This window comes from Callospermophilus lateralis, chromosome 13, assembly GCF_048772815.1.
Source record: "Callospermophilus lateralis isolate mCalLat2 chromosome 13, mCalLat2.hap1, whole genome shotgun sequence".
NCBI classification, from domain to species: Eukaryota; Metazoa; Chordata; class Mammalia; order Rodentia; family Sciuridae; genus Callospermophilus; species Callospermophilus lateralis.
The window spans coordinates 71,613,829-71,685,917 of record NC_135317.1 but is presented as its reverse complement, the minus strand read 5'-3'; the positions used below and the strand labels follow the sequence as shown (position 1 = coordinate 71,685,917).

General features: G+C 35.2%; 1 protein-coding gene across 7 annotated transcripts; it reads left to right on the top strand.

Moving 5' to 3' along the window:
- The first annotated feature begins 24,946 nt into the window (after window positions 1–24,946).
- Rcor3 (REST corepressor 3) lies at window positions 24,947–70,166 on the top strand. 7 transcript variants are annotated; one of them, XM_076832035.1, is made up of 12 exons: window positions 24,947–25,070; window positions 25,701–25,757; window positions 32,432–32,509; window positions 35,071–35,123; window positions 36,415–36,576; window positions 38,095–38,219; window positions 39,082–39,160; window positions 47,630–47,848; window positions 52,602–52,679; window positions 58,966–59,023; window positions 66,371–66,612; window positions 67,075–70,166. In XM_076832035.1, exons 2-12 carry the CDS (start codon window positions 25,709–25,711, stop codon window positions 67,417–67,419), a joined length of 1,488 nt encoding a protein of 495 aa, XP_076688150.1. In that variant the 5' UTR covers window positions 24,947–25,070; window positions 25,701–25,708; the 3' UTR covers window positions 67,420–70,166. The 7 variants fall into 7 exon arrangements, with proteins under 7 accessions (XP_076688150.1, XP_076688149.1, XP_076688148.1 ...); XM_076832034.1 differs by having other exon boundaries at window positions 24,947–25,302; XM_076832033.1 differs by having other exon boundaries at window positions 24,947–25,305.
- Window positions 70,167–72,089: the final 1,923 nt, after the last annotated feature.

Here is a 72,089-nt window from a genome sequence, read left to right as displayed (position 1 = left end):
GGCATGCGCAGGGCGCTGGGTTCGATCCTCAGCACCACATAAAAAATAAAAGATGTTGTGTCCACAGAAAACTAAAAAATAAATATTAAAAAATTCTCTCTCTCTCTCTCTCTCTCTCTCTCTCTCTCTCTCTCTCTCAAAAAATTGATCTCTCCAACAAGGAGATAAGAGAGCAAATACAGGTAGCAAAAGATTACTTCAAGAGAGACATACAGACTCTGAAAAAAAAAGCGAGTCAGAAATTCTTGAAATAAAGGATACAATAAATCAAATTTAAAAACTCAATAGAAAGCATAACCAACAGACTAGATCAACTGGAAGAAAAAACATCAGATAATGAAGACAAAGTATACAAACTGGAAAATAAAGTTGATCACACAGTGAAGATTGTAATCAGAACATTCAAGAATTATGGGACAGCATCAAAAGACCAAATCTAAGAGTTATTGGGATAGAGGAAAGGCACAGAGTTTCAAACTAAAGGAATGTACAATCTATTTAATGAGATAATATCAGAAAATTTCCCAAGCATGAAGAATAAATAGGAAAACCAAATATAAGAGGCTTTCAGGACACGAAATGTACAAAATTACAACAGATCTACACCATGGCACATTATAATAAAAATGCCTAGCATACAGAATAAGGATAGAAATCTTAAAAGCCACAAGAGAGAGGAATCAGATTACACAGAGTGGGAGTCCAATTTGTATCCCAGCAGATTTTTCAACCCAGACCCTCAAAGCCAGGAGATTGTGGAACAACATATACCAAGCTCTAAAAGAAAATGGATGCCAACCAAAAATCTTATATCCAGCAAAACTAAGCTTTAGATTTGATGTTGAAATAAAAACCTTCCATGATAAACAAAAGTTAAAAGAATTTACAACTAGAAAGCCTGCACTATAAAACATCCTCAGTAAAATATTCCATGAAGAGGAAATAAAAAACAATATGAAAATCAGCTGAAGGAGGTATTACCCTAAAGGAAACCTAATCAGAGGAGAAACCAAGTCACATTAAATAGCAAAAATAAACAAAAGTGGCTGGGAATACAAATCATGTCTCAATAATAACCCTGAATGTTCATGGCCTAAACTCACCAATCAAAAGATATAGACTAGCATATTGGATTAAAAAAAAAGACACAACAATATGCTGTCTCCAAGAGACTTATCTCATAGAAAAAGACATCCACAGACTGAAGGTTAAGGGTTAGGAAAAATTATACCACTCACAGGACTGCAGAAGCAAGCAGGGGTTTCCATTCTCATATGAAATAAAGTAGACTTCAAGCTAAAGTCAATCAAAAAGGATAAAGAAGGACACTACATACTGCTCAAGGGAGCCATACACCAACAAGACTTGACAATTATAAATATATATGCCCCAAACAATGGAGCATCTATGTTCATCAAACAAACTCTTCTCAAGTTCAAGAATCAAATAGACCACAACACAGTAATTTTGGGTCACTTTAACACACCTCTTTAATCACTAGATAGATCTTCCAAACAAAACCTGAAGAAAGAAACTATAGAATTCAATAATACAATCAATAACTTCGGCTTACTAACATATGTAGAATATTTCATCCTTCAATGAGTGAATACACTTTCTTCTCAGCAGCATATGGATTCTTCTCTAAAATAGACCATATACTATGTACAAAGCAACTCTTAGCAAATATAAAAAAGTAGAGATACTACCCTGCATTCTATCAGATCATAAAGGAATGAAATTAGAAATAAATGATAAAATAAGAAATAAAATCCACTCCAATGCCTGGAGACTAAATAATATGCTACTGAATGAACAATAGGTTGCAGAAGACATCAAGGAGGAGATTTTAAAAATTTAGAGGTGAATGAGCACACAGATAAAACATATCAAAATCTCTGGGACACTATGAAAGCAGTTCTAAGAAGAAAGTTCATTGCATGAAGTTCATTCCTTAAAAGAAGAAAAAGTCAACAAATAAATGACTTAGCATTACGTCTCCAAACCCTAGAAAAAAGAAGAACAAATCAACACCAAAAGCAGTAGAAGACAGAAAATAATTAAAATCAGAGCTGAAATAAATGAAACTGAAACAAAAGACACAATTGAAAACATTGACAGAACAAAAAGTTGGTTATTTGAAAAAATAAATAAAATTGACAGACCATTAGCCATGCTAACAAAGAGAAGGAGAGAGAAAACTCAAATTATTAACATACATAATGAAAAAGGAAATATCACAATAGACACTACAGAATGAAAACATGTACTCCAATAAAATAAAAAATATTAAAGGCCTCAACAAATTTCTAGAGTCATATAATTTGCCCAAATTGAATCAGGATGATATACACAATTTAAACAGATCAATTTCAAGTGACAAAATAGAAGATGCCATCAAAAGTCTACCAACGAAGAAAAGTCTAGGATTGGATGGATACACAGTAGAGTTCTGCAAGACCTTTAAATAAGAACTAATACACATACCCTCCAATTTATTTCAGGTAATAGAAAAAGAGGCAGCGCTTCCAAATTCATTATATGAGGCCAATATCACTCTGATTCCAAAACCAGGCAAAGACTCATCAAAAAAAGAAAACTTCAGACCAATATTTCTAATGAACATAGATGCAAAATTTCTCAATAAAATTCTGACAAATCAAATACTAAAACATATCAAAAATATTGTGCACCATGAACAAGTGGGATTCATCCCAGGGATGCAAAGTTGGTTCAACATACAGAAATCAATAAATGTAATTCATCACATCAATAGACTTAAAGATAAAAATCATATGATCATCTCAATAGACAGAAAAAGCATTTGACAAAATACAGCACCACTTTATGTTCAACACACTAGAAAAATTAGGAATAACAGGAACGTATCTCAGCATCATAAAGGCTATCTGTGCTAAGCCCCTGGCGAACATCATTCTAAATGGAGAAAAATTGAAGGCATCCCCTCTAAAAACTGGAAGACAGGGATGCCCTCTTTCACCCCTTCTGTTTAACATAATTCTTGAAACACTGGCCAGAGCAATTAGATGAAATAAATTAAAGAGATACACATAGGAAAAGAAGAACTCAAATTGGCACTATTTGCTGATGATATGATTCTACACCTAGAACATCCTAAAAGTTCCACCAGAAAACTTCTAGAACTAATAAATGAATTCAGCAAAGTAGCAGGATATGAAATCAACACCCATAAATCAAAGGCATTTCTGTATATCAGTGACAAATCCTCAGAAAGGGAAACAAGGAAAACTACCCCATTCTCAATAGCCTAAAAAAAAAAAATACTTGGGAATCAATGAAAGAGGTCAAAGAGCTATATAATGAAAATTACAGAACACTAAAGGAAGAAGTCAAAGAAGACCTTAGAAGATGGAAAGATCTACCTTGCTCTTGGATAGGCAAAATTAATATTATCAAAATGACCATACTTCTAAAAGTGGTGTACATATTTAATGCAATTTTGATCAAAACCCCAAAGCCATTCCACATAGAAATAGAAAAAGCAGTCATGAAATTCAATTGGAAAAATAAAAGACTCAGAATAGCTAAAGCAATCCTTAGCAGGAAGAGTAAAGAAGGTGGCATTGCTATACTAGACCTTAAACTATACTACAGAGCAATAATAACAAAAACAGCATGATATTGGCACCACAACAGACTGATAGACCAGTGGTACAGAATAGATGACACAGAGACTAATCACAAAATTACAATTACCCTATATTAGACAAAGGTGCCAAAAATATGCATTGGAGAAAAGATAGCCTCTTCAACAAATGGTGCTGGGAAAACTGGAAACCCATATGCAACAAAATGAAATTAAATCCCTGTCTCTCACCATGCACAAAATTCAATTCAAAATGGATCATGGACTTTGGAATAAAACCAGAGACCCTGAGTCTAATAGAAGAAAAAGTAAGCCCTAATTTCCATCATGGGGTATTAAGGACCAACTTCCTTAATAAGACTCCTTTGGCACAAGAATTAAAATCAAGAACCAATCGGTGAAATGGACCCAAAGTAAAAAATTTCTTCTCAGAAAAAGAAGCAATCTGTGAGGTGAATAGAGAGCCTAATAATTGGGAGCAAATCTTTATCCCTCACACAACAGACAGAGCTCTACTCTCTAGGGTATATAAAGAACTCAAAAAGCTAAACACCAAAAAAAAATGACCTAATCAATAAATGGGCCAAGGACCTTAACAGACACTTCTCAGAAGATGATATACAATCAATCAACAAATATATAGAAAAAAATGTTCATCATCGCTAGCAATTAGAGAAAACTAAGATTTCATCTCACTCCAGTCAGAATGGCAGCTATTATGAAGACAAACAACAATAAGTGTTGGTGAGGATGTGGGGAAAAAGGTACACTCATACACTGCTGGTGGAACTGCAAATTGATGTAGTCAGTATGGAAAGCAGTATGGAGATTTCTTGGAAAATTGGGAATGGAACTTAAAAACAACATACTACAGGGACACAGCCACATCAATGTTTATAACAGCACAATTCACAATAGCTAAACTGTGGGACCAACCTAGACGTCCTTCAGTAGATGAATAGATTAAAAAAAAATGTGGCATATATACACAATGGAATATTACTCAGCAATGAAAGAGAATAAAATCATGGTATTTGCAGGTGAATGGATGGAGTTAGAGAAGTTAATGCTAAGTGAAGTTAGCCAATCACAAAAAAACAAATGCCAAATGTTTTCTCTGAATTAAGGAGGCTGATTAAGGAGGGAGAGGGAGCATGGGAGGAATAGACAAAGTCTAGTTAGGGCAGAGGGGTGGGAGGTGAAGGAAGAGGGCATGTGGTTAGAAATGATGGTGGAATCATTTGGACATCATTATCCAAAGTACGTGTGTGAAGACACGAATTGTTTCACATGAATATACTTTGTATACAAACAGAGATATGAAAAATTGTGCTCTGTATGTGTAATAAGAAATGGAATGCATTTTGCTGACATATATAAATAAAAAATTAATTAAAAAACATTAAAAAATAATAATACAATCTGTAGTTATTATGGGAGAATTTTAAACATGTGATTTATTTATTTATTTATTTAATAAATCCCACATTATTTAATTATTAAATTTTTGTGTAAAGGCTAAGATGATCAGCTTAAACTCCTTCCCCAATATTTAGTATAATGCAAAGAGTAGAATTTTTCTTTAAATGTGCTTTATTCAGGAAAGGGAGTGAAGCTCAATGGTAGAGTTAACCTTTGCCTAGCATATCAAGGCCCTGAGTTTGATCCCAGCACTACTGTACATAATAAATATTCCTTGTCCAATTGTTCATTATTCATAAAATGCTTCTTACTCTCAATGAGGGTGCAGTGAGATGAGCAGATCAAAACCAAATGACTATTAACTGCGGTGGCCATAGACTATATGCTACCCCATACATCTCAAAACTGTAAATCTAAGTCAGGCCTAGGGCAACCTGAAGCTGGCTCAAGAAATCTGTCCCAGCCTGAGGAAATGATCTGTCAGATCAAACAAGTAATTATGAGGCTACATATCTGCCTACATTCTAATGGATTTTCAAAAAACCACTATCGACTTATGTGGTTGAAAATGAAAACCTGTAAGAAAAGTTAATAGATGTTAATTGTTCAGAAGATTTTTTTGTATCCCATTTTACAAGTTACATATTGCTTCCACATACATATGACCTCATTTGATCATGACTAAGCTGTTCACCACTTTATATAACAAGAAAATAAAACTGAGTTTTTCAACTTTAAATGAGATTTCAATACTTTTTTGTTTAATAATTTGTATTAGTATAGACATCAGATACTTTAAGTTTCAGATACTTTATTACTGTGATATAAAGACTATGACTTTTTATTACATACATAAATGGTGCTCAGTTTTAGACATGGTTGAAGTTAAAGGAAGACAGAACTGAATGGTTGTGCCTCCGTAAAGTGCAGTCTGTATCCCTGAGAAAGTTCACAAATCAATTTTATCACATATCCAGATCCTTCCTCCTACTGATCAAACATACAACAAGGCTGTCATTTGTAGAATTACTTCCTGTTTCCTGCATATTAAAGAAGTTTGTGATCCAATATAGGTAGATAAATACATAATCTCAATGATATGGTAGCATAATTGAGCCTATGTCAATGATATGCTATGGTTATTATCATAGGATCTGTATAATCTATCAAGGGGACTGAATGCACAATTTCCTTGGCATAGACCCAGAGATTATTCTATGAAAGAATTGCATTTATTATGACTTGGATCTGGAATGGTCCCCAAAGGCACATGTGTAAAAGGCTTGGTCGCCAGCCTGTAGAGCCACTGGAAGGTTGTAGAACTTTGAAGAGTTAGGGCCTAATAGAAGGCAGTTGGGTCATTGGAGGAGAGCTCTTGAAGGGGATATTAAGACCTTGGCCCCTTTCTTTCTCTCTCTTTCACTTTCCTTCTGCCGTGAGGTGGACTGGTTTCCTCTACCAGGGACTTATACCATGACATATTTCTTGCCACAAAAGCAACAGGGAAAACCATCCATATAAGTTTCCTTTTCTCAGTTATTTTGTCACAGCAACAGAAAGTCACAGTACCTTTTTTTAAAAAATCAATATAGCTGAGGTGAAGGGAGGAGGTAGAAATGAGTAATAAGTAATAATATTTATGAAACTTATGTGATGAAAATGTTCTAAAATTGATTGTTATGATGTTTGTACAACTCTGTGAATATACTAAGAACCACAGAATTATATATTTAAAATTTGATAGCTGTATTACATTTCAGTAAAGCTGTTTCTTAAAAAAAAATCACTGTAATACTAGAGGATATAGATAATACAAAAATTGAGTATTTAATTCACTTAATAGCTGAAATACAAGTATTTTCCTTTTTAAATCTTTTTAGTTCATAAAATAAAATGTAAGAATAAGTATTTAATACATTTTTTAAATTAATGTTTAAAAATTAAACATTACATAAAATAAAAAATTATGAAAGCTTAAATATTAAATATAAATCATCAGTCTAAATATGTTATTGGCAGATAAGAGGAATAATATATCACAAACAAGCTAAGCTGAACACTACATAAAATAAAGAAAATATAATTAGTCATGGAAAATCAAAACTGAAATAATATGGTCTTTAAGAATATCCATTAGTCATTATTAGATAGTGAACTTATTTTTGTGTGAAATTTCCAACTGCTAAAAAAGCTCGTAGTTCTACAATAGCTGGATGGGAGCAGAGCAGATCAACCCCAGGTTGTGATTGAGCAGTGAGCCCTGCAGGTAGAGAGTAGGTGTGGTCAGATAGTGCCTACAGGAAACTGAAAGAACATGCAGGAAACTGGTCACCACAGCAACAGTTGGATCCAAGAAAGGTGAGGCCAAGATGCTCTGAAGTGGTTCATGAGAGTATCCCATAGAAGAACAAAACTGAAAGCAGAGGACCTGGCCTAGGGACTTTGGTGAGCCAGTTACACTATACTCTTTCTTGTGAACCTAATCACCTAATCTGTTTTGTGTTGTCTTAGTTTGGGTTTCTAGTAGAAGAAAAAGGAGGAGGAGGAGGAGCGGGGGGGGGGGGGGGGGGGCGGGAGACCCTGAGGCAAGGACTTGAGCGTAGAAAATTTACTTGTGAAGTGATCCTAAGAAGAACAGATGAGGAAATGGAGAAAGTAAGAAAGACAAGGGAGAAAGGGCAATAACTGTGTTTTACTGAGTGGGCTATTCATGAGTGGGTCTCTGCTGTGAGTATCTAGGTAAATCCTGCTGAAAATCTCCTGAGCAATCATGTAGAGCACACCTGAGAATTGTCCTTCAAGAGGAGGAGGCTGGGGAATGTACCTACCTACCACATCCCCTATGATTGAAAATTGCCTGTCTGGAGGTTGACCCATACCCCATTTCCGCACTGCACCTGACTGAAGCAGAGTAAGCTCCCAAGAATAGAAGGAAACCTTCCGGTTAAGAGGAAAGCCAAGGGCCTTGAAGCCAATTCAGGGCAGAGTTTTAGTTTGTCCCTCACACTGTAATTCCACTGCCAAAATTGAGCCAACCCATCAGTAAAGAGATCCATATGTATCTGCATTCTAACTTGTGGTCCTGGATAAACTGAAGAGACTTTCTTCCCCAGCCCCATGTCTTCCTGAAGGGCACCAAGTCCCGGGTGTCCTCTTAGTGTCTGCCAGTACAGATGGCAAAGACACACAGCTGAACTAGGGATAAGTATAGGTATCTCGAAGAGGTCCTGAGTGGGCAGCTTAAGGCAGGTATAAGACCAGAACTTCCACACCATCCCTACATGAGATGATTCCAGTTTCCCCAAGGGCTTGAGTTATAATTCAGTGGTAGAGTGGTTTGATAGCTTGTGGTTTTGAGGGGGGAAAGAGGTGTGAAGTAAGAACAAAGGTTATTTCTAAAGATTAATGAGAAATGAGTAGTGAAGTTAGAGAAATGAAAAAAAAATGGAGAAACTCTGAAACAGTCCTTGAGGAAATGTACATGAAAATAGGCTGACTTTAAAACACAGTACAATTGTTGGGAGGCACGGAAGATCTCAATGAAGTCGGTGCCAGTCAATCACTTGCATAGAAGTTTGTCCAGCAGTATGATTCTCTTGAGCTGTGCTTAGATCCAGGTGAAGATTCCTAAAAGCAGATCACCTTGATGGAGTCTTTTCTACTGGTTGCCCCACTTGTTATAATCTGCCCATCTTGTTATAGATTATTTTTGTGCTTACATCTCTCAACCTGTAAAAGGGAAATGAAGAGGGATGTATGATTAGACAGAATTTATAATCTGACATTCCAGGATTGTTTTTGGCAAGACCCTTTCTTTTGCAAGATAATAAATCCCTGAAAGCCATAAACTATACTTTATTCATCTTTGTGTGCCCAAATATCCCAAATTTATAACATGCAAATATTTGTGAGATAAATGACACAGTGAATTTTAAAACCTCTAAGTTTATTGAACTTGGTTTGGGCTTATTCCCTCCTTCAAACTAGGAAATAATGAACAGGCAGGGGAAAAGTTGAATAATTAGGAAAGCCTTTTCTGTTTTATTAACAAATAGGGAGAGAAATATTAAGAATGAGTTAGGGGGCTGGGGATGTGGCTCAAGTGGTAGCGCGCTCACCTGGCATGCGTGCGGCCCAGGTTCAATCCTCAGCACCACATACAAACAAAGATGTTGTGTCCACCAATAACTAAAAAATAAATATTAAAAAATTCTCTCTCTCTCTCTTTAAAAAAAAAAAAAAAGAATGAGTTAGCCTGAAATCCCAACAAATTAACACCTTAAAATTCAGTCTTTCAGTTTATAAGAAAAATAGTTTAAATTTCTGAACATTTGGTTGATAAAAACAATTGCATGTATATTTATATTCCATGAGGATTTGAAATTGTTTTATGCATTTATTTACAAAAAATAAAATTACATAAAGCTCATTTAAAACAGTTTTATTTACAGAGAGGTATTAAATGACTGAGGATATTTAGTGGTGAGCTGGGGATTCATAAGTCTACAGAATAAAAATGGCACATCTTCAAGAAATGTGGGATTTTCATGATTTTCATGTGGGAGAGTGAGGAAGGAGCAGTCTGAGAGATAGATTGATAATGACTATTGTTCTCCGAAGAAAGCACAGCATAAAAAGACTATGATGATTGATTTTTACATGTCAGCTTCACTAGGCACAGGTGGCCCAGATATTTGGTCAAGCTTTACTCTGGGTGTTTCTGTGAGGATGTTTCTGGATGTGATTAACATTTAAATCCATAGATTGAGTGAAGCAGATTGCCCTCCATAATGTGAGTGGGCCTCATCCAATAAGCTGAAGGCCTCAACAGAACAAAAAGGCTGTGTCCTTCCTCAAATAAGAAAGAATTCTTTCCACCTGACAGCTTGTCTTTGAGCTAGGACATTGACTCTTTCTGGGTCTCAAGCCTGTAGCCTTCTGAGAGGCACCAGTCTATTAGCTTGCTTGGTTCTCAAGCCTTTAGATTCAGACTGGAATTTATGCCATCAGTTCTCCTGAAACAGCAGACTGCTGATTCATCCTGCAGATCTCAGAATTTGTCAGTCTCCAAAGGGAGCCAATTCCTTATAATATACATACTCTGTTGGTTTGCCACTCTGGAGAATACTAACAAAGAGACCCAGAACATTCATGCTTGACCTGTCGAATTAGAAATGACTCCCTTTCCAATCCTTCACAAGTATATGCTGATTTTGGTAAACAAAATTATAATCAATCCACTTCCTAATTAGGCTTCAAATTGAAATTATCATAAAGTATAACTGAATTGTAGAATTAATGTAGTGGGTAACTTAATTCTTCCTGTATAAGTCATCACCACTTTTCTTTGATAATTTTCATTAAAAAAATTTTTTGGAAATGCCAGGCACCGTGGCATATGCCTGAAATCCCAGTGGCTCTGGAGGTTGAGGCAGGAGGATTTTGAGTTCAAAGCTAGCCTCAGCAAAAGTAAGGTGCTAAGCAACTCAATGAGACTCTGCCTCCAAATAAAATACAAATAGGCTGGGAATGGAGCTCTATGGTTGAGTGCCCCTGAGTTCAATCCCTGGTACCCCCACCCCGACAAAAAAGACAATTTGAAAAAAGAAATTGCTTTGAAATGCATAAGTTGTGAGGGAAAAAGAAAAAAAAACTTTATACTAAATAAGAAAATGTTTATAAAATTAATAGGATAAAGTAGTAAAATCTTGCTAGGTGCTATAGGTTAGATCTTGAATGTTCCCAAAAGGCACGTGTGTTCAAGGCTTGGTTGTGACCTGTGATGGAGGCGGTGGAACCTTTAGGAGATGACATCTAGTGGGAGGAAATTAGGACACTGGGATGTGCTCTGGAAGAGGATATTGGGACCCCAGGCCTTTCCTCTCCCTCTCTTTAGCTTCTGGAACATCATGAAGTGAGCAGCTTCTTCTCCCACACACTTCCAACATAGTCTTCTACCTTGACATTAGCCCCAAAGCAGCAGGCCAACCAACCCGGAACAGAAACCTCAGAAACCATGCACTAAAATAAATCTTTCCTTTTTAAAAGTTGATTATCTCAGGCATTTATCAACAGGAAATGGCAAGCTAAAACACTGATTTAAAATAAATTTAGTTTAATTCGAATCCTCCCAATTTTAAAATGGCATTAACAAGTATAATAAGAATGAGGAAAAACAATCATTTATAATCATATGATTCCAAAATAAATTCATTTCAACTTGGGTATAAAAAAAAACCAAGTATAGAGAGCATCATAAAGTAGTAGAGTATTTTTTTAATAACTTACTACTACTTTTAATACCACTACCGCCACCCACTCTCAAGCAAATGGCTTTCCTCTCTACGTCACTGACAAGAGTGATACCATCAGACATAAAACACCCTACTGTTCACCACCCTTACCTGGAAATTTATTTGTAGGTACCTCCTTTTTTTATTTTTTTCCAGTCTCAAAGGGTGAGGTATATGGCCTCCTGTTCAAGACCAATCACATTGTCCCTTATCCCTCCTGCAATCTCCAAAATCTTTTTCTATCAGTTGGTCCCTCGCTGCTACTTATTTTGGGGGCCCCTTTCTCATTACAGCCCCCCACCATGATATTTCTGAAATGTTTAAGAATTTATGTCTCTAAAACATTCTACTTTTGTCTCAGATACACAAGGTAACTATTTTGTGGAGATTCCTATCTAGAGGATTCTGGGTATTCCTTGGACAATGGCTACTCAAAGTGCTAGACTATGAACTGTGTGTTACTGGTCAGAGATTCTGATGAGGAGCTTTCATCAGAATGTAAAGTAACTATGTCAGTATGTATGCAGTAGCTTCATTTCTCTCTCTCTCTCTCTCTCTCTCTCTCTCTCTCTCTCAAGATTTTACCAATGAAAGTAGTGTGTTGATTTACATTCTGGCCCAGGCCTCTTATCTCACTATGTCCTAGCAATGAATGTTTGTGGACTGCAACCAATCTGTGAACCAACTCATTTGTGGACTACACATTGAGTAACACTGGAATAATCCTAATGTAACTATCTCTCTCCACACCAACAGCCTACCCACTTAAGTGAAGCTGGAGAGAGAACTGTCATAATTTTCTCTGCTTGATGTTCAGCATCACATGTGCTTGAATTAATTTCTGACTAGTACACTGTTTTCCAAATTGAACTAAAAACATCTTGTGAAATCAGTCTAGTGGCCTTACCAGCTAAATTCAAGGAATTGAAGTGGAAAATACTAACAGGCATCACAAATTTCTTGGTAAGAATTATTTTGTGGAACTTCTGATTTAGCTATGTTTATATATAATCTTTGAGAGATTAAATTATTGTTCAGAAGATTCATTCTCCTAACCTCTAAGGGTAGAGTATACTTTTCTTCCCTTGACCTTGGGCTTGCCTTATGACTTACTTTAACCAATGGAATGTTAGAAGATGTAACAGGATCAAAGGTTTGATGAATATTTATGCAACTGGACTTACTCTTTTGCACTTCTTCCATTTCTAGGACAAAAATATGCTCAGGCTAGTCTGCAGAGAGCAATAATAAGATGAGAGATACGCGGGGCAGAGCCACCCAGGCTAAACCACCCAGCCAGGCTAAGCCTATGTCAGCCAACCACCAACCACCCACAGGCAAATAAACCAAGTTCTGCCAAGATCAGCATGCTACCCAGCTGAGTCCAGCATAGATCAGCTGGCCCCCAACAATGAATGAAAGAAAATAAATGCTTATTCTGGAATGTTCACGAGATGTTCTAATTGTTTTATTATGTAGAAATAGCTGACTGATAAATATTTATTTATACATGTTTGTAGTGGGTTGACAACATAATGTGTATTGCAGTGAGTTACAAAAGATTTGAAAGCCACTGGTCTAGAAAAGCTCCATGTTTCTCCTTCACCTCTTGTTGTTTAATAAGGCTTAACAGAAGATCCTGTCCAAGAGTGGCTGTTTGTAAAGAACGCAGGTACACAGAAAGATGATAGAGCTGTGAGATGAAGAGAAGGGAGTGTGTGTGTGTGTGTGTGTGTGTGTGTGTGTGTGTGTAGAGACAGAGAGAAAAACAGGGTTGGATTTATTGGCAATGAACACCTATTTTAGATTCTGAGCTTCCTGAAACTGTTTACTGCAGCCTTTTCTTTGATTCCCTGAACTATCAGTGTCTTCCAACAAATCCTCTGCTTTCCTCAAGCTATTTCAAGAAAGGTTTCTGTTTACTTGCAACATAAGTGGCAACTTCTTAATTAATAGCATTGTATTTGTAAATAGTATTAAGTCCTGATTTTCACACTGGCATATATTAATTCTATTTATAAACCACCTCCTTGCAGAATGCCTACCTGAAGAGCATATAAAGTTAAATACTGAAAATTGGAGCAAGAATTTTCTCTCACAACTTAATTCAACCTAATACTTTCCTATCCCACTATTGCTATTACACATCAAGCTTGAAATGTTGGCTGCTTCACAGAGGTTTCAAATATCCTACCATTAAAAAACTTAAATTTTCAAAATACAATTCATGGCTCAAGGGTAATTATTTCTAATAAATACATCAATAATTCTTATTCATTAACTTTATACTTCCTATGTTTTTGGTACTCTATCCAAGAGGACTACCCACTGGGTGAGAAATCACAGTAAACTCACCCACAGAAGGGCTAAGGCACAGTGGAAGAGGGAGAGGCTGCATAAGAGTACAAGTGGAGAATCCAGTAGGACCTTCTGCACAGCCAACTAAAACATCCCATGCCTTTGGGTCTGTTGTACCCGGTGAGTGCTAAACAGAGAAGCAGCAGCAACCAACAGAATGAAGACTGTATGCTGCCTGTTATGAATTGTGGAGTAAGAAGATAATGTCCCTGCTTCCTCTCCTCGCTGACATCAGAGTTGGAAGGGCTGAGAGAAGAGGAGGCAAGGGCATGGCATGCATTCTGATTCCCAAGAGCCACAAGTTAGACCTTTGCTAAATAGAATGACATTGTTTTGATAACCAAAAGTAATGGAATAAGATCCAGAAGTAGCTGAGAGAGCCCTGTATGCAGGTGGCAGTGGTATATGGGCATGTGTGCCAAAGGCAGCCAATGGGCAAGTTTTTGTTTGTTTTTGCAGTGCTGGGGAACAGTTCATTTAAAAAAAAATCCTTCTTATATTTAAATGAGATTCTTCAGAGCCTGTTTCTCTGTATTGTTGTCTCTGGGAATATTTTCATCTAAGGAGACCACCAGGGTGGCATCTCCTTGGTGACCTCTAGAGAAGCTCTGATTTAATTTCTAATCTCTACATTTAATAATAGTAATTAACATCTGAATACTACAGCCAGCAGCTGCATTTTTGTGATTAACATCTAAGAGCCAAATTGTACTATTCTACACAATATATTTAGATTACTATCTTCAATCTACAAGAAAGTTTTTTAGGAGCCCCCTAATCTCATGAGCAGCAAATTTCCAACACAATTTAAAGTTATTTTCTAGGATTATTTACACAAATCACTTTAATGTTATACTTTGTTTCCATTTTAGTGGTTGACACATCTAATCTTTTTCACAAATCCACAGATTACTTCATAATTTAAATCCCAGCATTCCTTAAAGACTTATTTTTAGGGAATGTACTATATTTAAAAGTCTTTTTAAACAGGAAAAAAAAGTCAATTCTATTTTATAACATGGAAAAATGAGGGGAAAGAAGAGAATAAGTACTGGAACAGTGTATCAGGGACAGAATTAAGATGTGAAATCATTTCATAATCTAGTTTTTCTTCTTATTTAGCAAAATAAATCATTATAACATCATATAATAGGAAGAAATTTAGTAAAATTGTTAAATGGCCAGTTTAGAAGACTGTGCATATGTTCAAATATGATTCTCCCAGACAGATAAAAGTACCTTATTTGAAAATTATAGGGAGATTTCATAATTTCCTGTCATAAATAATTCTGAATTTTAAAAAAATCTTCTGAAAAATGTTATTTCTAACTGCAATATCCATTCAATAAACAAACACTGGAAACCTACAATATGTCAGACATTGTGCCTGATGCTGAGGATGTAAGTTAAAACTCTGTCCCTGTAATGGTTAATTAGAATCGTCAACTTGATTGAATTAAGAGATGCCAAAGATTAAGAGGCTTCTGGGTGTGTCAATAAGGTGTGTCTAGGAATGATTGGCATAGGGGATAGCAAACTGAAGCAGAGACCCTCCCTAAGCCTGGGCAGCACCATCCAAGAGGATGGTGGCTTGGACGGAATAAAATTTTGGAAAAACAAGGAAGCAGCTGCAAACTGATTCTTCTTGAATGGGTTCTTGATTGTTGCTGTGATTGCCTGAGGATATTTGACTTTCACTTGTTCACTCTTTCAGAGTGGACTCTGTCAGTGATTATCCAGGGAGTTTTCCAGAAGCCTTTGGTCTTGGACTAGGGTAGCACCATTAATTCCCCTTGTTCTGAGACTTCAGTCTCTTGGACTGTGCAGCTACTGGTTCCTCCAGCTCTTTAGCTTTCAGACAGCCATTGTGGACTATCCAGGTTCTGGTCATGTAAGCCAATCTAATAAATCCCCTTTTATAATCATACTTCCTATTGATTCTATTCCTCTAGAGAACCCTGGCTAATACAGTCCCCACCCTTAAATAGAAATTCAGCTTATTATAAGTGGAGATGCCTAGGGGTGAGACATAATATGTTGGGTAATAAAGTTAGAATTTAAAATGTTTCCACAAAGTTCACAAGTTCAAGAGTCTTCACAAGGTTCAAAACAAACCAGGTGAAATTACATAGCAGTATATTTCTACCCATTCAGAAGGGAGGAAAGCAACAAATCTGCTGGAGTGAAAGTACAGAAAGACCAGGTAAAACACCACCAGATACAAAAAAGACCCAGAGGATGCAAATGACACCAAGTTTAATAACCATGTGCAATGGTTGCTAAGCTCTCTCATTTTAGGATGGATTAATAAAAATATGCAAAGAAAAGAGGCCAACATATTTTCAATTGATTTTACAACACTCAGATCTCAGAGAGTTAGGGGGTGGCTTATTTGAAATACAAATTAGAGCACATTCATAGGACAATAGGAAAGGCAAAGGATCGGAAATAATATCAATAAAGATTTGTCAAAAGGAATAATGATGTTTCATCTCTAAAAGAAGCTTAAGTGGGAGATGATTGCTATTTTCAAATATTTAGAGTTTTGTGACAGAGTTCGATAGCTGTCTTTCAATACTCATTTCCTCCTTTGTCCTTAGCGGTAGAACTCTAATTTTTTTTTTTAAGAGAGAGAGAGAGAATTTTTTAATATTTATTTTTCAGTTTTCGGTGGACACAACATCTTTATTTTATTTTATGTGGTGCTGAGGATCGAACCCATCACCCCGCGCATGCTAGGTGAGAGCGTTACCGCTTGAGCCACATCCCCAGCCCAAGAACTCTAATTTTTAGTGGGAATTTTGACATTTCCCAGCCTCCTGTGAGATTCAGTGGACCAAATTCAGAACATGGGTGTAGTAATATAAATGGTATATAGTACTTCCAGAAAAATCTCCTTAAAGAGCAGGGCGTACCCTTTTACTTTTCTTCTTCAGTCCTGCTACAATGGAGATGGGCATGACTGGCACTCCAGCAGCCATCCTGGATCCCAAACACAGAATTTACACCCCAGGAACTATGTCGGGGTAAGTAGAAAGAGCCTGGATCTCTAAAACTTTCATGGCAGTTATCATCTCAGCTGGATACTACCTGCTTCTGGATATCTTCTATATAAAAAGAAAAAAATGTTCCTTTTTAAGACACAACTTTTTGGAGTTTCCCTTACTTGTAGCTAAACTTTGAATATGAGAGAGATTTTCCTAAAAGCTAAGACATATTTTTTAAATGATCCACAATGATAGTTATCTATTCTATGTCTGTTTAAGTGGAGATTGTGAGACTGGCTTCAGAAATGGTGAATATTCCAGGGTATGATGAAAAAAGTGGTTACCAGACCTCTTTAAGTTTCTTTCAAGCCAGGTGCAGTGGTACATGCCTGTAATCCCAGCAACTCAGGAGGCTGAGATAGGAGGAGAGCAAGTTCAAGCCCAGTGTTGCTTAGGGAAACCCTATCTCAAAATAAAAAAATAAAAAAGTCTGGGGTATAGCTTAGTGGTAAAGCACCACTTAGTGGTAAAGCACCCCTGGGTTTAATTTAAGAAAAAGTTACAGCTCTTAAGATTATATGATTTCCTCCACCTTGTAGATCAGTGGCTCTTAATTTTTTTTTTTTAAATAGCTCTTTCTCCCTTTTATAAACATGTTTGGGATGTCACTAGCACATTGGGCCCAACATGAGCAGTCTACTAACCTTGCTTTACAGCATCACAAGATTACCTTTTGGAGTTTAAGTTATTTTAAGACCAGAAATACTGAAACAATAATGAAGAACCAAACAGTGAATTGATAAACTCTTGTAAATTGGTGTTATAATCATTATGAGCCTGGATAAATTGATAAAATAATAGGACTTCTGTTGAGGCCCTTCTTGTGTGCCTAGAACAGTTGGTAAATCAAGGTTTAGTTAGAATTATAGCCTTGTTAAAAATGAGGATACTGATGGCCTTTCCCTCTTTCCATCTGCTCTTTTCCTTTCTACTTTCCAATTTTTTTTTAGCTGTAACTCTACTTTATATCATTTTAATATTATTTTGTTAAACTAGAATTAGCTGTGTTTTATCTATTAGTTGGTTCTTTAAACATTTATTTCCTCAAAACAATAATCTATACACATATTAGGAGCAGCACACTGTGCAAAGAAATACAAAAGAAGATAAAATCCCCCTTCCATCCCAGATTTCTACACCTTCTCCCCAAAGGCAACCAGTTTTTATGTCATCTGGCAGAAATATTCTAAGTATATATAGACAGCTATCTGTATATCTCTAACTATATGATAAAAAGATATATACACAAATATACAAATGCATATCTAAATGCTTATTACTATTTGCACATTGAATTTTTCATTTGAAATATCTTCAAGATTGTTCTGTATAGGTATAAGCATTTATGTGTCATTCTTTCTGAAAAGGTCATGTATATTCCATTATACATATGTGTGTGACTAAAAATCAACCACTGCATTACCAAAAAATACTAGTAAAAATATTTTATTACAGACAAAATTCTTAAAAGCTTAATTTAGAACTCAATTTTTTTTCAGTTCAGCAATCATTTAGTAAGCATGTACTATGTGCATGAACCTACCTTTATTCTCTCTTCTTTAGCATAAGGCCACAGCTTATGCTTAATATCTAATAATGGGGACAGAGAGTGAGAAATAACAGTATTTGGCACTTCAACTTTTAAAATATTACATATGTACATATTGTTTCTAACTCTACAATTATGTTGCTTAAGACACTAAGTGGTTTTCAATTTGTTTTATCCATGTGAGTTCTTCTCTAGAGTAGGCTCATATTATTTTATTTGTTCCTATTTCCTTACTTCTCGATAGCTCAATCTGTCACTGAAAGCTCAGTCCTTGTCCCTGATGCCAATCCAACAATGAGGACACGGTTTTGAGAAAATGGAAAAAGATGGTTTATTGCTTTGCTAGCAAAGGAGAAACACAGGGTACTCCTGTCCCAAAGGCTGCGATTCTGCCTATTATCAGGAACGGATTCGGGGGTGGGGTAGGAGGGATTCAGAGAAAATGAGATTAGGGAGGAGAGATCAGGATGGAGAAGAGCAACGAAAAGAAGATCAGGAAGAAGAAGATCAAGAAAAGAAGACCAGCAAAGGAGAAGATCAAGGAAAAAGAAGAAAAGAGAGTGTTAGGTTGGTTTGAGGTGGCTAAGGGAACAAAGCACCAGGCAACCAATGCGTGCAAAAGAACAACCAAACAGGTGCTGGCAGACAAGCAGTGATGTACCTCACAACCACCTGTCAATCAGCAGGGTCTCCTGACCAATCCTGGAAGGACATGGATCTCAGCAAGTTCCCCCGACCAACCCCAGGAGGACAAGAGATTCTAAAAACTTCCCTTTCCTGTTCCAAACCCTCCCTTCCTGCCCTAAATCCAATAAAATTCCAATCCGGCTGAGCCTGGGCCTGATTCCTGGGGACCTGCTCTGTTGAACTGGGGTGTCTCATCCAGGAGCGAATCTCAATAAGGCCTTGTTCAGCTGCTTATAATCTGCCTCCTTTTGATCACCGGCACCTGACCTTACAGAGAGGCGAAGATTGGGGGAAGTTTAAGGAAAAGAAAATCAGGGAGGAGAAAAATCAGGGAGAAGTAGTTTGGAAAAAAGAAAAAAACATGTAAGTTTCAAAGTGACAATGGATATAGTCAAAGCATGAAGTGGACCCCCTGTTACAAATCTACTGCAGTTTGGCACTTTAGTGCATACATTACAGTAAAATTTTTCCTACCAAAATTGTTTATGACCTCTAACTTATGTAAGCATTTGAGACTTATCTCACTGAACTTCTCTCTTGCCGCAGTTTCTCTTTGGACAGCTCTGTATTTTTGGTTTCAGTAAATCTCTCTTTCCTCATTCTATTTCTTCTTTTATGAATTCTCTTTTCCTTTTGTTTTCTTTTTCCAGAACTGGACAAGCCCAGTGTCTCACACTAGGTAAGTGCTCAACCCCTGAGCTACACCCCCCAAATCTCCTTTATGGTTTTCTTTCCCTCTTTTTGGGCTCTATGTTAGCCTTTCTCTGCTTTTCATTTCATATGCTCTTCTTGTGTGATGTTGGGTCTTCAAAATGCACATGGTAGAATCTAATACCCCATGTGAGAGTATTAAAAGGTGGACACTTTGGAGAAGTGATCAATTCAAGAGGGCCTGCTCTCATGAGTGGGATTAGTGCCCTTTCTGACTTATGAGATGTAGCAATATGGCACCATTTATGAAGAAAAGAGCCCTCCTAGATACTACCACTGAGTCACAACCCCAGCCCTGAAGTGTCCATTTTTTTCCACTGAACCTTGATCTTGGACTTCCCAGCCTCCACAACTGTAACAGATTTCTATTGTTTGTAAATCACCCAGTCTAAAAGTCTGGTATAGCAAACCAAATAGATTAAGAAGGGTCTTGATTTTAGCTATGATCACTAAGAAATTTTTCTCCATCCTGGTATTACTTATATATCCATCTGCATGCTGGACATCTCCCCATGGAGTTCTCTACATGTCCTCAAATGAATTCATCCTTGTGCCTCAAATTGATAAGTCTTCAGTATTCAGTTGTTAACACATTGCCCACCAGATATCCAAACCCAGATCCTAACATTTGCTTAAGATTCTTCCCTTCCATTTTATATACTTAATCCATCCCCCAATTTTTCTAATTTTACTTACTAAATGTTTGTCTGTCCTTGCCTCTAGTCTTGCTATTACTGTTGTAATTTTAACCTCATCACTTCTTGACTACATCAATAGCCTGATTTTTTTTTTTGCCAAATTTTGTTTCCATCTAAAATACAAATTAGGCTGGGCCCAGTGGCACATGCTTATAATCCCAGCACCTTGGGAAGCTAAAGTGAGAGGATGGCAAGTTCAAAAGCCAGTCTCAGCAAATTTAGTGACGTCCTAAGTAAAGTTAGGAGGCCCTATCTCAAAATGAACAAACAAACAATAAAAAGACCTGGGGAAGTACCTTGGGGGTAGAGTGCCCCTGAGTTTAATCCTTAGTACCAAAATAAATAAAATAAAATGCAAATTGGATTCTGAAGTCTGAGGCAGAATGTTTACAAGTTCAAGGCCTCAGCAATTTAGCAAGCTTGTGTCTCAAAAACAAAAAATAAAAAGGGGCTGGGGATGTAGCTCAGTGGTTAAGCACCCTGGTTTAATCCTCAGTAGCAAAAAACTAAAACATAAATTAGACCCAGTGTCTCCTGTGATTAGATCTCTTTTTTCATGTCTATAAAAGTAATTTGCTTTATTGTTTGAATATCATAAAAGGAATCATGTGTTTCAGAACTTCTACCTCTGTGTTTACTTCATGCTCTAGGAATATACAACTATTTTTAGTTCTCTGTTGTAACATTTTAATTAAAGACTTTTTGCCTTTCCCAGACTATTTTCTGTACCTGGAATGCTCAATAGTATCTTTTACAAATAGTGTTTTTATATTTTATTTAAGAAATGTTTAAGTATCCAAAATTACAAAGTCACTGTTTTATCTTTTACATTTAGGCCCACAATAAATATAGAATTTTTTTTAATGAGTAGGCATTAAGATTTCTTTTTGTTCCACATGAATATTCCATTTCCCCCAGAAGCATTTATTGAAATGTCCATTTTTTTAGATGTTGATGAACCTTTATTTTATTCATTTATTTATATATGGTGCTGAGAATCAAACCCAGTGCCTCACACATACTAGGCAAGTACCCTACCACTGAGTCACAACCCCAGCCCTGAAGTGTCCATTTTTTTCCACAATACTATAGTATCACCTTTGTAGAAACAAATATTCAAATCAGTATGTTTGGGAACTCTATTCAGTTCCATTGGTTTTCTTTCTATCCTTATGCCAGTACTATAATGAATTATTTTTTGTAGCTTTTTTTTTAAGTATTAATATAGTAGGACAAATCCTCCAAATTTGTTCTCCTTCCAGATTGTCTTGGAAGTTTTTAACTTTTCAGTATCTATTTAAGTTTATAATCAGCTGGTCAATTTATACAAACACACACCCTGCTGGGATTATACAACTAGGGATAGACTAACAGAACTGACATCTTTACAATACTGAGTCTTCCTATTTATGAGCATAGCATATTCATTCATTTGGGTTTTCTCTAAATTTTCTCAATAGTATCATTTTCAGTATATATTTTCTTACTGTATGCTTCATAAGATTTATTCCTAAGTGTTGTAGACTGAATCATAGCCCCAAAGGTATCAGGTCTTAAATCCTGGAACCACTAAATGTTACCTTATTTGGAAAAAGGGTCTTTGTAGATGTGATTAAGGAAACTGACATGAGGAAATGACTCTAGATTATCCAGGTGGTCCCTAAAAAACATTATATTGTCCTTTATGTGAGAAGTAGGGTCAATTTTGAGACGCACATATAACAATGACAATATAAAGATCAAAACAGAGTTGGAATGATGTGACTTCAAGCCAAGATAAGCCAAGAGACACCAGAAACTAGAAAAGGCAAGGAATAGCTTCACCCCTAGAGCCTCTGGAGGGATAGCAGCCCTTTTAATACAGACTTGGGGGCTCTGGCACCGGGAGAGGATAAGTCTGCTTTAAATCACCAAGTTTAAGGTAATTTGTTACAGCAGGAAATGAACAGATATTTGATATTTTTATTGTACTTGCATGCAGTATCACTTTTTTAAAAAATCATTTTCTAATTGTTTAGTGCTACATATTTTTGTTACTATATCCAGCAACTTATTAAATTCACTACTAACAGTTTGTAGATTATGTGTGAAAATGATAGACTATCATGTTTTCTCCAAAATAAAAAAAAAGACATATATATTTTCAATTTTTACTTGCCTTTTTATTTTTTGCAATTGCTGGGATGTTCAGTACAATAATGACACACTTTTGATTCTAGAACTAAGAGATAGTATTCGCTGTTCCAAATTTAAAATAAGAAGAAAATTGTGAAAAAATTAAACACAGACACACATATACGTATCCCAGAAAACAAACTAGTCAAAAATAACCAACAACCTTCTACTTAACAAACCCAAAGAACTCCTCCTAAACCTTTCTTCTGACGCTGTATCACTGGACATTGCTTATTAACCCAATTCTCAAAACTTCTTTCTTCCTTGCTCAGCTGCTTTTCTTCTTCTAACCCTTCTCAAAATTGGCATTCCCAAGACTTTCTCTCTAGAACTTTTTTCTCTGTCCTTGTCAACTCTCCAGAAATCATTTTAAGGCCCATTGTTAATTCTTCAAACCCAGGCCAAGTTCAGGTGCTTTCCTTTTCTTCAGGAGCAAAACATTCCTTTCTCAGGTTCTTTCCCCAGCAGAGGAATGTAGTCTTCTCTGCTCTGCTCTATTTGCTGTACTCCTGTAGAATCTTTTCACTTCAAAGGTTTTACTAATAATCATGAAATCAAGTCACAAAGATCCCAAATCTTCTCAGTGTTTTGGTTCCTGAACTACATGTAGATTTCTTTTTGTAGAAAAGTGCAGAGTTGGAGTGTTAAGAAAGCTGGCTGCTTAGAGGACTCAGTGGCATTTATCTTGGTGAACTTCCTAAGTTCAGGATCCAGCTTTGTGTTACAGGACCAAAGGAGCTGAGTCATGTTGATTAGAAGCTCTTCTATAAAAACTCAAATACCAATATATTAATTTACAATGAAAAACATAACCATCAAAGGAAATGGCTATTCACTTCATTTGACCAGGACATTCTCTCCTTGTAGAAAACCGTATTGGCACTTAAAATATTATTCAGAACTGTATTTGTTGAGAACAGAAACAGAATTAGTAGTTTAGTTGTATGATTCAAATGTTTAATGTAATCCTATCAACTTGGATAGAGAGGAGACTATCTTCACTATCAGAACCAGAGGTTCTATACTGGGTAGGATGCATTGTCCTTTAGACAGGGCCCGTCAAATATTTGCTTCCCAGGGTTTTCTTGGCTCAATTCCTGATTAGATATGTTATGTCAGTAAAAGCTTGTTCTGACCAGAAACTCATTTCTGGTTTCATCCAGACAATCTTTATTTTCAAGTGTTTGTAAACTATTTCACTGGTACTCCTAAATATTGCTCGGCATACATCTGTATATTACACACAGTAAGTCCTCACTTGTACTCAAAGAGAGACTATCATGAATAGCCCCTGATGCCACACAGCCTGGCAAACAGCAGACACTCTCAACTCTGGTGAACGAATAAATGCAGCTGAGAAAAGCATTACAAAGCACCTCTCCTTCCAGGCTGGAAACTCTGCCAGAATGCAGCTCTTGCCTCACCTCTACTTGAGGACTCTGCCTGCCCACGGATCTGCTCCAAGCTATCACCATAGGTCAGGGCGGACACAGAAAGTGCCAACTGGGAAAGGACTTCGTCTAAATTTTATTTTCCCACTCTCGGCGTTTATCCCTCAACTACTAAAGAGAGATTAAATAGAACGGAGTGATGGGTAGCGGAAGACAGAGTGAACGTGTCCCCACTCCCCGTGCGGGAGGGTGTTTTAGCAAAACACAGGGGCATTCTCAGCCTCGAGAAACTCATCTTGCCACCCTCAGTCTCTCTCGGGTATTGGGCCCCAATTCAGAGATCCAGGAAAAAAAAAAAAAATGTAGCTCCAGGTCGCTATGGCCGAAACTACTTGCTGGCTGGGCCACGGCGGACTCAAGGCCGCCACACTAGACCTCGCGACTGCATGACGGGCAGGCGCGCGCCGCCAGCTTGTCGCTGCCGGAGGACCGCGGGAGCCGAGCAGCCGGCGGCGGCAGTACCTTGGGAGTACCGCGCTCCCGCCGGGGTCTGGCGGATCGCCTGACCTGCGACTGCACACCAGACCGGAGGCCGCTCCCCCCACGACTAGGGCGGTCGGGTCTAGCCGGGTTTTCTCAGGCTGACCGCGTTCCTTCCGCCCTGAGAGGGCAAAGAGTCCCGCTCCCTCGCGAGCACCTCTCGCCCGTGCTCCCGAGCGCCCCCTAGGAAGGACGCCGAGTGGCGGCTGCGTCTCTACGGCGGTCTTCCGAGCGCACGATGGGGGTGGCCCGGCCCGGCGGCGAGCGGGGCTTCCCCGCCCCTCCCCCTGCACTCTGCTCCCCTCCCCCTCTGGCGGCCGGAACCTCCCTGCGGGGCGGAGTGATACCGGCGGCGGCGTAGAGCGCGGCGCGGCCGTGAGGGGCGCCCGGGACTGCGCGGGGCGGGCGGCGGCGGCGGAGGGAGGAGGGGAGAGAGGCGGGGCCGGGGCGGGTTGTTGTGAGGCGACTGCGCTACTGCCGGACCGGGGCGGTTATGGCGGCTCCATATTAACACCCTCCTCCTCCGCCGCCGCCGTCTCCTCCTCCTCCTCCTCTCCCTCCGCCCGCGCTCGTAAGCCATCTCCCCCTTCACCCTGACGCCTACCTCTTCCCCACACCTTTCCCCCTCCCCTCTTCTACCATGCCCGGCATGATGGAGAAAGGGCCCGAGTTACTGGGGAAGAACCGATCGGCCAACGGCAGCGCCAAAAGCCCGGCGGGCGGCGGCAGCGGCGCCTCCTCCACCAACGGCGGGCTGCACTACTCGGAGCCCGAGAGCGGCTGCAGCAGCGACGACGAGCACGGTGGTAGCCTCGAACTCCTCCCCGCCAGCCCGCCTGCCCCCCTCCTCCCTCCTCCCCTCCCCCAGCCCCCTCCCCTCGCCGCGCTCCCGCCCTCCCTCCCCTCGGAGCCCGGGCGCTGCGGTAGCCTCGAACTCCCGGTGCAGTGCAGCAGCACCCCGCGACCCCCGTCCCTCCGCCCTCGACCAATCCTCCGCCCTCGCCCCCCCCAGCTCCCCGCCCCCCATCCGCTGCCATCTCCCGGACTGCCCCGAGTTAATATCTTCCCATCCACCGCCGCTTCTGTCCTTTCTCCAGCAATTTTTATTTTTTTATTAAGTGTCTCTTAATTTTTATTTTTTTCTTCTTTTTTCATTTTTATTTTATTTTTTATTTTTTTATTTTTTGGCATTGCTTTGCAGATGTTGGGATGAGAGTCGGAGCTGAATACCAAGCTCGGATCCCTGAATTTGATCCAGGTAGATATATTTGCTTAAGGAAAATCTCGTCTCCCCTTTTCTGGGCTTGGTTTGGGGGGCCGTGGTAGGGGTCCGGGTGTGGGGCTTGGGAGGGTTGTGGGGCTGGGTTGGGCTGGGCAGGGCAAGGCAAGGCATCTCTGGCGGAGAGGCTGTCAGGCTTGGCCGGGCAGTGACACGGGGCGTGTGGGCAGATGTGTGCATTGCAAGGTTAACATGGTTTCCTTTGGAGACCACTTGCCCGCTGATGGCATCGCCTTTCTGCCCCCGCAGCACGAAGCTGGGGTCGGGGTGAGTGGAGTCGGAGGAGTCCGAGGCCGGGGAAGCAGGGACTGCGGAGCCGGGGGCTGGAGGAGAGAGGGCGTACGGGCTACGTGTAGACAAGCCTGCAAATGTCAGTTGCCACATAACCGGCCCCCGGGAACCACTGGCCGAGCTCTGCAAGGACAGGCTGTGAAGGCCTGGGCGCCTGTCACCCGCCCAAGCCAAGGGCAAGCCCTGCCGACCCCCTTGCAGCCGGGATTGTCTCTTTTCTTTCTTTTTGGCTAGGTGGTGTGGCTTTGGCCGCGGCATCTCTGCGGAGTGTTGAAGCCGCGGCGGAGAAGGGGTGGGGGAAGGGAGTGGGGAGACGCCAGCGGCACACCTCGCTCTCCAGCCAGCCCTAGGAAGTCAGACCACAGGACAGTGGCTGCGGCTGCCAAGGAGACATTTTCTCCCCGAGCAGCCAGGTTCCAGCGTCCTCTGCCAACCCAGCTTGCGGGCTCCCAGTCTACTTTTCTCCAAACAGGCTCCCTCGCGGTCACGGGATTTCAGCCTGCGCGGGGATTGGGCGAGAGTTCCGCATATGGAGGCGCCCTTGCTGGAGCCTCTCAGGAGTGGAGCGCGTTTTCTCCTCCCTACCCCGCCCAGACTCTCTTCAGTTCAGGCTTTAGACAGGCTTAGAAAAGCCCCCTCCCCTTTTTTCTTAGTTGTCCATTTTTTGCCCAGTGCCCATTCATATCAACATCGTGTCTGACTCTTGAATTATGTTAGATGTTAATAGTGCTTACTTGAATTTTGTAGAGGGAGACAGCATGAGGGGGATGGATATGTTCGTTTTCTTCCTCCCTGTTAGAACAGTGCAAAATTAGATTTACCAACCATTTGAACAGTTTAGGTAGCAGCTCTTCTCCCATGGGAAGAGGATAAAATAAAATAATCAGTGTTAAAAGGATTGTCAAGACAGTCCCTTTTCCAGTAGGTGAAAACAATGTTAGAAGAGTGCTCACAAGATCCAGGTCAAAATGACATGACTGTTAGTTCATTTTATGCAAAGGCTATCAGTATGTGTACTGGTGGGTTTCAAGTATTCTTAAACATTTTTGTAAAACTAATTTTCCTATTCATGTAACTAGTAAGTGAATGGCACTTGAACATCACCGTGTACCTCAGGGTTTAGCTTGACATTTAGAAAAAGCATACCTTGGCTTTAGGATAGACTTAATTTACCTACTCTTGTTTTTGAGCTCTGAGCAAGTCATTGGCCTTCCTGAATCTGTTTGCCAAACTATTTTATGGTATTATTGTCAGGATTAAATGATGGGGCATATGGCTCATCTTATTCAGTAGATTAAATTTCAAAATTATGAGAAATTATTCTCAGTATATTTACACCTTTTTCACTTGGAAGTTTCGTTAGTACACTGTGCTTCTCTTGATATGATAAAGTTATTTCCAAATTAGAACTTAGCAGCCAGAATTATTTCATAAGTCAATAAGCATATCTTTTTGTCCCATTAGGTCAATGTGAATAAACATTTGTTTCCTGTACAGGTTAATTAGGGGTTTTGTGTTTAAGAACCAGACATCATACTGAAGTGAACTTATACTGTAAAGCGTTTTTTAAAAATAATAAACCATGGAATGAATTTCAGAATTTAAAGAATAATTCATTAAAACAAAATATTGTTTAGGTGGTTTGACACGATGGCTATTTGGACTAACCAACTTAATTGAATATACTTTGCTTATTTTGAACATAAGTAGAATAATCTCCAGTCCAAGCATATAATTAAAAACAATTACCATTTAGCCTTAGATAGGCTTTTCTGTTCTGACCGTAGGTCAGTTCTGCCAACTAAATGTATATTATCAATTTGTAGACATTTTTTAAACATAAATATGTATGTGTGTGTGTATTATATATAAATTTTTTTTTAGTTGTCCACAGACTTTTATTTATTTATATGTGGTGCTGAGAATTGAACCCAGGGCCTCACACATGCTAGGCAAACGCTCCACCACTGAGCCACAACCCCAGCCCCAGACATTGTTTTAGTAAGGAAATATACTTTTTGCTGCTCTGTTTTATTCCAAGTGTGGAACTATACTTCAGAGTTTTCATTTTATATTAATTCAAAATAATTAGGTGAGAATTTGCATTTTGAAAAGATAATAATGGAAGAGATACTTATTAACTTATGACAGAAATTGAGAAGTAGCTACGCTATCCTTTTCTCCTACCATTTCATTGTGAGTATCTCATAAACCACTCAGCCCACCTTTGTGAAGATTATTCACCCATAACCCTAATAAGTCATCTGACAGAGAAAATTACTTAGGTACTGAAATTATTAAGACAAAATGTAGAAAAAATAAGATTATTTGTGAAGGGTATTTTTATTGAAAGATATGATGGTTGTGATAGAAATTGAGCACATAATTAATTTATCAGTGATAAAAAATAGTTACTGATAAATTACTGATAAACTGATATGTAGATTTATGTTGGAAAACTAAAGTTAGGAGATCAAGGACATTTTCTTAAGGGATCATTGCTAATAATGTCTTTAAAATTTACAAACTAGATTTCTGATTATTTTTCAATCATTTACTAGTTCTTCCTTTTATTTAGTGGTCACTGACATCTTACTTCATGAAGAGTGGTTTTCCGTAGTGAATCTTAGCTCTGATCATATGCCGTTAGTAAGGATGGTGATCTTAGGTGAACTATCTGACTTTTCTAGGCTTTAAATTTCTTATTCATAAAAGGGAGGTGTTAAGTGTATCACAAGATTAAGTGAAAATCAATGTATACACAGTAGGAGTTTTCAAAATATTTTGCTTATATACCCATAAACATTTTGGAACAACAGATTCATATATTTTAAAGTTGACATCTCTTGTAACTGAGTTTAAGTAATTGAAGAATGTAATCTGTGGTATATTAAATGCATCCATTAAATACACTTTATTGATATGATCTTTCTTATCTCTTTTGTAAAATACATTGGTAGATTCCTTAAAGTCTGAAAGTTTACATTATTCCTCTTTTGTCTTTGAAATCATTTCCATGCATTTTCCCCACAGAATTTTATCTTCCATAATATATTTGTATGCTTGGAAGTATTTTATTGATCACCTACCCAACTTCTCTACTTCTCTACTTCACAATATGTCCAACTTTTTTTTCATAATATATATTCTTGTGAACATAAGATGCTACGTGAATAGCTTTTCTGACTTGAAGTATTGCATCACTGATTAAAATTGTAATAGTTATATCTCAAAGGAGGGTTTTGTTGACACCTTGTCTGGAACCCTTTAAGTTTTAAAATTCTAGTCGTTGTGTTCTTGTAATATTTGGAATAGATAAGACATTTTTTGTTGTTGTTTTGTTAAGAGAAGGGCATTTTTTAAAGAGGGATGACAGAACTAGAAGCAGCACATAGTAATCCCCCAATATCTGCAGGGATATGCAATAACTTAAGGTAGGCCTTAGCAAACTCAACATTTTTTTTTCTTATTAAGTCAAGAACTTCCAACTTTCACTTAAAGTATTTTGTGACTTTCCTTTGGCATATTTGAATTGTCACTATTGCTATTCTTGCACTTTGGGGACATTGTTAAGTAAAATAAGAGTTACCTGAATACAAGGACTGCAGTACTACTACAGTTAATCCGATAACCAGAACAGCTGCCAAGCGGTAGTACATACAGCATAGATATGTGGGACAAAGTGGGGTAATTAAATCCCAGGGAGGACTGAGTGGGACTGGGTGAGATTTCATGATGCTGCTCAGGTTGGTGTGCAGTTTAAAACTTATGAATTGTGTATTTCTGAAAATTTTCACTTAATATTTTTGGATCTCAGTTACCACGGGAAGTGAAACCCAAGATAAGGGGGGACTACTTTATGTAACATAATTGACAGATGAGTTGTCAGGCAGATTGTCTTGGGAAAGAAAACAAAGTTCAAAGTCTGAAAATTAATTCCCTTAAAATTTATTTATTCTTATGTATCCCTGGGAGTCTTTGCTGACCCCAGTTTAAAGTTGGTATATCAAGTGTATTATTTAAAGCCTACTATATATAAATAGTAGAATTTTTAGAATATTCAGACTATCTCACTCTTCGTTTTTTAAGTTCATTATTTAGTGTGTCTGTTCCATGATTTCCATCACAGTCCTTAATTTTAATGCCTTAAAGGAAATCTAAAAACTTAGATTTTTTTTTTACATATTTTGAAATTTGCTGTTGATAAGAAGTCTTAGCCTGTCAAATTGTATTATGGTTTCTTAGTTGGTTGTCCCCAGTAGCCTCATAAATTACCAACTGTGTGTAAAAGAGATCCAAGTGACTTCAAAAAATTAAGCTTTTAAATGTTTTATTTAAATACTGCTTTAACAGTCTATTTTTAGAACTGACATGGCACTACATAGTCTTAAAATTATGGTAGCTTTCAATATAGGTTTGGGTTTGCTTTTAATATATTCAGAAGATAATATACTTCTAAGGCTTGATTACTTTGTAGGTGAATCAGGTTTGATTCTCACTATTACTGAATATGAAGATAGTATTTGGGTATGCGTTTAAATATTTTTACAGTTAAAATAAGCATTAAGCTTATTTATATCCTTTAAATATTTGTTTAGTGTAGTTTTTATACTAGAATGGGTAAAGCTTTATTGGATGCAAAGTTTTCTAAAGCATAATTATTTTAATAGGACAAGTTACTCTCTTTATCTTTTATAGTAGGATGAATAAGATGAGATGTTAGAAAAACAAAAAAGGTCATTTCAGTTATTCAGTCTTATTTTCAAAGGATGGGTGAGAGAATATTAGCCATTTGAGTTATATCCCCATGAGGTTTCACTTATTTATTTTAGGTAATGGTTGATGAGAAGAAGCCTTTCCAGGATAAAGAAGGGAACCTAAGTAAAAACTATCTTAAATAAACATGCCAGTAATATTAAGTCTTCTATAATGCGTATCATGTATCTAGCACTTACATTAATTCAGTTTTTGAACAACTCTATGAAGTAGGTAAGTACTCAACATTGCTATTTTTAGAGATGAGGAAAACTGAGGCTCAGACTGATTATGTGGATGTACCCAAGGAGACACAACTACCAAGTGTCCGAGCTAGGATTCAAATTCTGGGAGTCTGACTCTGATCCACTTGTGTAAACATCAGTTTTCTCTTGGACCTAGTTGACCCACATACTATTGAAAATGTTAGAGTCCAGGGTCAGGGAAACATTCTAAAATGCCTGATTAGGCATTTTCTGCTATCAGACAGAATTGCCCTCTACTCGTACCTCTTTTAACCCCTGTGTCAAAAGAACTATTAGTCCCACAGCTTAGATGCCAGTTTCTATCAGGTCAAGCCCTTCATTACAATACTAGGGATTTGGGGGGAAACATGATTGATATTGTTCATGGGAAATTTTTTCTTTAAAAGTTCAACTTTTGTTTAATGAGATATAATTTACACTTTATGTAAGAGTGAGTTGCAAGGAAATGTATTTAATTGATAAGCATGATATGCTATTAAGACTTAAGTCAATGTATTTCATTTTCTATTATATATGATTTAACTGATGTTATTGTTAAAATCCATTATGCAAAAAGAATCAGTTCCATGTTAAAGGATTCAAGTTTAGGACATTCACTGGATTAGATTTTATTAAGTCAAGGCTTCTGACCAACATAGATAGAATTTCTGTTTTATTTCCTTTGAATGGGTTGACTATTTTGCATTTGTATATGTAGGTATATTTATTTATTTATTGGTACCAGGGATTGAACTCAGGGGCACTTGAACACTGAGCCTCCTCCCCAGTCCTCTTTTGTATTTAATTTAGAGACAAGGTCTCATTGAGTTTCTTATTCTTAGGGCCTTACTTTTGCTGAGGTTGGCTTTGAACTCATGATCCTCCTGACTCAGTTCTTGAGCCACTGGGATTACTGGTGTGTGCCACCAGGCCCAGCTTGCATTTATATTTTTACATGGGAGTCTGACAAAAGCAGACACTACTATTTTAAAAATTATAGCAATCTTGGCCGATTTAGAGTGAGACAAAACAATACCTGAGGTATTTTCTCTACTTTAAAAATTCAGAATTCTTAGTGATGATTCCTAATATATGTAGTAATATGTAGAAGGTTGAATCAGATTCTGTTAGGAAATAGGAATATGTAATCTACTTCAGAAAGTCTTTTTAATTTAAGTTGGCCAAGCAACAGAATTTGCAAAATTTCCTATGTTATCATAAATGGATATTACTGTCTTTAAATGTATTTTTCTTCTCTTTGTTTTCCTATACTTTCTTTGTCCACCTTTGCAGGTAATGTTACACTTACTTTCAATGTAAATAAATTGCATAATATTCAAAGTAATTAATTTTTTTCCCCAGGTGCTACAAAGTACACAGATAAAGACAATGGAGGGATGCTTGTATGGTCTCCATATCACAGTATCCCAGATGCCAAATGTAAGTTTTCTGAGATTGAACATTAAGGTTAACAGGGATCTATCAGCCAGTTCAAAATGCAACTTATGTTTGTTTTTGAGTCTTAGATTCTTATAAGAAAACAATTTTGTTGTTTTTTGTTTTTGTTTTTGTTTTTTTTAATGGAGGTTGTTATATTAGAATGTTTTTCCTTTTGAAAGATAGTGGGTTGATCATTCCAAGTTGTGTCAGGCCCATGAAGAATGAAAAACCTAGGATCTGATGGCATTGCTGCTTAAATCCTCAAGCAGGGGAGGGAGTTACTATATAGACCTCTGCACAGGCTTTTCCTCAGTATATGGAGCTGTAAAGAAATGCCTTCAAACTTCAAAGAGCCCACTATCATTACCATTTTAAAGAGGAAAGGGGAAAGAACTGACTTCAGCAGCCATCAGGTCATCTTTGTGCTCTCCATTTCTGGACGGAGACCTTCTGGATCATTGACCATGCACTTCTTGAATCATGGTGTGGCTTTAGACTTCAATGTGATGTAGCGGACCTGATCCTTTGCGGCACATCAGATATAGGAAACGTGCAGGTAACAACACTAAGATCCCCGTCCCTCCATTCAGTTATCATTGAACTTATTAAATAACAACAGCAACAGCAACACTGAACAGACATTCTAGAAGCTATAAAATAGCTTGTCTTTTTAAAATATTTACTAACATCATAAAGATGTATCATGCTTTCAGTCTCAAGAAAATTAATGATGTCCTATGTATCATGTGCATAGTAAGTCTAATCACGCTTATTGATGCAATAAGAAAACTAAAAATTGAAAACTGAGTGTACTTTTGCATACCTGATAATTCTTCCTATTTAAGAACTCTAGAATACCAACTAAAGGTGTAGCTGGTAATCTAGGAATATGTTCTTTTGTGGCATTCTTAATTGAAAACATGAAATTGTTCATTTGGTCTCTGGAGTTGTGTACTGAGAATTTGAAAGATTGGGTTTCCCAGGTTTAATTCTCTTAAAGGCAAAGGTTTTCATTCACAAAAATCATCAGGGTGTCATTGCATTTTGCTGTTTTAGCCTTGTTTTATACAGTGGTGCACTTCTTAGAAAAGTAGAAAACAAAATCCAGAAAGCTAGCATGACCTTAGTAGTGTGGTGTCCATTTAGAATATCCAGTAAAGGTCTAGGGCAGTGATCTTAAATCCTGGATGTGCATTGGAATCATTTCGGAAACTTTCTTTTAAGAGTACTGATGTCTAGCATTCCTCTTGAACCAATTAAATCTAAATATTCACAGGTGAAGCCTGGGCATCTTACTTTTTAAGCTTCCACACTGATTCTAATACATAGCCAGGGTTGAGAACCACTGGTTGGTTGGTATTGGTTAGTTTTCTATCTATAGGACTATAAAATACTTTTATTAAATTTAATCAGCATATATTTAGATGTAATGTATTTAAATGCTGTGGATTCTAAGCAAAATGTAATATTTGGATTTTTTGTACCAAAAATTTATACTGGAGGAGCTAATAATAGCATCCATAAAAAATAGTTGCTGTTATAATGGCATATTGTTATATAGCACAATATTAAACTGTACTGACCAATATTAGTAGCAGATTGTTAAATACTTAAAATGATGTGCCAAATGCTGCTCTAAGCACTTCCCATATATTAACTCATTTAATTGTAAGAGGAAGGCACTATTTTTGTCACCAGTTTGGGGGGTGGGGACTTGAGGTAAGCAAGGTCAAGTTACTTTACCAAGTCAGAAAACTCGGTAATCAGAAAACCAAGCCTAGGTAGACTAGTTATTTCAGGACCGAAATTCTTAACCACTGCTTCTGAGAAGTATGTTTAAGGAAGTATAAAGGGTCAAGAAGTGATGGTTTGGACTTCACATAAAACCAAGTCCTGAATTTGGCATATTTCTTAGCAGTGAGGCCTTGAAATAGCCAGTATCATCATTAAAACTGTTAAGTGAAGAATTTGTTAACTTAATTACATATGAAGGATGAATGAAAATGAAATATTCAGATTCTCTTTATATAACAAGCAGGGAAAACTGAAGAAAATTTTAGAAATACTGAAGCATTCTTAAATTTGTTATTATTCTATAGAACTGGCAAAATCATAGGTAAATCATCCTTTATACAACAATCAGAAATGGGATAGTAAAGGCTTTGAGCCAACTCTAAAACATGAGAAAGGGTTTTAAATAGCTAAGTTTCTCAAATGAAGAGTAATAGAAAATCCAGAATTTGTCTTAGCATTTACATTGTAATTAGATTCTGTTGTCTACTCACAGATTGGTATTTTTCTGCATATAAAAATAATTGTTCTGATTCCATTGAATTTAATAAGTATATGATATATGGTCAAAGAGATGGCATACTAATTAAAATTTTAAACCAGGCAAACCTCTGATCCTGTTTATATAAGTCTCTTTTTGTAACGTTTTGTGGAAGATGGATTTGGCTACTTTTTTGCCCCAGAAGAAATATTTTGTCATGTTTAAAAAAATAACATACCTGGGCATATTAAGTAAATGAAAATAATTATCTAACATTGTTTTATTACAGTGGATGAATATATTGCAATTGCAAAGGAAAAACATGGCTACAATGTCGAACAGGTATAGAGAATTTTTTTATTTTTATTTTTAATTTTTTTTAAGATGTGGGTTCTTATTATGTTGACCAGGCTGGTCTAAAACTCCTGGGCTCAAGCAGTCTTTCTTCCTTGACCTCCTTAGTAACTGGGACTATAGGCATGCACCATTGTACTTTGCTTGGAAATAGATTCTTAAATCTCATTTCAACTAAGCAGCATTTCATCTTTTATCAGAATCAACAGTAAAAATTTGTTTTAGAGAAAATTTTAGGTAGATTTGTTTTTGGAGAAGTGAGAAAGGTAAAGCATTTATAACCTGGGTTATTGAGGACTAACTATAGTCTGACATGGTAAATTAATATTATTTTATTGAGGTGTTTATCTGTATATCTAAGTTTCTTATTTAACTTTTTTTTTTTTTTTGGTGGTGCTGGGGATTGAACCCAGGGCTTTATGCATGCAAGGCAAGCACTCTACCAACTAAGCTATTTTACCAGCCCCTTATTTAACTTTTTTTATGCTGTATCTCTTTTTAAAATCTTCAAAGATTTATCCCCTAAAGGAGTTGGCCTACTACTTAACAATAGAGTGGAAAGTTATAGAAATTTTATAAATTGGCCATTTCAGGCTTATGACTTAGTGACTAAGAATTTGAAGTTACTTATATGCCTTCTAATAATTCTATATGTATATATTATGATAATAATCTAACTTTTAAAGATATGTAATAAAATATTTGTTAAAATTGCAGGGGAAGTTCAATTCTTGGAAGTGTTTAACCTATCTATACTTCTAAGTATTTCTCTACTAAGTCCCAACTGAACATTTCTGATTTTGTGTTAAAATCGATAGTTTCTTTCAAGTATTGATATACTTGATATTTTCCTTTTAGTATATTTTTTTCTGTACATTGACAAATTAATAAGTGTGGTGGTGTAAAAACCATGGTATAAGCCTATAAATCTGCTTTAGAAATTAAAGTTATCCTCAGCTCACTCTTTTTCTTAGATTGTGCAGCAAATATGGTATGTATGAATATTCATTGTTCTGACACACTGATTTAAAAGAAAATAATTTTTTAGATGATGCAGCAAATATGGGATGTATGAACATTTGCTGTTCTGGGGCTCTGATTTACAAGAAATAAAACAAGGTATGCTACCTGGGTATCTCTGATTAAAAGCCCTAAACTGTGACTATATCTTCAGTTGAAATCATAGGCTTAATATTTTTATCTAATTTGTGTTTAACTTTTTTAAATGTGATAGAACATAAGTCCATTAAAACCAAAGAGGAATGATTTCTCTTCAAAGGCACTTGGCATGTTGTTTTGGCATAAACATAACATTGAGAAGTCCCTTGCTGATCTCCCTAATTTCACTCCCTTTCCGGATGAGTGGACAGTTGAAGATAAAGTCCTATTTGAACAAGCCTTTAGTTTTCATGGGAAGAGCTTTCACAGGATTCAGCAAATGGTATGGTGATTTTGGTCTTTCTGCAGTTCATACCTGAATGACATCTTATACTACTATTGAATACTCCCTAATTAGTGAATATAAAAAAAAATTCCAACTTTTAATTTTAAATTATTTAAAAATAGGTATATTTCCATATTGTACTATTTTCTAAAACCATTCATGCATGACAGTTGTGTGCTGTTTCTATTTAATAAATTAGTTTTGTTTTGACTTAAATTTTATGTGGTGATAGTTAGAAGTATGTTTGTTCTCAGAGGAAAAAATCATAATTTCAACTTTATTTTTAAATGTTCATTTTATGACATTAGACTTGGTTCTTAAATTTTTAATGTATCGATGTCTGAGAAATTACTGATTAAACTAATTTAGCCAAAGTGAATAAAAATTAGATGATATTTGTAAATATTTCTAGATATCTTCCATAACTGAAGAGAACATTTTTGTTGGGAAGTTTGAGTGATCCTTGCTTGCCAGTATAACATTTGAGTGTATGATAATTAACTTTGATACTCAGAGACTTTATTCCATACTAAAGTCTGCATTATTTACCATCTTAAGACCTGGATTTAAAACCAAGTGATTCAAAAAGTTAAGAACCGAACTAGCTCTTCTTATTTCTTTATTTTATTTATTTATTTATTTATTTATTTTTAGTAACAGGGACTGAACTCAGGGTACTAAAGCCACATCCCCAGCCCTATTTGCATTTTTTTATTTAGAGACAGGGTCTTACTGAGTTGCTTAGTCCCTCACTTTTGCTGAGGGTGGCTTTGAACTTGAAATCTTCCTGCTTCAGCTTCCCATTCTGCTGGGATTCCAGACATGCACCACATGGCTGGCTGGAGCTAGCTCTTAAAAACATTTTGCTAAATGAAAGGAAGCCAGACGCAAAAGACCATATGCTGTATGAGTCCCTTTATATGAAAATGTTTAGAATAGGCAAATCCATAGAGACAGGAAGGTTACCAGGGAGGAAAGAATAAGGAATGGCTCCTAATGGGTATAGGATTTCTTTTTGAGATTAGAAAATGTTATGGAATTAGATAGCAGTAAAGTACAACTTAGTGAATATACTAAAAACCACTGAGCTGTTCACTTATTTTTGACTTTTATGTTACTTTAATTATGTTAAAATTTTTCAATTTATAGAAACGATAAAGAATTGAGTGGGTCTTTAGATGATATACTATTATATGTTTAAAATTAATACTGAATACTAATATGGCTATGCTGCAACTTCTGGGGACATTCTAAGTTAATTTGTGACATTCTTCCATCCACCTCCCCCAACCCAGAACAAACTTTAATATTCAGAAATGTCAGTGACATTAGTGTGGTGCGGTACCATGATTTGAACAATACTTTTTAACTCTTATAATTTATAAAGATACCTATGAAGTATTTTTCATTTGTGTCTTTATTATCAAAGAACAATATCAGTGATACTCATCTTGTTAATCAAATTTCATGGATTAAACTTGCAATATCAACATTCTTTGTTTTGTTTTCTTTAAGCTTCCAGATAAGACAATTGCAAGCCTCGTAAAATATTACTATTCTTGGAAAAAAACCCGTTCTAGGACAAGTTTGATGGATCGTCAGGCTCGTAAACTAGCCAATAGACATAATCAGGGTGACAGGTAGGTTTAATGCTCGTTTGCAGTTATACTTTTAAAGACATAGCATTGGATCACTTCTGTTTTTAAGGCAAAAAAATAGCACAACAGATTTTAAGTATCTCCTATCCTTACATTCATGTTTCTGCTTTGGTAAGAAAAGCCAAGTGGTCAGGAGTCTTAATAGTAAGACTCCTGATTATACTTATCTTAATTATACTCTTTTAAGTATAATTACCAATGTTTCCTTTTAGTTTTTGGTTTTGGTACTGGGTACATTCCCATCCATTTTTATTTTTACTTTTTATTTTGAGGGTCTCACTAAGTTGCTTTAGGGACCCACTAAATTGCTGAGACTGGCCTCAAACTTGTGATCCTCCTGCCTTAACCTCCCCAAGTTGCAGAAATTACAGGCATGTGGAACCACGCTAAACTCCCTTTCGGTATTGATATGCTCAATACATATATTAAGAATATGTTTTGAGGATGATGTTCTTTCAACAATTACTTGAGTAACTGAAGACTTCATTATTATGACTGTAACTTAGTGGTAGTATAAAATCATTTTGTTTCCTGGTTTTTGTCTGTTTTTACTCTCTAGCCAGCTGAAATTGTAAGTATTGTATCAAACTATATGTATTTTCTTTCCTATTGAACCTTTGGTTTTTTAACTATAAATGTTGCTAAAATTATTTTGTAAGCCTCAAAGGATTAATGTTTCTAAAAACTGAAGGAATTAAAGTATGAACTCATCTTCCCAACAAGAAGTCTCATTCTATTGAAGAATATTTAGTAAAATTATTAGGGGATAGATTGCAGCTTGATAAGAGCACTGGAATAAAAGGAAAAAAAAAGAATTAAATGTCCTAATCTTTGTTTATTTCAGTGATGATGATGTGGAAGAAACACACCCAATGGATGGGAATGATAGTGATTACGATCCTAAAAAAGAAGCCAAAAAAGAGGTATGATCATTAGAAGTTCTTATAATTTCTCTACAAATCCACTATAAAAGAATGAGTAGTACTTCATATTAAGAAAAAATTTTTATATAATGATTTAGGGGATAGTAAATATCAGTGCCAATTAGAGGGTTTTGGAAATACAGTAATATCAAACACCTCAGTTAACCAATGTTTTAAATAATTGGGGACATCTCCTTTAGTCAGAGATATAAACCCACTGCCAAAATCCCCAGCCTTTAATACATAGAAAAGAAATAAAACTACCCTTAGTTGATATATGTAAAATTAAACTTTCTGGTTTTGTTACCTGGTTTTCCTTGGAAACGTTTTGCTTCTTTTATGTTATAGCAAATTAGAAAGTAGTAGCAGGTATACTGACAGCAGGGGAAATTGAAAGCTGTCTCAAAGAAGAGGTGGAAGAATACCCAACTAAAAAAATACTCATATACCTCAATATGATGATGATAATGATAACTTAAAATAACATTAAGAAAAGGCTAAATTGGTATACATGTTCTGTTGAATAAGGCAAGAAATTTTATGGTTGTGAAAATAGTTTAATGTTGATAGTTAAAGGATTATGAGGTATAGGCAGCTTTGAAGTAGTAAAAATAACTTTGAAATTGGAGACAGTAGAGTTTGTTCAATCTTATCATATGCTAAATGTGTGACCTCATCTAATTGAATGACTGCCACTCCCTTTAACTCAGTTTCATGGCCCATTCTGGTTCTTGTCAGCACTAACTCTTTCATTAATAAAATTTTTAAAATCTTACTCTACTTCAACTTGATGTTTTACTATTCTTTCTACTGCTAAATATTCTCAAAGTTCCTTGATTCCTTCATTTTCCTCCAAATCTGCCTTGCCTTTATTTCTTCAAGCCATAGATTCAGTGAATAATTACTCAAATTGCTTTCTTCCCCATTTCTTCAACTTCCCGTTTCCTCTTCCCATACACGTCCCATAGGCATGTAAATTCAATATGCTGAATCAGTTACATTCTTGAGAGGCATTGCAGGAGAAAAATGACAACATTATGCGGATTTTTGTTACTACCAAAATAGCTTCCAATATCACGGAAATATTTAATGCCTCTCAAATTTTAACTTCTCAGTTTTTTCTTTGGTAAAATAAAAAGAATAGGATTGTTTTGAAGAATACAGGGGCAGTGGATCTTGAATACCAGTGGCTATTGTTTTATTATCCAGGCAACTCTTTTGAACAATTATCCCTTTCTTCACCTTGCCTGAAAGCCCTGTCCCCCTAGAATACTTGGCAGATTATTTCATGGAGAAAATAACATGTAGATGCTGCCTTGCATTAGAGCTGTTCCCTTAAATTCTGCCCATTTCATCTTAAGTGTGTTTGTGTCTAAAACATCATATTACATTTAGTTTATTTTGTCCACTAAAATATGAGCTCTTTGAACTCACAGGAACTGAGTTATTCATAAGTTATTCATCTTATAGCCCCCGGCGCTTCATGTAGTATCTGATACATAGCAGATATTCAATAAATGTTTGTTGAATGAACATTCTTGTGCCTGAATGCCTCTCTCTCACACTATCAAAGTTTTCTACTCTTGTTCTATATAGTTTCACTGCTTGTTTGATCCTCTCCATCCCTTCTTATCTATTCCAGACTTTGTTCATCAGACTTTCTTCATCAGTTATCCCTTCTCTTAACCATATTTCCACTACAGCCCAGATGTTTAAGTCTTCCATTTAAAAGTATAACCATCTCTCAACCAGTCTAGAAAGAACTATTCTGTCCCACCACTTCAATGAAACTGCCAGCACAGGTAACCAAAGACCTCTAACCGCCACATCCAGTGATTGATTACTCATTGTATTCTTGTGCTTTTTATCAAATTTCATGTTTTTGACCCTTCTCTTCTTGAAAACTCTTTTACTTTTCTAACATCTTCCTCTGATTTCTGTTTCTCTTGTTAACCATGTGTCTTAGTTTTTCTGACATTCTTCCTGCTTTCTTATTTACTGTATTCATTTTGTCACTATCTTTCTCAAATAATTATGAATTTTATTCATCTCTTTTCTGAATTATCACAACTGTTTTTTGTCCTATTGCAGTCCATTGTTTACCTTGTTGTCAAAGCAGTCTTTTTAAAACTGAATCTGCTCCTTGCAACCTTTCCATGGATTTATCTATGGGATCAAACAAACTCTCCAGTTAGGCATACCTGACCTACCCTACATATTTCAAATTGACAGTGTCTTAATTTCCTTGCTTTTGTCCTGTTGTTATGTTGGTCCCTTTTTTCTGGAATTTCTTTTCTACCCAAATCTTCCCAGGAAATTTCTTACAACTCTACAAGATGTAGCTTTTTAATAAAATCTTCGTGTGCCTTATCTTGAACTGACAACCTCCTTATTTTTCTTAAATCTGTTGCAGTGCTGATTGCTCTGATCAGAATAGGTTTATGCTTAATCCCCCTATACCATTCCCACCTGCCTATCCCTGGTTAGTAAGTTCTAAGAACTTTGTTTTCTCTTTTTACTCCCAGAGCCTGTCACATAGTAAGCATTTGGTGAAATTATTATAATGAATGAGAATATGTTTTATAAATACAATTACTATACATACATATATATATACATATACATATATATATATATATATATATATATATATATATATATATATAAAAATACCGTTTTGCCCAACTACGCAAGATGATGTATACTCATTTGTTTTTGTTGTTGTTGTTGTTTGAGGGGATTGTTTTTGTTTTGTTTTTGCCTGTGTTCTTATCCTTTTAGCAAACAGTATGAGATGAATGTGAGTTTAAATGCATTAAAAAAGACATGTTAGGGCTGCATTCCAGATCTAGCACTATATGTCAGGAGCTTCATTGCTCTTTCAAAAATTATAGAGTACATGCCTGTAATCCCAGCAGTTTGGGAGGCTGAGGCAGGAAGATCACAATTTCAAAGCCAGCCTTAGCAACTTAGTGAGGCCCTAAGCAACTCTAAATAAAAATGACAGGACTACTAGGCAGGGAAGTACTACATTATGGCTTTTAACATAAATCTTTGTTCTTGCTACTGCCTATTGTTAACATACTACATAGAAGGTTTTTAGACTTTTAAAAATTGTGAACTATATGTATGATAGTATATATACAGTTTAAAAAATAGTAAACACCAGTCTATCCATCCCTGATATTAAGAAACAGAAGTCTTTTGTGTATATTTCCTCAACTGCATACCCATTCCCTTCTCTCCAGGGGGAGTCTCCATCCAGAAATTTTTTAATTATTCACTCCATTATATCATGTATATATGTATCTGTGATTAATTATCATTTGGTTTTGTCTATTTCGAACTTTATTTAATTGGAATCATATGAAATGTTTTAAGGCTTGCTTTTTGTTATTTTGGCAATTAATTTTCATTGCTATATTATAGTGTTCCATTATATACATATTCTATAGCCTATCTATTACTCTATTTTAGGAAATGATGGGCATCATTTCCAGTTGTTAGTATGAGTAATGCTAATAGGAATATGTCCTTGGCCAGGCATGGTGGTACACATATGTAATCCTAGCAACTAAGAAGGCTGAGACAAAAGGATCACAAGTTTCCAGCCTGGGCAACTTAGTGAGACTCTGTCTCAAAATAAAACAAAGAAAGGACTGGGTATGTAGCTAAGTTGTAAAATGTCTCTGGGTTCAATCCTCACTACTACAAAAAGAAAAAAGTCCTGAATGCACATGTATAAGGGATACTTTGGGATAGTAATTTTCATCAAGGTTTAACATTGCCCCCATTAGAAGCATTTAGAAATTATGGAGGTATGTTTTGTTCTCACAGTGATCATAGGGCACCATTGTCATGGAGTGGGCAAGAGTAAGGGATAACAGCTGTCCTAAAGTGCCCCAGGATTGTTAGAAGTGGGATTACTCTCTTTTAGAGCATAGCCATATTTGGTTTTCCTAGATAATGACAAAATATTTTCCATATTTGATAATACTTCATTGAACTGTGAGAGCACTCATTGTTTGTTTCCTTGCCCATACTTGATTTGATCAGATTTAAAATGTTACAAATCTGGCAATAAGAGATTTATCTCATTGGACTCTCATTTATCAGATAATTAATGAGGCTGAACATTTTTCCATTTGTTTATTGGCTATTATATATTTTTAAGTACTTTTTGTATTTTTACTACTATATTGGACGTTTTTCTTTTTTGTCTTAAAGACAGAAAATATGAGTTCTTGCACATTCTGGATATCAGTCCTTTTAGTTAATGTATTGCAAAGATCATTTAGCAGTTTGTGTTTGATCTTTTTATTCTCTACAGGCTTAGATAAACAACTGTTTTATCAAAAGCATGTCAAGTTTCAAATTTCTATATTCTTTTGTATTGTTTTGAAAGTTTTCCTTGTTGCATTTAAGTTCTTGAGCTAATAGTAAATTATGTAAGGTAGAGATCCATTATTATTATTTTTAATATGGAAGTAATTCTATCTTTTTCAGCTAGTCTGAAATACAAGCTTTATCATATATATCATATATGAGGCTTCTATATATGCATGACTCTGTGTTGTACTCCTCTTGTCAGTTAAATATCCCTTGTCAAGTCTACATTGTCCCACTCACTATAGTTTACTTTTTTGAATCTTTTTTTTTAAGAGAGAGAGAGAGAGAGAGTTTTAATATTTATTTTTTTCAGTTTTCGGTGGACACAACATCTTTATTTTATTTTTATGTGGTGCTGAGGATCGAACCCAGCGCCCCGTGCATGCCAGGCGAGCGTGTTACCGCTTGAGCCACATCTCCAGCCCACTTTTTTGAATCTTGATAGCTATCAGAAAGTTCCACTACTTGGTTTTTCTTTTTTTTTTAAACATTTATTTTTTAGTTGTAGTTGTACACAATATCTTTATTTATTTATGTTTTGCTAAGGATTGAACCCAGGACCTCGCACATGCTAGGTGAGCACTTTGCCGCTGAGCTACAGCCCCAGCCTGGTTTTTCTTTTTAAGTAATAAGTTTCTTAGCTATTTTTGGGCCCTTGTGCTTCAAGTTTGTCACATCCCTAGGACAGCCTTACTAGATGTTGCATTGACTATGTATAGAAATAGGAAAAATGAAACCTTTTATAATATACTTATGGATTATTTTAGATTCCCTATGTAGAGATTTATATTACTTGAAAATAATAGCAATTTTTTTTTTCTTTTCAGTCATTATCCTTATTTCTTTTACTGGTTAAAATCACCAGTGTAATACTGAGTAGATGTTATTTGTTTTTAGTCTTGATTTTAGAAAGAATGATTTTTATATTTCTACATCAAGTAGGATGTTTTGGCTCATTCCCATTGCTAATAGTTGATGGTAGCTATTGGTTGGAACAATTCATGTGGACTCTGTAAACTGGTCGTCTTGAGTGTCTGTTTGGCTTTTTAACGGAATGGTGGCAATTAATCCCTAAAGCACTGTGTGGCTACCCAGCTTGCCCAGCCTTAGAAATTACTCGTTGTCACCTCTACTGCATTCTGTTGCCTATAGATGAATCATCAGAGTTTTCCCAGACTCAAGGGAGGGGTCATAAATCCCTGCTTCTCAGTGGCAGGAATGTTGAAGAGTTTGCTCACATGTTTTAAACCAACCTGAGAATATGCAATTTTCAAAAATATTTTTCCATGTGATCTTAAGAATATTCTATACTCCATTGGTATAAGTTACATGTATGTATTAAGTTAAGCTTGTCCATTTTGTGGTTGAACTCTGTGTTCTTATTGCTTGCCTGTCTTGCTAGTTTTTTTGACTATTTTTGTCTATTCTTCTAATCTGTTATTTGTTTAATCAATTATTGAGAATACTTTTTTATATTTTGAAGCTGTTGTTATTAGGTGTATCTGAATCTAGAATTTATGTACTTGATACTGAATTGAGCCTTTTATCAATATGTAGTATCTTTCATTTCTTGTTTTAAATCTTGCCTTAAAGATTATTTTGTCTGATATGATTTAGCTCCATCATCTTTCTTTTGCTAAGTGTTAAATGTTATTATATCCTTATACTAATTTTTTACTTTCAATGTTTGTGTCCTCATAATTAAGTATGTGTCTTATAAGGAATATATAGCTAGAATTTTATATTTTACCTGAAGAGTGTAAGCCTACTTATATTTTCATTAATCACGATCATTAATTAATGTTTATATTTTTGTTTTTTCTTATTTTTACATTCTGACTTTTTCTAGTTTTCTGGTTGTGCTTCATGGTCTATTTTTCGGGATTAAGAATTTGTTTTTTTTTATTCTATTCTACTAGTTTTTTATTCTACTTTCTACTAGTTTGGGTGTTTCTAAATTTTATTCTTGCTATTTACTCTTAGAGACTTTATCCTGCATGTTTAACTTAAAATCTAATATTGGTATGTTGTTAATGGCTTTTTGATTAATACAAAGCACTCTTAACCACTAGCCTCCTGATTTATATCCATCATGTTAGTCACATCTTAGTTTTTAAATGCCTCAAATTAAACATATAGCCACTATTTAGATTTACCTATGTGTTAAGTTTTATTTGCTTATCATTCTTTCTTGACTCTTAGTCCTTTCTTTTAAGATAATTTCCCTTTTTTCCTGAAATACATCCTTCCTTTAGAGTTTATTTAGTGAGGATTTCTGGGTTGTAAACACATGTCTGGGACTTGAATTTAAAATGTATTCTTATAGAGAGGATTTGCATTTGTTTCTGCTAAGTTTCTATAGGCACTACCAATCTGAGGTACTTTAAACTATGTTTGATTTGGGGCTTTTCAGTCTAGAAGATTTTATAAACTTAGGCCCCAAACCTGCCTGAAGGCAGGCCTGTGGTTGTTTCTGCTTAGTGTCTATAAGCACTACCAACCTGAAACACTTTAAATTTTTGATTTGAGACTTTTCAGGCTAGAAGATCATATAAATTTAGTTCCCAAATCTGCCTGAAGGGAGGCCTGTAGTTAGGGATTCTCAGGGGAGACTTTTTAATATTGCTTTCTTTTTTACTCAGCCAAGGGTGAGATAGGCATGACTGCCTTTAATCTCCTCTCCTTCTGCAGAGCAGGGGTATTTTTTCTACTTTACACAATGATGATATTCCCCTTTCAGTGTTCTGGCTTTGTCTCTCATGCCCTGCACTGCTTGTTCTTTGAAGCCTGGGCTTTAGGCAAATGCCAGTTCCTGCATATTTGCTTATCTCTCTGGATTCTTGCTTTCTCATCATTTCTGGCCGCTAAGGAATTTCCTCACCTCCCTACCAGCTCAGAGACGAATTTTAAAAGATTTTTAAAAAATACTTGACCCTGCAGTTTTAGGGGTGTTATATTGAAAAGAATTTTCTGAATATCAAATCTGTCATGTATTACTTTGAGTTTTAAGAAATAAAGCAAAACTATGTTTCATTATACAATGGTTTTATGAATTTTACTTAATACCTAAAGAACTGGATTATTGAATCTAATCAGTAAAATAAAATTCCATGAAATAGACACATTTAAAAAAAATGGATTCCCCTCCCAGAAACACAGAATACCATTGTATTTTTCTATCACACTTTAAGGATTTTGCAGGTAATAGTGAAATACTGCCTAAGACAACATGGTCATCATTATTAGAATAGCTTTCTTGAACTGAGTTTAATTCTTCCTTTCTGAGGTATAAACTGATATTTTATTCACAGATTTGAAACTTAAGAATTATAGTTAAGGTTAAGATAATTTTAACCTTTAGAGGTATACTTCTCTTTTGATTGATTGATTGATTACCAGGGATTGAATCCATGGTAGCTTTACCACTAAGCCATATCCCCAGCCCTTTTTTTATGATTTATCTTGAGATAAGTTCTCACTAAGTTACTTAGGGCCTCGCTGAGTTGCTGAGGCTGGCCTCAAATTTGTAATTCTCCTGCATAAGCCTCTGGAGTCTCTGGGATTATTGGCATGTGCCACCATGCTCAGCTCAACAACTTTAAAGTGAAGATGAAATGTTACATCTTTTCCAGCTGCCTAATCTGCATGTCAGAATTCCTAAGTTACCTCTTTTTTTTTTCTTATTTATACTTTTTGAAAAAGTTTGTATTTAGTAAATTATAATTTGATTTTGTTTTTATTTTTCCCCCTCTGTTGCTTAGGGAAAATATATCCAATCTTGAAGCAAATAGGAATAGTTTAGAGTTAAACTTATTTTTTAATTTTTTTGTAGTCTTCTGGGCCTAGAAACTAAGCATTTAATTGAGTGAAATAATCAAGGATGCATTGTGTCATAGTCTTTCCCTTATCTTCCAGTTGATGAGTACTGTGTATAGGTTTGAACTTGTACATAATAATATAATTAGTTAGAAGTATTTTTCAGGTATACTTAGTGAAGCAAATACTTCTACTGGAAACTGTTTTCAGCTCATATATTTGTAAAAACCAAATGACCTGTTACTGTTATCTTTATTCTCTTAGGGAAACACTGAACAACCTGTCCAAACTAGCAAGATTGGACTTGGAAGGAGAGAATATCAGAGTTTACAACATCGCCATCATTCTCAGCGCTCTAAGTGCCGTCCACCTAAGGGCATGTATTTAACCCAGGAAGATGTGGTAGCTGTTTCTTGTAGTCCCAATGCAGCCAACACCATTCTGAGGCAACTGGACATGGAGTTGATCTCTCTGAAACGTCAGGTAGTTTTATAAAAATAGTATATTTAATGATTCTGTCCATTTTGCTTATCTACTTTTTACCTAGGTTGTACTGTACTCTTACAGATTTTCTTAGCACCCATTTATATAAGTTTCTTGGTTTTGGGTTCTGGGCATCAAACCCATGTCCTCCAGCATGTTAGGCAAGCATTCTTCCACTGAGCTATACTCCATCCCAATTTCATTCTTTAAAATTTGTAGAAGATAAGTCTTCCATTTCTGGATTTGAATCTCAGCATTATTACTTGTTAGCTCTGTGATCTTGGGCAGACTGTATTACCTTGCTAAGCTTTAATTTCTGTGTATGAAATTGAAGATAATCAAAATTCTCTTGCAGTTTATTGAGAATTGTTTGTAATATATATTTGTTCAGCAGTGTTTGGCACATTTTGAATATTCAGTGATGACTGCCATTTTCATCATCATCAGTAGTCTTATAATAAAAATATCATCATAATCAGGTGATTAAGAGGCAGGACCTAGAATCAGGGAACCTATAAGTTCTAAATCTAGGCTACACCATTTCCTACATGTATAACCTTAGGGGAGCTGTTTAATTTCTCTCAGCTTCATTTCTCTCATCTGAAAATGAGAATTAAAATATTGTGGTTGGAAGGAATTAAACAAGATTATGATAAGTGCTTAAAAGCAGTGCCTAACAATAAGTCCTCAATGAATACTTGTTACTATTTCTGGCCTTTCTCCGACTTCTTTTGTTTTTTGGGTTTTATTGTTATTTTTCTTTATCCCTTAAATCTAGATGTACTTATAAATCTGTCATTTCTTACTTCATGTCATCCAGCCCTGTACCCTACATGCCAGTGACTTCTGAATCTATATTTCAAACTGTGACTTTTCTCCCAAGCTCAATAGCTGTAGCACAGCTGCCTGCCAGATCTTCCGCCTAAAGATTTTTTTTTTCCTCTTCCCTCTCTGTTGAAATACCAGAATCATCTTTTTTAGGCAGGGTGGGGGAGTACTGGCGCACTTTACCACTGAGTATACGTACCCCCAGTTCATGACAGGGTCTTATTAAGTTGCTAAGGGTCTTGCTTAAACTTGATCCTCCTGTCTCAGAGTCACAGGAGGGGATTACCTTAAGGCATATGTGCCACCACGCCTACCTCATCAGAACTTCTTTGCCTCATTTTCTGTCATTATCTCTCCCCCAACACACATAATCCCAAGGGGAAACCCAGCTATATGAATTTTATCGTTGAAATTTCTTTTCAGTCAGTGTTTTCATTTATACTATACCTTGTTTGACCTTATCACCTCATGTCTGACAACTTCTCTCTTGTTTATTCTTTCTGTCTGCTTTTTAACTCCATGCAACACACACAGTTGTCAGTTATAAAGCTTATCATTAATTTCTACTTGTCTTTTCCAGGTAATAGTAGACACCTATTTATCAAAAGGCAATATTAAGAAATTTGAAATTCATCCTGAGTTAGGAAACAATTGATTGACTTTAAGAAGAGGTGTACCATGGTCATGTCATATTTACATTTTTCAGCTCGCTCTGCCTGTGTGTGCTCTCCCCCTCCCCATCTCTCCCTCCCCCTCTCTCCCTCCCCCCACCTTTCTTTCTTTCTACTGGTTCTAGGAATTACAAGATGCATCCCTATGTTATCACTGTGAATTTAGCATAGTCTTGATCTTTAGAAAAATTGATGTATTATCTTTTCATATTATGCAATATTAAGAAATTTATTAGTAGTTTAAAAACATTGAAATTCTGAAGTAAATGTATAATATCACTGATAAAATAGAAATTAATATAACTCTTCACACTTAATATAAGAACTTTTTAACTGTTTAGTGTATGACTAAGATTCTCCAACATTTTCAGACTTCTTTATCCCTTGACCCTAGTTACCCTGTTTCTCTTTCCTTAGCAAACTTCCTGAATGAATACATACATTACTTCAGTTTTCTCACCACCACTTATTTTCTGACCCTTTCCAATTTAGTTTTTATCTCATATCCCATTGTAGTTGTGCCACTGAAGACTATGTTAAGATCATTTATGAAAGAATTGTCAGATCTAATGCTTCCTTATTGGTTCTTATCTCCCTTGACTACTCAGTAATGTTTGACATTATCAACCACTCCTTTCTTCTTGGAATTTCTTCCCCTTGACTTATGACACTGGTCTCTTTTGAGTTTCTTGAATATGTCTTTGAGGAGTGCTTAGTCTTTAGTCATGCATCTTTGCAGGATTCCCCATCCTCCAAATCACAGTTCTTCTTTTTAGAAAACTCCGAAAACACTTTACCTATAATATTTTCATAGTTCTCAAGAAAATGGAGGAATAAAATATACTGGTACCTGTGCTTATATTTCATCCTCAGTACTACTGCCATACATATGGATTATTTGTGCGTGTGTGTTGCTGAGGATTGAACCCAGGGCCTTATGCATGCTAGGCAACCATTTTCCCAACTGAGCTACCCATCCTCTTACAGTTTTTTGTTGTTGTTGTTTTTGTTTTTTTAATAAAGGTACTTTAGTTTCAGCTTTTAAGCTTCCTTGGTTATTCATTTAATGTGTGACATAGTAAAAGTTTACATTAATAATTTCATAAGTTATTACTATTTTTACATTGCCCAGACTGATTTCCACACCTAACCTAGTTATCTGTGCTCTCTCTCTCTCTCTCTTTTTTTTTTTTTTTTTTTGTATTCCCTGTCTCAGTGAGTGGTGAGTGCCATATACACTCACTCAGCTAACTAGTTGTCCTTGATTCCCCCTAATTCTCCACAATCGAGTGTTTACAAAAGAGATCTTAATTGTTTCTGGGTTATTTCTTTATCTGGCCTTATGTACTGCCGTGATCATTCCTTCATACCTTCTGTTTTATTGAAAGCTTTCTTAATTAATATTTCTCACTTAGATTGTTAAATTAATCCATCCTCTTTACCAAATTAACTTCTCCATATTATTACCAGAAGTGTTCTAAGAGGCAAATGTTGTTCCCTTACTTAAAAATCCTATGGTTTTCCTTCATTCTTTAGGCAAAATTCAAAGTCTATAATCTGGCCTCAGCTTTATTTATTACCCAAGCCCTTGGGCTTTTTGTCTTCCTAAATGCTTTTCTGCCTTGAATGTATTCCCTCCCCCAACCTTGTCTGCCTGCTTAATTCTTGCTAATCTTTTAAAACTCCTTTAGGTGTCAGCTTCTCTTGAACATTTTCCCTGATCTTCCCTACCACCCTCCATCCAACAACACAAACATGTACATCTACTTCTTTCTTCTCTGTTTTTTCTCTCCAAGTCTACGTTAGGCGTTTTAGCATTTTTCACATTTTTATATTTATTTGTCTTCCCACAAATCTATGAAATCCTTGAGAACAGGGACACTTTACATTTCACATCTATATGTCTGTCTAACGTAGCCAATTAATTGTCCTTGAACCATCATAGATATTTATATTTTCGCTGTATTTAAGATCTCTAGGGAAAAAAAATTCACAGATTCTTTTATAAATCATTTGGTTGTCCACACTAGGGAAATTAAAAAAAAAAAAAAAAAAAAAAAGAGGATTTAAGTAACCAGTCCTGACCCTTAATGTTCTAAATGGCAAATAACAGTATTGCCAGTAGAGTAGTAATTTAAAACTTGGCATGGTTTAAATTCAGATTGTACCTCCTACATTTTTGGTGTTAGGAGTTTCTTAACCTCTCTGTGCCCTTTATTCTTCATCTCCAAATGATTGTAATAGAAATAGAATCAGTTCTACACTAACTCTTGTTTTGAAAGCTTTCATTTGTTCCATTGCACCTGATATACTGGGGAACAATTTAAGCATAACATGAATTATGTTCACTCAAGTATGATTTTGTCAGCAAAAAGTGCATCCAGCTGACCTGAGAAAACACATACCTCAGACATGTACCAGCTACTTCAATTCACTGTGTGTTATGAACCATATACATCTAGTGTTAAAACTTTAATCTGATTTCAAATAGCCTTTCTTCTGCTTCATAGTAACTTACAAGCTGGGGGCAGTGGTAGCAAGTGCTAGGGATCAAACCCAGGACCTTAACCATGCTACGCAAATGTTCTACAATTAATTCCTTGGCCTCATACTTATGAATTTCTTAATAATTTAGAATGTATATAACTGTGCTTTCATTTTTGTTAGGTTTTTTTCTTTTCCTGTTTGTCATTACTGAAGTTTTTGAGTACTGTATCCCCACCTGTTTTTCCCCATAAGACCTGTGATTTTTTATTGCATATGTTGAGTTATAGCAGATAGTGCTTCTCTCACAGGGAGGTTGTGAAAAATTAAATGATTTTTTTTTTGTCCAGAGTACTGAGAGTGATTTTTATACATAAATACCTAATATTAGTCACCATCATTATTCTTACTGGAATAATCATTATTTGGTCAGAACACTGTGGTAATGAGAACTGTTGATGGAAATGAATCCCTAAACATTGGTTGCCTTTGGTTATAAGAGACATTGTTAAAAAGGTATTCAGAGACTATGATTTATGATATTTAAAAATATTTAAATCTAGTTTCAAGTCTATTAAATGTGTATATTAGTTGATGTGTGTATTAATTAGTTAAATGAGCAGTAGAAGTAGCCTAAGTGTGATAAGTATATTTATTCTCCTGAAATAAAATTTCAGAGAGTTTTGATATATATCCTTGTCATTTGTTTGAGTACTCAAAAATTTACCTAAGTACATGATCTGATTTACATTTTGGGTTATTTGTTGAAGGTTCAGAATGCTAAGCAAGTAAACAGTGCACTTAAACAGAAAATGGAAGGTGGAATTGAAGAATTCAAACCTCCTGAGGTATGATATTGAAAAATACATGTGATTAAACATAGTGAAGCTTATTCTATCAGTTATCCAGTCATTGTTTAAGTACTGTTTTGGTGACTTGTGTTGGTAACTACTCTGAAGGTTTCCTAATATGGATAATTTGTCATATATTTTTTCATTTAGGTAGTTGATATTTTGAGATTTGGCTAATGCTTTTTTATTTAAATTATTACTGCCCTTAGCAATCCATATAGAGAAAATACTTAGGGAAAATAGCTATAGGAGCAAGCACAGTGTATGTGAAACTAGAAGGTCATCCGTAAACAAGCTGATATATTTCTGGGTCTATGGCAGTGTTTTCTCAAAGCCCTTTACTGTCTATTTGAATTGGTAACACAGCAAGAATAAATCATAAGAAAAGGAGTTCATTTCAACAGATTTTTATTTTCAGACGTTTGTCTTTCAGTTCAGATGAGGATTTTCCTATGTGGATTTAAATTCTTGTACTTATGTCCCTGAAAATAAAAATATCTAAAAAGATATAGATCAACCACTATTTTTGAGCCTTGTATTTTAATTGAAACCTAAATGTTTTTTGGTATTTGTAGTATTTATAGGACTGCTTAAATGCCCTGTAAGAACCAGTCAAGTCTTTTTATAGAAGTTTCTACTTATATAAAATATTTTTTCTTTTTTAATACTCTTTATGTTATGCTTCATATCCTGGATTTGCCTTCCTGTGTATGTGATGTTCAAATAATCTTATTTGGTCCTAATAATGGGACTCTTTTTCCCCCTTCCAAATCACAGGCTGACTGAACTATCTACAGATGAAATATGTGTGAGGGGCTGTGGGAAGACAAAAGAGTAGTGCTTCAGGGGCTGGGGTTGTGGCTCAGCGGTAGAACGCTCGCCTAGCACATGTGAGGTCCTGGATTTGATCCTCAGCACCACATAAAAGTAAATAAATAAAATAAACGTGTCCAACTACAACTAAAAAAGAAAAAACAAAACAGTAGTGCTTCAGAAATAATGTATGTGTGGCATCTTAGTCATTAGAATTATTCTTCCAGAAAGGAAGACTTATTAAAAAAAAAAATGTTGTTGTTTTTAATAATCTCTTTCAAGGTTAGGTTATGAAAAATATGTTCTAAACCCAGAGTAAACTGAAATAATGCTTTATTTTGCTATATTATGACAGTAAAATTATTTTAAATTTTGTATTGAAATGTTTAGTTTTTTGTTTAAGCATGAATTTAAATTCATAAAAGTGAAAAGATTAAAGTTCCCATAATTTCAAAATAAAATTAAAATATAACAGATACTAAAAACATTATGGGAATACCAGGAAGAACTTTGTGCCAATAAGTTTGAAAAATTAAAACATAGAACTTTGTTGGAAAATATCTTACCAAAATTGCCTGAAAAAGAAAGAAAAAACCAAATAACTTATAGTCATTAAATAAAATAATGGAATAGTTAACATTTTTCTCATAAGGATATACCATGCATAGTAACTTTACAGAAAAAGTCTACCTATTTTTAATGAAAAGTTAGTCTTAATTCCAAAATATCATAAAATTATAGGACCATCTCAGTTACTAAAATTATATAAAGTAAAATTTGCAAGTATAGTAGTATTTTATCCTACCTGCCTGCTACCTCTTTGATTTCACAGAAATTCATACAAGTAGGTAAAGCAGGTATTATTATTTTACATGAGGAAACTGGACTCAGAAAGTTTAACTGACTTACTCAAGGTCACACAAGTAGTAAATCAATGGAATGCTTGGCTGTATTTTAGATTTTTTAAAGTCCTGCTTCGTCCTTGATTATCATATATTATGCTGTCACTTTCATAGAAGAGCAAAATTGCTTATTCGATTCTCACAGTTTAATAATTGAGTTTACATTTTATCAAGCATTTTCTAAAATCTTGTTATAAAAATAATGATCACGATAAAATCACTCAATCATGCATACACTGAAATTTAAGTATTTGGGGTGACTTATTGAACTTATATGATTTAATAGTATATATAATATTATATGTTTTGTTATATTGAAAGTCCCCAGGGTATATTTATATTTATCATATTTTCCTGTTCCTTTCAGGAGGAGGGCAACTTGAATGGATATTTTTCAAAATATTAGATTCATAATCACAGTAAAGACCTTTAAAATCCTATCATCCATCCTGTTACCTTTAGGTTAGATTTTACCTAATCAGAGAATGCTAATAACCTTCAGAATAATTATAATAGGTCATTAAAAGAATTACCTCATAATTACTAAGGAGCTTTACTTGTTAATTTGGCTTTATTTGATATTTTCATTTAGGGAAAGAAAATCCATTTGCTTTCACAAGTGTTTATTGATAATCTGATGTAAGGCACAATGGTGTGAAGCACTCTGAGAAGTATGGTGGGGGAGGGTAGGAAAAAGGACAAAATGAGTTGATTTTTTTCACCTTTTTTTAAAAAAGGACTTACGTATAGATGTTGTAAGACAAACTGATAAAAGTTATATGGTAGATTTATAAAGAAAGTGCTACAGGAAAATAGCACCATTATTCATTATTCATTCTGGCTAGGATAATCAGGAAAGACTTCCTTAAGGAGGAATGTTTCATCTGAGGCTTGAAAGATAAGTGGAGGTTTTACTCTCACATAAAATGGAGAAGAGGACATTTCAGGCAGAGAGAATGATAGGAATAATGATAAGGTGTTGAATAATACATTCAAAATATATATACAGTGTGGAAATAAAAAGCACTCTTACAAACCAATCAACAGGTATTTCAAATATTTCTGTATAGTATTCACTTAATGTGAACTCATTATTGGGCTAATTGCTGTATGGAATTCAACAGAAGTATAAAACAATCTTCTCTCAAGAATCATATTGTCTACTTAGGAAGGCAAACTTGGATGTGGAGGAATAATGAAAACCATATGAGTGAGAGATTAATGAGGTTGAGTGGGGACTTCTTTGTGATAGAGATCAGTGGGCAAGAGGCAAAGTGCAGAAGTCCTTGCAAAAAAAGAAGCAAATTAAGTCAAATGAAAAAACCCTGTTGTTTCTTCAGTATAGGAGGATGTATTTATTTTTTTTAATTATATGAAAAGTATCCTCAAATATTATGTTATGAAGTTTTATGCAGAAGATATTTGATAGCTGCTAAAATACTAAGAATGAGTGATGAATGGTAAAAGGGTTGGAATAGAGTTGGGTATTAGTTATAGGAATGGAAGCAAATGATAACTCTGCAAAGTAGGAAATAAATTTATATCTCCTCAAGTTCGTGAGCATATTAGGGGTAGAGGTAGCAATTTTTGTTATGCTTTGATTTGTTTTGGATGGAGGTAGGTAGATGGAGACAAGGAGACTAATCCAAGAAGGAAGAATAATATAACTGGAAAAATGAGTGCTTTTTGAAGCTATAAATTTCCCATCCATGAATGTTTTCTTGCAAAGGTGGGTAACCCTTTTATTATGGATGTTGGATAGAATTTTCAGCATTGAGTAGAAGGTTTAACTTGGTAATCATTTCCAACTCTTCAGACTTTATATATATAAAATGTACACATGCATACATATAATACTGCTGACAAAAGTGAGAAATATCTGAGGGCAAATTGATTTATTGGGGAAAGGATGCAGTAAGAATGCTGAATTCACTAAGGAAGTCATGAATTGTTTGTTCTAGAAGTATCTTTCATACAATTATTAGATTGTATTGTTGTATATTATTATTTTTTAAATAACAACATTTCAGATCAGGGTTTGATGTAGAAGGATATAGTCTGTGGTACCACCCAGCTAATTTTGATATCAACACAGTTTTAGATTCCTAGTTATGTTCTAATTGTCCTTTTTCTAAATTAAATCTCTACTAAAGTGTGAATGGCTTTAAAATAGACTATAAAAATGAATAACTTAACAAGAATCCTGTCTATTTAAAATTTTTGACCCTATTTCTCCTTCCTTCTCTTTTTACTGCTTCCATTTTGTCATATAGTAACTATTTAATCCCATCTGGTTTCAGCTCTTTCCTCCTAAATTTTTCCAACAAAACTGTTCCTTAAAGGTTGACATTGTCACTGAAGACAAAACTTTTTATTCTTCATAACTTTTCCTGAGCTCTTGTTTTAGGTGACTACCCATCTTTCTCTTTGTTCCTGTAACTTTTTTTCTTTTTTCTTTTTTTACCCTCCAGTTTGTTTTTTTTTTTTTTTTCTTTTTGTTTTTTGAACCAGGGGCACTTTTTTTAATCATTGAGGTACATTCCCATTCCTTTTTATTTTTCACTTTGAAATGGGGTCTCACTAAGTTGCTAAGCCTAGCCTAGAACTTGTGATCTTCCTACCTCAGCCTCCCTAGTCACTGGGATTATAGGCATGTGCCACTGGACCTGTCGTCCCTTAACTTTTGAGAGATATGTTCTCTTATAGCTACTATGTTCCCTTCTCAGCATGATTTTCCTTTCTCTACATTAATGTAGGCATTGTCCAGGGTTTCTCCTCAAAATTCCTTTTTTTTCCTCCTCCCTTGAAGATAGAATCTCACCACTTTACTATGTTAAAATTGCATCCTATGTGCATTTAAGTGATTCAAATTCAACTGGATAGACATTCAGCCATTTAAGAGAGAGAAACAGAGAATGTTTAGCCATAGCAAGTATAGTATTGCTGCAATTCTGCCTGATTCCCATTTATTATCTGCCCAGAGTGAACATTCATGAATTGAGAATTATGAATCCAGCTCCTTCAATCTGTTTTAGCTTCTACATGACTCTTTGAACTGAGAGAGAGTCTAGTATTTAAATATATATAAAATGTACATATACATACATATAATTATATGGATTGACAGTTGTATTTGGGGTTCAGCTGAAAAACTAGTGGTGCATTTCAGTGCTGGAGAGAAGTACCTGATTGTATGGATCTATTGAGAGATCATGTGCCTATCAGTGGCTACACTAATAAGCACATTTCAAGAGTAATTTGCCAATGGGGATGCCACAGTTTTTAAAAAGAAGCCCAATAAGTAAGTCCTGAGTAAGGTATAACTCCATTGTTTTCCCTATGAAAATTTTCCAGACCCTTCAAAAATGTATTGGAATAAACTTATTTTACCCTCAAGTGGGCACCTGAGCTCTCCCTGAGTGTCCTGTCCTAGTATCTCATTTTCAGCATATCCCAAATTAAATGCATCTTTGCCTTACCTTTCTACATCTCCCAAATCTGCATTTCTTGACTTCTAGATTCTTAACAGCATAGCTCTTCCAGCTTTGCAGGGTTAAAGTCTTATTATGGATAAAATCATAACTCTTCTCACATATACTCTTACCATCAAAAACACAACCATTGTTTAGTGCAAGCTTATCACCCTTGGTTTTTTGCCATTTTTTCTGATTAGTGACCCTTAATACATTTTAGTTTAGTAAAATACTACCAACTTTCTGGGCTTATTTATCACTTTTTCATGATAAATTCTATTGTTCCCTATACATGGAATACCTTCTGTTTTCCTTTCAGAAACTTCTTTCCTAAAATCCATCTCAATTTCTAGTCCTTCCAGTTTCCCTTTTTCTCGTTCATGTCAAAGTGTTACATAGAGTCACTTTATCTTTGCAAAAAGTTCCATTATCTACCGCCAAAGGTCCTTGATATACTGGTCAGTGAATATATACTAGTGAAATCTGATTGATATTACAATATCAAAATTCTAGAATATTTTAAAACAAAAAATTGGAGGAACATTGGAAGATTTGGGGAGAAAAAGATCCATTCTTCTCAGCCTGTCACTTTCTTTAGAAATTAAAAAAATATTTTAGGACTTAGGCCTATTCTACATTCTGTGCTGATTTGTAACACTGTTTTAGGGTGAGAAAGGCTAGATTTAATATAAATTTGAAGGGAAGAAATTTTAAGAGTCACAGATCTTTTCTAAAGAAAATAAAATCTCTTAAATGTTAAAAACAAGGTTAAAGTTAACATTTGTAATGAATGATAGGAACATTGTACTTGGAAAATGGACAACTAATAGGTTTTCTCAGGCTTCAATATCTTTGATATAGAGCATAAATGTTAATGTTGTACATTCTCCCAGATTGGTACATTTCCCTTTCATTACCTTTCTGTGTGGGTAAAAAGTAACTCAATATAAATTTTAATCCTTCTAAAAATGGAGTCTTCATAAATCAGTTTTAGTACTCTCATGTCTGTGATTTGGTGAAAAGTTAAAAAAATAAGCACTTTGAAAAAATGTCTGTCTTCATATCCTCATTAGGAAATTCTCTTTAATTTTGTAGTCAAATCAGAAAATTAATGCCCGTTGGACCACAGAGGAGCAGCTTCTAGCAGTGCAAGGTATATTAAAGATAAGCAGTTACTGTTGTTAATAATTATTTAACTTGTCATGAAAGGTGACTATCATAGTTCTTCCCTTCCTTTAGAAGTGGATCAAGAAAGAAAATGGATTTTGTATTAATCACAAAGTTTTGGTGACCAGGAATTCTGTGTTGTATTTGTGGATGTGACATACTGAGTCTATGTACATTTTGGGTCCAGAACAGCACATAATGCATTCTCAGCACTGAATAATCGATGTTGGTGACAAGCATGCCCAAGTCATGTGGGCTCGGTGTCTGCTTCAGTATTCTTGCAATTAGACTCATTTTTCCTGTATCACTCATTGATGATTCATAATTAAAAGCATAAATTATAATGTTTTGGTTTTTCTAATCACTCTGTGTAGTAGTCTCTATTTTATAAGTGTCAGGTACTGTATGTTTAACTTTCAGTTTATCATACCTTACTTAAGAGATGTACCACTGAATGCTTAGAACCCTGGCTTTAAGTATTTGTATTTTTAAAAAGAGACTGAAGAGGTATAAATTATACATATAGCATTTTAATGTACTATGTATAACTTTTTTGAGTTATATGACAAAAGACCTTTTGTGTTCTGAATGCCCATGGGCAAATTTAAAATACTCTAAACTTGGGTTTTCTCATGTTTGAATTACCTAAGAGCAAATTGTATATTTTTATTCAGTATTATGGGGTGTTTTGTTGTTTTTCCTCTTTAAGATGAATTGTCTGCAGAACTATCTGCAGACTCTGATTGAGTCATTTTAACTATGTATGGTCTACACATTTTGGGTTTTTTTGGGGTGGTGGTGGTGCTGAACCTTTTTGTGTTGAGTATCTATAGCATTTTTACCTAGATTAACTATTATAAGGGTCCCAGTGAAACGAATATTCAAGTACACTTTTTTAAATATTTCCAAATGTTCATGGCAGAATATATTTGTAGAAATGCCATACAAGCATCATTCAGATATGAAAGTAATATAATTAAAGATTGACTAATAGATGACTCTACAGTTTGGAATAGAGAACGTGAGAATTAGCCCACTAGCATGATTTTAAAATGTCATAGGATAAAGTCAGCCTTCCCTTTGGCATCCAGCATGACATATTTCATAAAGAGAAGTACTTGATGCTCTGAAAGCAGGTAGCTGTGCGTGAGCATTAAGCACATCCATAGAACTAAGTTTCTGAATGAGTCAGAACAAGGTTTAGTTACTTTATAATGTTCAACAATAACTGCTTTAAAATTAGACTCTGATAATTTAAATTTTGTTTAAAACATTAGTGAGCATTTTCAATGGCTACTTCATATTCCTTTATAACTATGACTGACAGCTCTAGCATAGTTATTTTGAATAGACATTCCTTTAATTCAAGTAAACCCTGTTTCCCTCCATCTTAATTCTGTACTGTAATATAAGAAATTATCCCGGTGAAAAGCAATTTCTGAATAGGATTTTCTAGGAAAACCTGGGCTAATATTTCTCTGTTCAGCACTCAGGATTTGATACTGTTGTACAGTACTACTTTAAGTGGTAGAGTCCATTGAATCTACGGCTGGGTTGGATATTAAGAAAAGCTTCATTCAAGGAAAGGGCAGTGGTAAGATTTGTGTATATATGTGGACATAGCTTATTAAAATGGAAGAACAGAGTATTAACACATTTAATCAAACATTTCCTCTGTATTGAGGCATATTCACTATTGTTAATGCTTATTTTAAAAGTAACCCTTTAAATAAATTATTCTAATGCAGCCATTTGTATAGAAGTATACTTGATCTTAGAATTTCAAAGAATCTTTTTAAATAATGTGTTAATGTCTCGTTTTTATTTATTTTGACTCTGGAATTTTTGCTTCATTTTGGGCATTTTGTTTTTATTATTGTTATTACATGAGATAAAACAATCTGAAGCTGGGCTGGGGATGTGGCTCAAGTGGTAGTGCACTCGCCTGGTATGCGTGGGGCACTGGGTTCGATCCTCAGCACCACAAAAAAATAAAATAAAGATATTGTGTCCACCTAAAACTAAAAAAATAAATATTAAAAAACAACAATATGAAGCTATCTGTGTCCAAAATAGTCGTTTAGAGTGAATTAAAAAGTTCTATTTTGTCTTATATTCCCACATAATGTCCAGAATTATGTCTCATAAGTAGTATAATTCATATAGTAATATCGACTGTACCTGAGTCTTGGTGGTTATATAATTGCAGTGTCTAGCTTAATGTGTAGTTTGCTATTAAGAAGCTATTTATCAGGCAGTATTTTCTTTTTTATTATTTTTCTTTAATCTTTATTTATGAGAAATTTTTATGTAGTTTTGCACTAATGACTTTTTATTTTTGCAATGCAATAATGAATTGTTTTGATATTAACACATTTTAATTTGTAGAGCATTTTATATTTAAGACATTTTATACATGTATTCTGACTTGACACTCATTTGTAAAATGCTTTATTTTCTTGCTCATAGTAGTCTATTTACAGTGACCTGGAGAAAGAAATAATGACTCTAGTGCTACTATTAATAATTATAACTGTTACATAAACTCTCTTGTTGTAACTCTTTTAAAACCAAACACATTAAGATCATTTTCTTTCCTAGGGTTTAAATATATCTTTATCACTTTACTTTCCTAACTTATCTACTTAGATTTTTGTTAAGTAAATGATAACCATTTAAGTAAGCTTCTCTTTTCTTTTTTTCTTAATTGAAAGGAGAGTGAGGAATCAAGCTTAGATTGAATGTCTGCTTATACTTCTGTAATCTATTGATTTATTATGTTCTTTTTAGTTCTACCTATAATCTTAGTAACATTGTTCAAAGATCCCCAAGTGGGTTATCATTAATGCTGCTAATTTAGTTCATTTAAAGTATCTATCAAGAATAGTTATACAATTTCTGTCATCTATTCTAGTCTTAGATATCTAAATTTTACATTATAACAAATTAATAAGAGCAAGACCAATCATGATCTTCCCATATTTTTGTTAATGGTAAACTATTATCCCTGTTTGTATCATATATATAAATATGTGTTTCATATATTAATGTTTATATATAAATAAATTATAGTACAAAACACTCTTTTAAAGTTTATAAGGGGGTAGAAGCATGCTAAACAATATTTGCCATTTTTTATTTTAGGCCACCTCTTAAATGTATTCATCTCCTGGTTATTAGTGCTAATAAAAATATACCTATATAGATATGCACATATGTGTGTATACACATACACACTCCCCTGTTAAAATTTTTATGCTCTAATTTTATCAAGATCCCAATTTTAATTTTTAGTTCTTTTAAAACAGAAAGTGACAGAACTATGTTCAAGTGGTGTGTTTACAGTAAAATTTACCTTCTCTTTCTGTAGTTTATACATTAGATCATTTTAAAGAGGAAATAAAGTTGCAGATCTAGAAATTGCTTCTTTTGTTTGACATTTGATAATAATGTAAGGATAGTAAACATGAATGATCAAAAGGAGGTGGAAATAGGAGATTCATACCTTTGCATTTGAAAGGCACACTTGTGCTTTAGATAATTCTGTTATAACAAATCCCCCAAGAATGAAGGTTAAAAAGTAGAACTGTAAACCCTCTGATGCACTTACTTCAAACAATCAACAATTCAAAATTTCCAGCATTTTTGCCATGAAATTTAAATTATAACAAGGGAAGGTGAGAATACATATATAGAAGTGACCTAGAAGAGAAAAGATATATACTGAAAAGAAAATACATGATTTTGACTTTCAACTCTCAATTATATACAGGATTCATTGTTCTACTGCTATTGATATTTTCTACCTTCTTTAACATTGGGTATATGAAGAGATTTACAGGAGGTTCAAAGAAACTCATGTTCCCAAGTGATTAAAATTTATGTCTTAGTGATTGAAAAGAACCACAATCCTACTTTCTAGATGTCACTCTATTACTGTTGTTTCAAAACTGGATTATTGATAATTATGGATTATTTATAATTCCCAACTATATTAAGTACTTGCTCATTTAAGAAATTTTGGCATAGGAAGAAAAAAAAATTCCCTGAAATTTTAATACCTAGAAGCAGCTTGCAACAGTTAATGCTTTGGTTTTTTGTGTGGAGTGTTTTTTTAAGTCCAAATTTAGCTTTTTAAACATACAAAAGCAGCTGTCCATACTGTCACTTCTAAATAAAAAGACAAACTCAGATTCCATGTCCAGTACTGGGAAACAGCATATAATGTTCCTGAAGGTACCATCTTGTTAGCCAAAGCTCAAAACATGAGTGGACAAACTCCACTAATTTAAAATTTGAGATAATGTAGACAATGGCTATGTTAAAGTCTTTACTATTAATAACAATATCTTCTTTGGCAAACTAAAAGTATAAACAACAAGTGTAAAAAGAATTATGTATGTTTTACGTTGTGTAATGTAGAATACTGGTTGGAAAATGTGAGCTTTCATAAAATAACAAAATATCTTAACGACAATATTTTTATGTTAATTCCCAAAACTTTAAAAATATATATTAAATAGTGTAGAATATCATCTGCCAGCATAGGAAGTCAGGTTGTTTTAACTTTGAAGTGATGTTTAGAAACTTGATTAAATATCATTTTTTTTCTTCATAGGAAATTTATGTTTCTCCAAATGTATATTCCACTGACTCTTGAAAATTTTAATTAGCAATTATGGTTCACATGTAGGACATTTTATATCTGTAGGAAGATATTGACTTAATCATCATCTTTAACTCCCTTGTTGAGAAAGCAATCAGATTGCTTTTTGATTAAAAACTATGAAAAAAAGAATGGGCCACTTGTCCCTAGGTACAGATCGGAACTCAGATAGCTGTGACGCTGTAGTTGTTAAGTCATTTGTTCCTCATCACTACCCCTGATAGGTGTCCTCTACAAGCTTAATTGAGGATTTCTTCTCAAAAAGCAGTTCCAGCAAGTTAGTTGGCATTTCACTAGACTTTGCCTACTTGAGGACCACAGTATAGAGCTTTAAGAATTACATCCATTTTCTAGCAAAAACATATTGTTGAACAGTGTCATCAGGAGTGTGAAGGTGATAAAGAAGATTATCATGTATGTCTCTTGTGGTTTAAGGGGCAAAAATATAAAATAAAGCCTAATAAAAAAAATCATATTTCCTGAACACTTTTTGCAGACTTAGCATTGCAGTAATGCTCGTGCTGATTTGTATCCCATAGTTCAGTACTTCCAACCTTTTTCACATCATGTACACAGATGAAAATTATAAAATGTGTCAGAACACAGATAAACAGATGAGGCTGTTCCAGTCCTGAGAAGACTGCCTAGGAGCTCTGGCTATTACAGCCCCTAGCCAGCCATCCTGCAAGTCAAAGGGATTATTTTTTGTGCATGCTTGTTCTCAGAACACTGATTGGGATCCAGCCAAATCAGAGGTCTGCGTATGATCTGAGCCCTTAGGTTTTAGATAGATATACAGGAGTTAATAATAACACACCTGGGTGGCTTGGAAGAAGTCCTTCACATCCAGGTCTCCAGAAAAAACTAAAGCTCTTATGGAAAGTAAATATGACAATATTGGTGACACGGTAAGGTCCATTGAGCAAGGAAAATTAAAAAGTAAAAGAGCAAAAGGAAGATAGTCAGAAGGAGACAACTTTGGAATTTATTTTGCAATATTTGGAATATATTTTGTAAACCAGATAGGTATTATATCTGCAGACTTAGAGTTATTCTTAAGGTCTAAACCTTTTCTTATTTAAAGTTTTTATTTGTAATCTGCCATATTCAGGTTTGGCCATTTCTAGAATATAAATTAAGTATTGTTTATAAAAATTAGAACATTGATGGAGCACAGTATCTGATTTCTGATCAATAGATATTCTTCAGCACAGCTCTCAAATTTATAAATTAGAAATAGCACAGAAACTTGGTCTTTTACAAGCTGCTATTCTCTAAAGTATAAGTAGTGGAGAAGTACTTGAATATCTTAATAGTAACTATTACTGTGAAGTAATCTGGAATCTATTGTCCAATAAGCCCTCAGTGTAAACCTAGTCACTATTAGAATTCCTCTTATCTGTGAAGTTCAAATTGGAGATCAACCTTTAGATTTAAAGGGAAATAAATTCATTTGTGTTGATAAAATATTGCAAACAATGTCTGTCATTATTACTTTTTGTTATAATTTGAGAACGAAGCATAGCTTACAAACCCAAAGCTCTGCATTTAAAATAGGATATAATTATAGGTAAATGATGGCAGACTTCCCTCCAAATTCTCTAAGGTAAAGAAAGGAATTCCCTGTGGATCAAGCCCGGCTAGTTGAATATAGCCAGAGATGCTTGTTCCCCAGGAGCAGAATTTAAAAACAGAATCAGGTCACATTATGGGTGCTTTCAGGTAATTGGGGATTTCATATTAATTGATATCAGTAAGAATATAACTAGCCTTTCTGCTGGGATATTTTATATTTTGAGCTAAGTGCATCTGTTTCTAGAAATGGGTCCATAAACTTCTTTTAGAATTCCTTTAAGAGCAAATTAGTATCTATTTTAAATTCTATAGCATAATCTGAGCTTCATAAATCAATTACTATCCTTCATTATAATGAAATTTTCTTAATGAAAAGTTCTCAAATAGCAGAGTACCCACATTGCTTCTAAGAGCACTACTCTAACCTTATTTAAGCTATAAAGCATAGTTAGGAATCCTCCTCACGCAGTCTTTAGAACTTTTAGATGAGTTAACATCCAACTGATTCTCAAAAATACCTTCCCTTTTTTTAATCCATCAGATTGTGATAATTCTACTTTTATATTTTAATTCTTATTTCTTTTTGTTGGTATCCTGGTGGGTTAGTAATTAAGACCAAAATTATAGTGGGGGAACCCTAAGGCTACTCACTCAGTCCATTGAGGGGATAAAAGAGATGGCTCATTCCCATCCAGTTTTGTTTACAAACGGTGTTGCTCAAATTTAGGTGACTGGCTACTAGGGAAATAAATGAATGTGGAATTGAGGATGGAACAAAGAATTCAATGCTTTACAATAAATGGACTGTATTTGAGAGTTCAAGAGAGGATTGGAGAAAATAACTGAGTATGTAAAAAAATGGTAAGTTTCTGATTGTTCAGTTGAAGGCAAGTGGCTGGCTCAATGAAATGACCTAATTGATAGTTTTCATCTGTGACCCTGATATCTTAGCCTCTGTCTCAGAATTGAAAAATGAGCAGAGTTTATCAGATAGGATTTCATTGCTGGTATCTTTGGTGTGTGCATGATGTATAGTACACACAGCTCTCCTTACTGATCCTTCACAGGTGTATTATTTACTTTGCCTTCCAGGTGTCCGCAAATATGGTAAAGATTTTCAAGCTATTGCAGATGTAATTGGCAACAAGACTGTTGGCCAAGTGAAGAACTTCTTTGTAAACTACAGGCGTCGGTTTAACTTAGAGGAGGTATTGCAGGAGTGGGAAGCAGAACAAGGAACCCAGGCTTCTAATGGTGATGCTTCTACTTTAGGGGAGGAGACAAAAAGTGCTTCTAATGTGCCATCAGGGAAGAGCACTGATGAAGAAGAGGAGGTGTGTTTGTGTCTGGAATTTGAGCTAATATGAGTTGAGGAGTCACCATTTTGTGTGGTGTTCTGTAAGGTTAATTTGTCAGAGGATTAGCTAAATGAGCATGAAAGGTTGACAATACACTTACTCAGTGGTGCATCTCTCGTGACTCTTAAGTCATAATGACATGCTAATTTCTGATCCTAGCAGAATGGAGAGTGTATTGTTCTTCCATAGTCTTATTTTTATTTCCAGTGTTAAGCTGTTTACTAATAAAGATGCCTGTTTGGTAGCCTCGTTGCTTTTTTGTTTTTGTTTTTGTTTTTTGTTTTGTTTAAAATAAAAGAAGCTTGTGCTTCCAATAAACACTGGTGTTATGTTTTTGTTTTGTTTTGATTTGTTTTTCCTGTGACAGCCCAATCTTTATTGTATTAAGTTCATTAGGACTTATATCTCATACATGTATTTTTGTTTCCTCACCTCTAGGCACAGACCCCACAGGCTCCTCGGACTCTGGGTCCATCACCTCCTGCCCCATCATCCACTCCAACACCAACAGCCCCCATTGCCACTCTGAACCAGCCTCCACCACTTCTTCGTCCAACACTGCCTGCTGCCCCTGCTCTTCATCGGCAGCCTCCTCCACTCCAGCAGCAGGCTCGGTTCATCCAGCCCCGGCCAACTCTAAATCAGCCTCCACCACCTCTCATTCGCCCTGCTAATTCTATGCCACCCCGTCTAAACCCAAGACCAGTGTTGTCCACAGTTGGTGGTCAACAGCCACCATCACTTATTGGAATTCAGACAGATTCACAGTCCTCACTGCACTAAAAATTAAATTGGACAGTGCTACAGTAACTTTTCTCCCCATCATTATACCAGTGCTCATCTGACTGATGCAAAAGAGGAAAGAATAATCCTTCCTAGATGCTGAGGCTGCGAACTAGTTCTGAGGCAGTGGGCTGGCATAAGTGGATGTCTAAGAAATTTTTCAGTTCAATAATATGTTATAAAACAAAAAGCCTCCAGATAGCCTCCTTTCTAGAATATGTGTTCACCAATGTGATCTCATAAAAGGAAAAGAAAAAAAGGATTTAAGTATTCTATATACCAAGGGTCTTTTTGTTTTGTTTTTACTGTATTTATTTTATTGAGGTTCTTTATATTCCTGCCTCTTCATAGTCAAGGCTCTTAGTACAAGAATGTTGACTTAGTAATTGTGAAAACTCCTTAAGTTTCTTAAGTTAAGGACGTTTGGCTTTTTTTTTTTCTTTTATTTAATTTTTTAAAAACATTTTCCTATGTTAGGAGTGCAAGAATAAATAGCCTGCATTTCAGATTTTGATATATGTTCATTTAATTCATATTTAAGAAATTATAGCTGCATGTCCCTTTTTTTCCAAAATGTGTTGCTTTTTTTTCTAAAGGAATTCTAATTCCTTTAAAAGAAAGCAATTTAATCAATTGCAAAGCAATTATATGAAATCACAAAGAATGTACTGAATCTACTAACCCTTTAACATACAGTTTAGGGTCCTAGTGCAAAGTCCTTATTTAAAGGTCATTGACCCCCGTCATCTATCAGTAGTAATAAGTAAATTGGAATAATAATTTTACATACAAATGAGGACTTAATTTATTGGAATATAATGTCTTTAAGTTCCTTGAAAATGTAGTTCATTTTGAAAAGAATTCATATTTCTAAATGCCATTTGCTTTTAACTAGTTGTTGCCTACAATTGAGGTCTTTAGAAGAGAATTATATTTTGTCAGTTATGTAGAGACAATGGTTTTGGAAGCATTTATTTCCACTACCCTTTTTGTGTTTAGGTTATTACCCTCATATTTATTAATAGAGTTTGCATTTAATATGAAGGGTGTTTTCTTGATAAATCTCTATTGTACTATTTGGATACAATTGTTTATTCCTTGCAGCCAACCTACTCATGGGTTTGGTTTAGGGTTAAATCATCAACATTTCATAAAATGAATTTTTAGAATTTGTTCTGCGTTATCTAAAGATGTATTAGTATATAGTCACAATTGTGCTGTTAACTAAATACTGAGACCCCTTTTTATAAAGAAAAAGACTTCAGGTCATCTTAATTCAATACATAATCATTAAGCACCCACAAAAAATATTTTACAAGTGATAGTATTTCAACAATGTGTTACTGATATTTTTGATATAATGATTTCATATTGGAATCATGACTTGTGCAAAGGGACAGATTTACTATACTAGTGGAACATAAGACTAAAAAAAATGTTTGCACATTCACATTCTCATCACATTTAGAACTACTTCATCAAATAGTCAACTTCAAAAGTCCTAATTTATGTTTTGAGAGGTCATGTATTCCCAAAATATTGGAAAAATAGTCCCTTCCATTGGCTCTACAGCCTTAAAAAAGCTATAGATTTAATTTCATTGGTTCCTTTTTCTTTTCACATTCAGACCAGTTTCTTCTTAAGCACCCTGTGTTCTGGAATAACCAAAACATTTTGCAGGATAAGTCTTTCTCATTGGATCATTGTTGAGGCCTGGATAATAACCAGATGAAATTTAACTGACTTAAAATTCTTAATATTATAGAATTTATACTTATTTTTACTTTAAAAGCCATGGGGGACAGTTATATATCTTAAAATATCTAGAGCATTTTTTAAAAGCACTTAGATTGTCTTGCATATGTGCATACTATACCTTGACAGCTTTTATTGTCTTGTCTCTTGTCAATAGACCTTCAGTACACAGTATGTGGGATATGTCAGTCAAGTTGGTCAGCACCAGCATCTGTCCAGCTGTTCGGTATATTGTGATTCATTTAAAATCTGTTCTATCCCAAACATGGGCCAAGGTGCTGTATCTGAGGGATGTGCTGTAATTTTATTTACATACATTAGAGCGCACAGTAGAAAATCTTAGCTTCATTAGTAATATGACACATGTATATAGTGAGATGTCTTTATTATGTGCTTTGCATATTTTGTAAATATTTTGCACGTCATTATTTTCCTTTTTTGTTTAAGCAGTGTTTGGCCTGGAAGAGTGATATGCTTGCTGCTTAATCAAAGGATTAAAGATTTAAAGATGTCTATGTCTTCTATTTTTATATAATTTCATGTTGTATGAGGATTAGGACCTCTTCACTGTGAAATTCTAAATATTGATTTTTATAAAAAAGCAAAATCTAGAAATCTTTTAATGACCATTTTCATTAATTCTGAGGTTATCATTTTTGAAAAATCTACACCAAAGTGTTTTATTACATAACTAAAAATAAATCACAATATTGATGCATCTGGTAAAATTAATGAAAAAATATTTTCTCTAAATGATTTAATTCCAGTGTAATATGGATGGAGGTAAAGGTAAGTTATAATCAAAATATGTTCTTCATCAGTGAACTTACAAATAAGTGAGTAAATGAGAATATAAAATAAAGATGAAAGAATCATTTTCTGTCTTAATATGGGCCTATATTCTTTTTAGGAATATATGTAGAGAGCAAACCAAGAATGTGATAGTCATTATTTTTAAAAAATCAGGACTTTTGTTTGGTTAAAAGAACCAAGTTTAGTTATTAAATGTTATATTAATTTAATGTTCCTTGTTATCAAAAGAACATTACCCACAAATATTAAAAACTGGTAACTAGTTAACACAGGTCTATCAGGATTCCCTAAAAAGAAAATAATCTTACAACTCAAAGCAGAATTTGCTTTTCTCTGAATACTTCCCAAAGATAAATTATAAATACATTATTATTACAGGAAACATAAGGAAAAGAAACCAAATTGGTTTGATTTTCTTTAACTTAGAGATATATAGATTTTATCACTTAGAAGAACATAATAGACTAAATGAATACAGAATCCAAGTATCAAGTTTGAGAAACTTGACTGTATTAGAAAATATCAAAAAACTAGCTCATTTTTACGACAGCTGATGTATGGGAGTATATAAACAGTTTTCTTTTAGGAAAAATAGGTCACATAGAACTCACCCCAGTTTTCATCCCTATCATAACTTCAGTAACTTCCTTGTGACGGAATGTTATTGCAGCAAAACAGTGGTGTTCGGAAGTTAAACATTAAAAGGAATGCAAGTGAAATTATGTCTGAAAGGTCATGTGGACTTATCTACCTTTTTTCTGCTTTCTGAGCCCTATATGCTTAGGGGAATTATTGTTGGACTGAGATATTTGCCACTTGCTGTTAAACTACTGATAAAGGAATGAGTATTTCAACTGTGGTAACTTCTTAAACTTCAGAATCCTAAAGGAGGAATTTGGATGAACAGGATCTAAGGAAAAAACGGTGGTGAAGTGGCAAGATTGAAGGATAGTCTTTACAATGTAAACAACATATAAGTTAATGTTCCGGAATGCTTTATATAAAATGTCTTTTTCCTTTAGATTATTTTAAGAAAGCTTGGATTTTTGTTCTGCACGATTTAATTTTACTTATATGTATAAGGTACGATTACCAATAATAGATCCTGAATAATACAACAATATAAAATGTCTCTTTTTAGAGTGCTTCCTAGCTTACTGCTCCTAACAGCTTTCTTATTTGACAAAGATTGAGCTTGAGGGCTGGGGTTGTGGCTCAGTGGTAGAGTGCTTGCCTAGCATGTGTGAGGCACTGGGTTTGATTCTCAGTGCCACATATAAATAAAGGTCCTTCGTCAACTAATATATTTTTTAAAAAATTAGGCCCACCCAAACTAATTTTTGTTCACATGCTGGCTCTTCATTTGGTTTGCATATACTGCATGGTTGCCCCTCTACCTCTTACAGGATGTCTCTTTTCCAATTTCACCCTGAACAAAGCTACATAACCTTTCTGAGCCTCAGTTTCTCCATTTGTAAATTGGAACACTATAATTGCCCAGTATACTTAGAAAACTATATGTGTCTTACTGCCTTCTTAATAAGGAAAATGTATATTTTGACATTGATATATTTTTTTTCAGTGCAAAGAATTAAGTGAATTCTGGGTGAGGTTGATGGGCTAAACATACTTATTTTCTTTTCTCCCAAAGTCTCACTGAAATAAACACAAAAACTGAAATAATCCAATCCTTAACAGTGCTGGATATCTAGAGGAGATCCTACTAGCAATTAGGGGACAAATTTATAACAAAATCCTTCAGAATTAGAGAATGTCCCAATTCCATAAAGGTAAACAATAGCATGGGAAAACAGTCACACTTTTTAAAGTATCCCCTAATAACCTCAAAGATGTGGAGCAGCTCCCAGTGATTCCTGCCTCTGTTTTTCATGCCTTTATAGGGATAGACCTAGTGACTTAACTTCTAGCCAACAGAATCCAGAAACAGTGATGGATGTTACTTAAATGATTAGGTTATATTAGGATCCCTATCTTGCTAGCAGACGCTTGCCTTTTCTGTTTGCACATTTTGATGAAGCAAGCTGATATGATGGGGAGGCCCTTGTAGCAAGGAGCTAAGGAGAGCCTTCTGCCAAACCAGC

What these genes read in the sequence shown, in the direction of transcription:
- Rcor3 (XM_076832033.1), top strand. Translation starts at nt 25,140, where the DNA reads ATGCCCGGCATGATGGAGAAAGGGCCCGAGTTACTGGGGAAGAACCGA. An exon ending in GATCCCTGAATTTGATCCAG is followed by an intron (nt 25,758 to 32,431) that starts GTAGATATATTT and finishes TTTTTTCCCCAG; the next exon opens with GTGCTACAAAGTACACAGAT. An exon ending in TTCACAGGATTCAGCAAATG is followed by an intron (nt 36,577 to 38,094) that starts GTATGGTGATTT and finishes GTTTTCTTTAAG; the next exon opens with CTTCCAGATAAGACAATTGC.